The sequence below is a fragment of the Vitis vinifera genome, chromosome 12, assembly GCF_030704535.1.
Source record: "Vitis vinifera cultivar Pinot Noir 40024 chromosome 12, ASM3070453v1".
NCBI lineage: Eukaryota > Viridiplantae > Streptophyta > Magnoliopsida > Vitales > Vitaceae > Vitis > Vitis vinifera.
In genome coordinates this window covers 19,013,508-19,085,596 of record NC_081816.1, presented here as the reverse complement: position 1 = coordinate 19,085,596, position 72,089 = coordinate 19,013,508, and the positions used below count along the sequence as shown (strand labels likewise).

The following is a 72,089-nucleotide window of genomic DNA, read 5'->3' as shown; positions in this document are numbered from 1 at the left end:
ATGTGGTCACAATGATCTAAATCAATAGAAAAACTACAGAGATAAATAAACGACATGAGACAAAGACCAAGGACATAGTCACTATGATCTTCTAAATTAATGGGGAAACTAAAAAGATAAAGTATCAACATGGTCACAATGATTGAAATCAATGAGAAAACTAAAGAGACAAATCAAGTATGTTAGCACATTAGGCTGTGTAATTTAAGTTGACAATTTTGTTCCATTAAATTTGACATAGGATTCTTGTAGATTGTGTATCTTACTTTGAAGATTTGAAGTTGCTACATAACCAATCAAAATAACACAGGTAAGTATAGAAAGGTTTGGGAAAGCCTAATAAGATTTATATAAGGTTAAGTTTTTTATTTTTTTATTTTTAAATTGAGAAAAAATGTTTTAAAAACAAAAATTGTCAAGTATAAATACCTTGGATTAATTTACATAATTGGATTAACTTTACAATTTACAATTGTAATTAAATTAATTTTATAATTTAATTTGATTTATTTATAATTGTAAATGAATTTATTTTGAAAATTCTAATTTTAGTTTATTAGGTATTTGTATCCTATAAATACTTTGCCTAAAAAAGTTTTTGGTTTCATGCAAATATTGGACAAAACCTTATTTGCCTTCTTTTCTCAAAACTCTTAGAGAAGTGTGATTTACTTTTACTAGGTTATGAAGGAGATCTGCATCCCCTTAGGCTTTGAGGTAAGATCCACTAGGAGCATATGAGGTGTTGCATTATGGACGTGGAATGCAATGTAGGTACTAGAGAGTAACTCTTAGGGTAACGGTTACCAGGTAAATATGTGTTTTGCATTCTCATATAGTGGATTGTAGTTTTGAGGTCTCTAACCTTGTGGTTTTTTATGTCTACACATTGTATCCAGGTTTTTCAACTAAAAAAAATAGTCTCTTTTGTGCTGAATGTGTTAATGCTTTCATAACTTACAAGGAATAATTTAAAATATATAATTTTTAGGCTTAAAAGGTTTAAACACCTATTCACCCTCCTTTAGGTGCTCTCATATCAGATTAAATTTCTTTCAAAGTACATGACCACAATGATCAAAATTGATGGGGAAACTAAAGAGATAAATCAAGAATGTGGTTGCAATGATCTAAATCACTAGGAAACCTAAACATAGAAGACCAAGGATGAGGTTACGATGAATCAAATCAATGACAAATTAAAAAGATAAAGACTAAGGATGTAAGGTGACGATCAAAATCAATAGGGAAACTAAAAAGATACTAACATTGATAGAAACAAATAATTTCATGTGCCTCAATCACAATCGAGTTGATTATAACAAATTTGTAATTCAACATTTTGACTCTTTAATTTATAAATTTTGAGTTCAATAAATGATGGAGTCTTATACATTGTAGATGTTAGCTCATTAAAATCTTCTAAGTTGTACAATAGCCACATAGTGAAATTTTTGTAAGACTACAAAATTAAGTTTTACAAAATCAAATCAAAGTAAAAAAGAATTTAGAAAAATTTTACAAAGGTAACAGGTTTATGAAATAATGGACACAATTTCATGGACAAGAAAGATAAGATTTGGGAATAACAAATCAAATGCTCCAACCGACCTATAAATATAGGCGTGCTCCTTTGTTAGAGAGGCTCTAGAAAAAAAAAAGAAGAGAACCAAAACCTAATCCATAAAATAAGCTTCATTTGCTTAAGCTGGACTTCAGAGCATTTTTCAAAATCCCGTAAAAGATATATATCAAGAATAATACAAATACAATTTCTCAACTTTTAAGGTCAAAGATCAAGATAACTCAAAGATTTTTTTTTCTCTTTTGTTCCTTTATACAATTAAAAAAGAAAATACTTTACAAGTTTATTCAAGAACAATTCCTTTGAGTGACCTTGTTTAACCGGCAACTAGACACAAAAGCAAATAAAGCCTTCATAAAGTTGTAGAAGGAGCCAAGCAAATAAAGCCCTTGACAAAGTCTTTTGGGGAACAAGTTGCCTTTAGCTTTTGACCAAACTTTTGATTTAAGACCACACTTCATTTACTTCTTGGATTAAAATCAAGGTGATTGAATGAGGACATTTTTTTCTATAAAAAAGAAAGGAAAAAAAACTGCAAAAGATTATATTTATATTTATTATTTCATAAAATTAATATATTTGATTTTATTCTCTATTATTTCTAGGGTTATTTGGACAGGTGGGTTTAAATACTCACCAAATTGCAAAAATTACTCTCTCATTGATTTTGTTAAAATTTGATCACATTTGCACAAGTTTGCCCCTTTATTTTATTCCCTTGAGAAACATTTTTTTCCTTTTCATTTCCCTTTATCCACTTTGATCTCTCTACCCATTTGTATCTCTAGCTCTCCAAAAACCCAACATAACTTCATCTTTAACTTAGTCCATCGACACCAATTATTTTTATTTATTATTTATTTATATTTTTATAGTTGCTTTTTAATTCATTTTCATTCCTTCTTAGATTATGTTTAATTTCTCTCACAAATCATATTCTCACCATTATTGCAACTGTAAAAAAACCTAAATAAATAATTAAAAAAATAAAAAAGTTGAGAGAAACAAATAACGAATCACTCTTCTTTTTGTTTATTCAAAATATTGTTGATTCATAAACTTAAAGTATATTAAAGAAAAAGTTTTCATGATATATAATGGTTAAGCTCATTTATAAAGAATTGAACTAGAGTCAAGTTTTTAATCATAATGATCACTTGAATTGTACCATAGTTAAGTTTCCTTTGAAAAGAACTTAATTAACTGAGGTTAAATTTTGTTTCATTTACAAAGAGCTTAATAAAGGTTATGTTTTTAGTTGAAATATTTATATGAAGTAAATATACTTAAGTTTTATGTTTAAAATCATGAGGTATTAAAGTTGAAGTCTTGATTCTTTAATTAGTTGAGTTGATTTAAGGTTTTTGTTCAATAACCTTTTAAAAACCAACAAGTTTCAGAAAAATACCAATAACACCAACTAAAATCTAGAGATTTAATTAGTGACAACTTTTTATTCAACCTCATCTTCAACATTATCAAAGTTCATATGAAACCACAACAAACCCTAACCATGAACAAAGAGAAAAATAAAGGATGAGAAGAATCTTAAAGAAGAAAGAAATATGAAAGAACTTTACTAGTTGATTTTTGATGTAGGTAAGAATTTAATCTTCAATCTGTTGATCTTTGCTCTAGGGTTCGAATTTCATTGAAAAAGGAGGCAGGAGTATGAGAGGAAAATGGGCAAGAAAAAAGAGAAATGGCATTTATGGGTAGTTTCCTAAAGAATGAAAAAGGAGATCATTTTTCTTATTTTAAACTTATTTTAACCCTTTTATCCAAATATCCCTTCTTTCTATTGGTTTTTTTTTGAGGACTCAAACTTTGTGCATACAATCTCGTAGGTGTGTACTCTATTTTTATCTTGGAACAAAAATATGCTTGAAGGCAATTTGGGAAAGATCAATATATGGATTCAAGAAGACCAAAGCCGAAACCTAGATCGAATATGAGAGATTTATGATATGGGTACTAAAGCCATCAAAGAGAAAGTTTGGCCATTCATTAGCTAGATTTAAATTTACATTGAAATTAACTTTTAAAATAATTTGGAAAATGTGTTTTTGAAATTTCGACCCTTCTTTTGCAAAGATAAACTGAAAATTTTATATGCAAATAATTTCTTTACAGGGAAAAACCATTGAAATACCAGAATTGGAAATTGAAAATTCCTATTGGAGAAATATCATCTCAGCTACATTCTTGCCTAGAGTTTTCATGATCTCTTCATGCCTTTTTTCTCTCCCACCTTCCATTTTATTCATTCAGATTTTGTGTGGAGCTCACAACAAATGCAACGAGTAAAAAGTGACATGCAACTGCAAGAAAATAAACAAAGAAATACAGTTTGATCAGGAAACTGATGTAGGAAGAAAAAAAAAGAAAACCGTTATTCCACCATTGGTCTGGACACTGATATATAAGCTTTTTGCCAAGGAAAGTAAGTCCCCATTACAACAAGTTAACCCTAATGTCATTCACCAAGTTCTATTTATTTATCACAGGAGTGTAATTAGATATAGGTAGAACTAGAGATGACAGGCCGGAAGTCTTTAAAGTTTGATATTACATAGCAGTGATGGCTATCTTCATTCCAGACTGACAATGTCCAGGAAAACTGCAGATGAAGAAGTTCTGGCCCTTCACCAGCTTGATCTGATCTTTTCCTGTGTGATAAACTTTGGAAGCTCCTCGAGGCATGGTACATGTGTTGTAACCAACTTTGTTCACAGAAACTACGTCGTGGGCGGCTGCGTTGTAGTTGAACACTGCACAACATCAGCATGAATATCACTTACAACACCAAAATGCCATTAATTTATGAACATTTCTTAACATATTATTTTGTCCAGAAAAGTATTATTTGTAGAAAAACTTGAAGTTTGACATGATTCATTTTAAGAACATTACAATAACATTATCAAGTCATGATCATTCCATAAACAAAATGTTCTATCTAATCGAAGAAATCGAAATCTGCCTCTCTCGACAGCTTTTCAAGTCTTTGATCATTCTGCATATAAAAGAATGGAAATGCATCCCATGACCACCTGCAATATTTTAGAGAAATTGGTTACATCTTGTTCTTCCAAACATGACATTTTGGGATGAAGCTTTTACCTTACCGCATGTGTGTATCAAAGTCTATATATATAAGAAGAAGCTTATCAAGAGAGCAATAGACATGAATTAATGTCAAACAAATATAATGACTTGTCAACAGTTAGACCCATCTATAGAAACTCAAAGGCATATACATGTATAATGGTGAATTAATGCATGGATCCATCTTCATGAGTTACCAAGGATATCACCGGCCATGAAGCGCTTTCCATAAGGCCAGCCTACGACATCGAGGGTCCAACCTTTGGCACCTCCAACAGCGTAGGTGGTGGCATGAGCAGTGTCACAATGAAGCAGCAGGCAGAACAGCAGAACTGTGGCCACAATTGCGCTGCCTCTTCCCTCACCCATCTTCTGTCAAACAAAGAAAAAGTAATGGGAAAGACTCAAATGAACTTAATCTCTGAGAGAGAGAAAGCTGAGAAGAAGTGTGAAAAATTGAAAATTTAACGGGCCAAGTTGGGTCTTTATGGGGGGGTTGGAGGGTATGGACTTTTACATGATGTACATAATTTTTTTGTTTAATTTATTTTTATGAATTGCTAATTATCAATTTGCATAATCTACATAAATTCAAAGAAAATGCTTCATTTGTATCATGAAAAGCACAAGCCAAAGGGAAAGAAATGGTTTGCCCTAAAAAAATGTGAAGAAAAATAAAATTAATGAGGATCATTTAAAAAATTTATATATATATTCTTAAATTTTTTAATTCTTTTTATGTACAAAGGAAGATATCATGGAAGAAGCATGGCTTTAAAGTAACAGTCCTCCAATAATCAACCTTCTCTTATGACTCGTTTGGTTTACACTTCTAATTCCTAAAAAGTAGAAAAATTAGGAATTAACTACTCTCAAACTTTAGACTTCAAAATAGTAAGAGATACCAACTTCTACACTAGCCAAAAAAGATTTACCTATAATTTTTTTTTCTAGTGCCACTGCCTCTAATTACTTTATGTGAAATCCTATTATTCATACTAAAATTATTTGTAATTAAATATATTTATTTATCAATTTTGTTTTTTAATAGAGTTTGTTTTAATTCTGAAGGGACTAAATCTAAAGTTACAATGTTTCCTGCAGAACTAAAGCATATTGTTCTAAAAACCTCACTATTTTCTTATTTATAAGTGTTATATCTTTAATCGTTTTTCTATAGGCTCTTTAACATATATTTTAGATTAAGAATCTCTATTATTTCCATGGTTTTATTGTTAATTAAGTTCTTGGTTTGAAAGGATTTATTTTATGCTTTGGATTAAGTACTGGTTTTTCTCCTAAGTATATATATATTTTAAATTAAACTATTAGTGCTTGTTTCTTGCAAAGCACATGGTTGTATTAACTTTCTTTGTTAGTTTTAAATTTCTTGTTTTACTTTACACTTTTAGGGGACAAGGGCAAGAGATAAAACAATGAAATGAGGTTTGTTAAAGTAAAAAATATATTAAAATTTTTATTTTATTCAAACCATGTAAGAGTATAAAAAGTACTCTTTTGGCTACTTGACCATGTTTTAATTATATTTTATAATGTATTAGTCTCGTTTTAAAATTAGAATCTTTACTCTTAATCCTTGACTTTAACCTTGCTTGTTCATTTTAGCCATGAAGTGTTCATGAGGACAAGTTGGCAGGCAGGACTTTTAGTTTGGTCTTGAGGGAGGCTTATGCATTTGACATGAAGTAGTATTTTGAAAAGAGACTTTGAAAGTACAAATTCTGTCATTAAAACTTGGTCTTTAGTCTCAAAAGGACATCATTTATTTATATGCTAGCTAGTTTGTGCAAAATCTTTGTTTTGCAATACCTATCAGCAAAAGTTGGTATAAGAGCAAAACAAAGATTTTGCACAAACTAACAGATAAATAAAAGATGCCCTTTTAAGACCAAGACTAAGACCAAGTTTTAATGATTGAATTTATAATAAAGTACTTACAAACCAATTAATTTTGTATAAACAATTTTCTCAAAACAAATTTTTTTCCTTACCATGACCTTGAATATTTCTCCGTCATTTATTTAGCATGTATATATGTGGATGTTTCTCTTGTAAATAAACAAATTTGTAATCTTATACCTCAATTTATGGATTAGGGAATTTTGAAACATCTTTTCCTACACCATGTAACACAAATCCTTGATAATTTTTCAGAAAAATTAAAAACCAAATTAAATTATGTTTTTAAAATCGCAAAAAATGAATTAATTATCATTTGAAACCACTCCTTTATTCTATACTAATGGATCAATAGTACCAATGCACCATCACGTACAATTGCATACCATGATCCTTTGAAACCTTAACAAACACTAGAATGGGAGATGAGAAGGCCAAAAGAATTCCCCACTTATTATAATCCTTGCTGTATTTGAAAAGAATAAATCCTTAACCTTGGAGTTGGATGAGAGGAAAAAGAACTTACGTAGTTAAAATGAGATTTTCTGCCATAACTTCAAAATTTTAATTGAAATGACTTAGAAATAAAAAGTCATTAGAGATAAAAAGAGGTTTAAGCTACATACGTAAGTTGGAAATTCCCTTAAGTGGAAAGATACTTTTATTATATCTAAGAAAATTTTCTCTTCTGGGAATGATCCTCAAAACAAGTACCTAAGTACACTTTTTGCATAGAATAAGACATGACACCAGTAAGGGCTATAGTAGGCTCTTTGATAAGTTTCAAACTCATGTTAATAGACTAGTAAGTAAGCTTAATCACCTAAAAAAAATCAGATATTGAAGTCCTATAAGCACACCTCCACAAGTTAAGCAAGTTTGGTTTAAGCATAGTGACTTTAGGTGTAATGTATGCAACTTTTGTTACTATTAGGGCTAGAACATCAAGTGATTGGTATTTTGATAACAGGTACTCTAGGCATTTGACAAAAGATAGGTCATTTTTCACCGCCTTCAAAGATTTCAATGGTGTAGTGAATTTTCGAGATGGTAACACTAATCATGTTAGGGGTAAAGGTTCCGTTATTTTAGTTGAATGTCCTAGGCTTAATGAAGATCTTTATGTTGAAGGACTGAAAAAAAAACTTGGTAAGTATAAGCTAGATTTGTGACAACAAGCTTGGTATTAAGTTTTCCTTGGAAAAGTGTGAAGTAGTGTCATATGAGAAGTATGTTTTTACAAGGTATAGAACTTCATATAATTGTTATGTAATCAATCCAACTTTTAGTCCAGTGTTTATGTGTACTCGTACTAAGTTTCACTCTATTAAGCTATGACATAGGAGGTTACGATGCATGAATTATAGGGGATTTGGTCCTGGTAACCAATGTTAACCTAGTTAGAGGAGTTCTTGAACTAAGTGAGATTGAAAATCTAACTTATAGGGATTGTCAAAAATAGAAACTAGTGAAAGGTCCCTTAAGAAATTAGACAAAATTCAAACCACTAGGCCACTAGAGTTATAGTGCATGGATCTCACGGGTCCTATGAAGATAGAAAGTATTGGTGGGAAGAGATAAGTGCTAGTCATAGTTGATGACTTCCCTAGGTTTGCATTTATTGCATTTCAAGGCCATTGGTTCTAGGATTCAAAATAAGAAGACGACCATTGTAAAAAAAAAAATAGAAGTGATATAGGAAGGGTATTTGATAACATAGATATTGATTCTTTCTGTGAAAGAGTACCTGGATAAAGCACAAGTTCTCTACATTTAGAACTCCTCAACAAAATGGAGTGGTAGAAAGGATGAATAGAGTACCCTAAGAGATAACTCACGTCATGCTTCATGCAAATGAGGTGCCTCTTCAGTTTTTAGTAAAAATTCTTAGCATTGCTTGCTATACTTTTAATGAGGTTTTTATTAGGCTTAAGACACAAAAAACACATCTATCTATCTATATGTATTTCCCTTTTTATCATCACTATTTTATCTTTTTGTTGTTAGTTTTGTGACAAGAAGGGGCAAACTATATTTATGTTTCAATTCAAGATCTTGAGACCATTAAATTAGTTTATTATACAGGCTTGGATTATGATTTCATTACGTTATTGGTTATTTTTGTTTCCATACTTTTCATGGTATTATTGTTTTAGTATATTAAGATATAAGTGGCATTGAGTGATTTGTGAATTTTGTTCCAGAGTATTAGGGGTTTTATGTAATCAATATTTTATCACAAAATTGTCGAAGGAGGAGGTTGTTAGTGTATTAGTCTATTTAGATTTAGTTTACAACTTGATCTATTTATGTTGATTCCATATACTTTCCTTTAACTTAGACTACTTGTGAAGGTTCAAGATTTTTGCAAAATCAACCCATAAAATATAAGTATTGGGGGTTATGAAAGGGTAATGTTGGGAAAATGAGACATTATGAAATTTAAAAGCAGGCATTTAATTTATTTGAAAATAAAATTTTGAATTAAGCACTTAAACGCCCTAAACAATAGCTCAAGCGCTCAAAAGGATGCTCAAGCATTGTCGAGGATTGCTCAAGCGCTTAGAGTGCTCAAGCACACTTGAGACATGCTTGAGCATTTGAGTCAAGATATGCCAAGTTTGACAATTCGCAAAGTTTCTAGTTTTTATTATTTGAATATTTTTTTTTTTGAAAAATTAAGGCCTTATTTGATAGTTGTTTTTTAGAATAGTTTTATGTTCTCTAGAACAAAAAAGAAAAAAAAACATATTTAACAATTAGAAAATAGTTTTTTATTCTTAAAAATAGAAACTTATTACTAATCAAATATCACTATATTGAATATATCTTATTCACTCTAAACACATGATTGATAATAACTGAGAAAACTAAAAAAAAATTATAAATATGCAATTCGTTATTTTCAACACACTTCAATAGTTCTCAAAAATTTAAAAACATCAAACAACAAATCTAACCATACTCAAATACCATTGCATAACATCTCTAAAAATTCAAAGAACCCATAAAATTTCTTAAATTCTCTAGAAATTTATCCTTAACCATATACCACTACATAAAATTGTAATATATTTGATTCACTCCAAATACAAGGCAATAGAGAACTTAAAGAAAAAAAAAATTATAAATGCATAATTTATTATTTTGAACACACTTTAATGGTTCCCAAATTGCATTAAGTAAAAAACCTAATCCTACTCAAACACTATTATGTAACATCCTTAAAAATTCAAAAAAAATTATAAAACATGAAGACTATTATACTCATTGGCTTAGTAGATTCACTTTTCTCTTCTATTGGTTCACTTTTCTATTTTGTTGGAAATTGGGATTTTTGCTTTTTGACCACCATTTTAAACCTCTTCAACTTATCACTCTTCAATGCACTCATTTTTTGCTTCCTACTTAGAGATAAAATATAAGAAGTGGACAATTTCCTAATAAGAGAGAGGATGAGAAGTGAGAAGTTTGCTAAGGTTTGGGAAAGAAAGAAAGGATGAGAGGAAAGACATTTACTAGGGTTTGGGAATGAAATCGGAGAAGTATATTTTTTGCATTGAGAGAATGAAGTAGAAGAAGAAAAGTTATGTTGGAGAGACAAAAGAAAAGGGCCTTGTCTTATGTGGGTCATTTTTTATGTTTTTTGAGGTGGTGGGTTACTTTTGTGAATAAGGGGGTTATTTTAGCCTTTTTAACCAAATAACCCTTTCCTATAACCGCCTTCTTTGTATTTCACAGTGTAAATCCATCGACACTAACTGGCTTCTTTCCTAGTGGACAATCCATAAGTTCCAAAGTTTCATTTTTTTTGTAATGATTTCATCTCCTTGTTTATATCAGCATCAACTATGGCTTCCTACATATTGCTAGGAATAACTACAATAGATAATTCATTTATAAATGATTGATTTGACTTTGACAAACAATGATTAGGCACATAATTATTCATGGAATATTTTATTTTACTAGAAAGTTCAAGTTCATATGGGGGTTTAGGAATACCTTTAGTGTGATGTTGTGGTAACTGTTTTCTAGGTGGCTTAGATACTAAATTAAGAAAATCCTCAATAGACAATTGGTTTGGTATAATATTAGTGAGGGCCTCCAACCCAAATGGTTCAGATGATGGAGGAAGTAGAATCAAGCTTTCTATTTCACTACTTTGCTTAAAAGTTATACCATCCAAGTCACCCACTTCTTGATTGACTAGTCCACATTGTGAGTCTTCACTACTAAAATCCAAGTTACTAGATTTAGAAGATTCACCTTCCTCTGAGATGTGATAAGCATACTCTGAAACATCATAATCTAAAGTCTAAATTTCCTAATAGTACTCCCCTTAAAGTTTATGCTTGAAAGAAAAATACATTGAGTCTTCATGAAAAACCACATCCATTGTAATAAACATTCATTGAGCTAGAGGATGAAAACATCGATATCCCTTTTTATGCACAACTTATCTGAGAAATGCTCATCGCAATGCTTGAGGAGTAATTTGTTGCATTGATGCTTATGGACGTGTACAAATGCTACACAACAAAAACATGAGGAGGTAAATTTGGAATGATTAGGACAACATTTGCATTGGTGAGAGCCTAAAGAGGTGTTTGGAAGTCAATAGAGCTGGAAGGTACCCAATTGATTACATATGCAGCAGAGGTAAGTGCTTCTTCCTAATAAGATATTGATTCGTTCCTAATTGGTGTCTCAGCTGATTCATGTCCAGTTGGTGCTCCTTGACTGAGGAAGTGATCAACAAAATTTATAACCTATATCACCATGCATTAGGATAGCTTTAGCTAATATAGCATAGTAGCTCTAGGATCGTTCACTGGGAAGGGTTTTGAACTCACAACTGATACCAATTCAAAGCTGAGTTGGTGCTTTTTCATTTCAAGGTTAGCTTTAAAAGAAAACATAAAGATGTTTGAGTGAAAAGGGTTTGTTCTTAAACTAACCAAAAAGAAAGTAATAGAAATTACTTATGAAGAAAAACATTCCTTGGAGGTTTGGGTTCATAGGGGAGGTTCCTTATGCAAAAACAAAATTCCGGTCATTTGGTTCGTTTCCTCGCATTAGAGAATTAACATATAGTCAATTCTCTAACCGGTGTTGTACAAATATATCTTTTAAATGGATTCTAGCTCTAATTTCCTCTCACTGATGCAACTTGCAATGGCTCGTGCCTCTCACCTAGCATTTGACATTCAAGGTGATCTTTAACTTTGGACTTCCCTTCTCAAGCTCACAAGAGAAAACTAATGGATGTCTCCTTGGACTCCAAAAGCTTCCCAAGTGTTGGCAATTCTAGAAAATCCTACCTTCAAGTCACTTCCCAAAAGCTCGCAAGAGGTAAACTAGTGCATCTCCATGGACGGAGATCACTTGCTTTACCAAGTGTTGGCTCAAGTGAATTGAAAGTGTTTTAAGTTAACTAAAAACATAGAAATCATTAAAGGATCACACTTTCTTTTCATTAATGACTAAAACCACAAAGCTACTAATTCTTGCACTTGGAACCTTTCCCGGCAACCTTAACTCCAAGGAACTAAAAGTCTAGCCACTCATTCTCTAAGGAAACTTCCTCAGAGCTTGTTTGGCTAGTAAGAAAACTAACGAGAAAACAATTATATGAAGGAAAAACAGAGCAAGTGCTCTGTGAATTATATTTCTTCCTTCCGCTTATTACATAATAATCTTCGTAAAGAAAATTACAAACTATATATAAGAGGTTATTCACCCCTTTGTTCTTGCTTAAAGACTAAGGAATCCTATGATAGGTGGGTTACAAGGAGACTTTGAGGATTTAGACAACAAATATCTAAAGCAAAATATCCCAAGATGTCGGTCGGAAATATCAAGAAGCTTCAGGAGAACACCGCCGCACTGTATACTGAGAGAAAAACTCTCCTGGTAAGCACTATCAGAGGATCCGAATAAGTCTGACCGGAGAAGTTGAAATGTCCTCCTCTCCCATCCGGCTGTGAAATGTCGGCGGACGGAATTCCGGATGCGAAATGTCCCGCGCCGCCAGGCTATCCAAATCAACTCCATCCGGATTCCCCCAAGAGGACATGTGGCGCGCTTCCCTATCCGGACTCCATCAGGGAGAAGCACACGACACTCGTGAACATTACACCCGAACGATAGCATATCCTATCCAGATGTGTTGTCCGGATCATTGACTTCCGTTGCCATCCGATGGTGTGTTCGGACGCCCTGTCCGGACATCTTTTGCTCCTTGCATTCCGGATTTGCTTATGGCAAAAGACTTCAAAGCTTTGCTTCTTCATGTTTCTGAGCTTTCCATTGCTTTGCCATGGATTCCAAAGAACTTTCCTCAATCTTGGATTGCTTTGGTGATCAAAAAGCTATCAAAACACCAAAACTTAACACAATTTGATTAGAATTGATTGCAAGGGTCCTTAATATGTTAATTGGGTTAAAAGGTGATAACTACTACTCAAAAGTGTTTATAAGAGTTAATTACAAGCTATGAAATAGCACTTTTTGAGTAATAATCAGATATGTTGCTATCAATGAAGCTTGAACAACCTCCAACAAGTGTTAATATTTACACTCAACCACCCCTATTTTACTGGGGTATATTGGAATAAGTAGTTTGATGAATGGTTCTTTATGCTTCCAGATACCCTTGAAAGTCGAAACTTTAATATTCTCCACCATTGCCGCTGCAGAGAACTTGAATTTTTGCATTGTACTAAATTTCAATCAATTTTTTTTTGAAAATTTTGAAATATTAAGTTTATGTCACCTTTGGACTTCGTCAAGCATAACTGGGCCATTCAGGTATAGTACTCAATAAAAGTAACAAACCAACATGATCCACCTAAAGTTAGGACTTTAGATGTACCCCAAACGTCAAAATGTATAATCATAAAAGGGATTGGACTTTTATTCAAGGTTAACAAAAATGAAGCATGATGACTTTTTGCTAGTTCCGCAAACATCATAGCAGAAACTAGAAACATCACATTTTGCAAACAAACTAGAAAACTATTTTTTCAAACAACCGAAGGAAGCATGCCCTAGGTGTCAATGCATAACCAAAATTTAGATTTCTTCTCCATTCCCTTAAAACCATCCACTTTTAAGGCTTGTCATAGCTTGTTGTAATCTTTCGATAGCAAGTCCAAGTAATATAGTTTTCCTCGCCTAATAGCATAACCAATTGTCTATCTTGTTTTGATGTCCTTAAATACACAAAACTGAAGCCAAAAAAATCACAACACAAGATAAGGCTCTAGTGATTTGGAAAATTGACAAAAGGTTGTAATCTAAAGATGGAACAATTAAATCAAAATCTACATTTAAAGTATAGGCGATGGTTAAATATTCTTCCCCAATAACTAGGGTCATGTTGTCATTCTAGTGGAGAAATTTTTTTGTGAGGATGGTTTAAGAGGTTAGACCTGTCTAGAATAAAAAGTTATATGATCTATAACACCAGAATCAATTATTCATGTACTATTAGAAATAGGTATAGAAATATTTAAAATCTTTCCACCATTATCTATAGCAATTATCAACGTTGAGGCCTTTTTAGCAACATCATCCTATGTCTTTGTTTTGATAACGACTGCAATTGAGGTCTTTTTGGAATTCGTCTTCTATAAATCACAATTATGATCCATCATGAGTGATATCCCATAAGTTTAAGGTAACGACTTTTGGTACAACTAGTCTGATTGCAATGGGTGAATTTATAAATAGGCTTATCAGCAATAGTGGTGGTCTTAAGATGGTTAGCGTTGGTTTGGTCCTGCTAGTTTTGAGTTGATCGGTGCCGAGCCACAATGGCTAAGGTGTTTGGATTTTTAAACTCCTCTTTTGCATGGCGTACCGCCTCTCATTGAATGAACATGTAGCATTCTTCCAAATCAGGATCTTTCATGACCACCTTGTCAGATGATCCAATTCGTGAAAAATCCCAATCAACTCTCCATATATTTGAAGAGAGACTTACCATTTTGTCCGACAGGGAAGGCCTTTTGATTTAGGGTGAAAACTTACAACTCATCACTTCCATCATGGAAGGCTTTTGACAAGCAGTCCATATTTATTGAGCAGTGGGTAAGCGTAACTAATCCTTCATATTTCTAGACTCATGGCCATTAATAGTCATCTATTCACTTTCGAGTTTTCCATATACCATTTTTCTTATCCATGTTCAGACTCTACAAGTGGCTTTGTCTTGCCCCGAATATAGGAGAGTTTCTCCCATTCAACAATATGCATCTCCATTAGTTGTGACCAAATATCATAATTTGATTCTGTGAAGATGATCTCTGCATTAATAAAAATACTTTCTGATTGGGCAATAACAGGAATTGATTTTGTCCCAAAAGATTTAATATTTTTTTATTCATCATTTTTTTCTTTCTAACACACGTGTTGTTCCAATTAAGGTTTCAATATACTAAAACCAGAGGGACTCATGAAACGTGGTGGTTCGGCTCCGACGGTGACAAGGGTCGAGTATTAAGCAACGCTGGAGGTGTGTGTTTTTAACTGTAGAAACGAAGTTCTTCAACGATCGGGCTCTAACATGGGTTTGCTGCAGAACTTTGAATGGATTCAGATTCGGTGCAGCTTTGACGGATTTGGCGATGGTTTGGGACTCTGGTATCAATGACGCTTTTCGGTGCCACACTTCATAGTGGTAGGGATCTAGGCATAGCTAGATCAGACAAAAAAAAAATCCAGTGGGTATACATCAGGAAACTAGTTGCCTAGAAATTAGTGCTAAATCCGGTAACTAAATAAGGAATTTCTCATAGTTATACAATCCATAAAATCCCCTAATTACAGGAAAGAAAATCTCAACAGTTCTATCTAAATCATTGTCCTAAAAATATTGGACAGATATCAATATGCTTTCATTAATGGAGATCATTAAATTTCCATCCAACAAATAGTACCGAAGGTCATGGCATGATTCAAATTAAGAGACATTTTAACAATTTATTTATGACTATGAAGACTCCATACGATTCGGATTGAGTGACAAGGAGGATGTAAATACCAGTTTAAAGATTAAAATATTTTAACAACCAATAATCATCGATGAAAATTATTATTGATGACTATAATTAATGGTCACCAATTTAATCAATAATGGTACTTCTATTATAATATTTGTGACAAAATATATTTTTTGTTGTAATATTCATTTAGTGACCAAATGCTTATTTTAAATAATGATTTTTTTTTTTTAAGTGATTGCAAAGATAGAAGTTCTCCTCTTACCACTAGATACTTCTTAACTCAAAGATGAAAAACTATTTAAGATTATACTGTCAAAGGATAAAGAGATCGATCAAGTAGTACCATTGATCAACATAGATTCTCTGCGTTCCCAAAAAAAATGATAATAAGTTTGCAAGTACAATAAGATTGAAGTTATTAACTAAATTAAACCTAATCACTAATATAATTTGTACCTAATTTATTATTTATGTTAGATAAAAATGTTAGATGAGACAATGAGGTCAACTTGATACCAATTAAATAAGATGAAAAAAAAAAATTGAAGGTATAATTTTTTTTTTACTAAGGGTGCATTAGATAAGAAAGATAATAACATGGACAAGGAGAACTTAAGTTAATATATTTTTTATTATACTTATGAGTTTTTAAGAATTAAGTAAAAGTATGGAACTATTAATATGATTTTTCATAACTAAATTGATTTATTATAAAGTTTATCATTCATGCTATTTTATTTATTTGTATATATTTTAAATATTTATTAATTAGGAAACTAGTCTTGAAAGGGTTATCATCTTCCATTTTCACCTTCACAACTTTAATTGATAAATTATCATCTATTATTGTTCATTTCTCATTCTTAGCTATGTTTGATGGAAGAATTCTAGAGGATAAGCAAATAAATTGCCCACAAATTGAGGTCCCCAAATAAAAATCCTCATTTATTTTAGCATGGAAAAAATGTGAAAACCTAATTATTATATATATATATATATAAAATAATAATAATAATTTAAAAAAATACAACAATTCGGTGAATATGTTTAAATGAAGACTCTAGATGATTCAAATTAAGTGATAAGTAGGGTGTAAATACTAGTTTAAAGATATATATATATATATATATTTCAACAACTAAAAATCATTGATAAAAATTATTATTGATGAATATAATTAATGGTCACCGATTTAATTAGTAATGGTACTTCATTATCAAACTTGTGATGAAAAATATTTGTTGTCGTAATATGTGTTTACTAACCAAATGCTTCTTTTAAACAATAACCTTTTTATTTTTTATTTTTTTATGGTGATTGCAGAAAAAGAAGCTCGTCTCTTGCATTTGATGCTTCTTACCTCAAAGATGGAAAACTATTTAAGATTATGCCATCAAAGTGTTGATCAAGTTAAATACCTATGGACCCACATTTTTTACATGCTTCCCTACTCAACGGGTAGACTCACTTTTTATTATGAAATTTTGATTTTTGAAAAAGTTTGAATTATCACTTATTTTTGTTTATTTTTTTAAAAAAGAAACAAAATAAAAAATAAAATCCTAAGAGTGATTCCTTATAAAAGGAAAAATATGTCTACAAAAAAATCAAGTCCAAGTCTAAGGGTCAGGTTACTTATTGGGAAGGTACCATAGGATAACACCCCTCTAAGCCCTAAAGAGGTTTTTACTAAACAAGCAGAGAGATGCAAGACAATTGACTAATAAACTAATGGATACTAAGGGACAACAAGAATATGCAACAAAGTAATGGTGATGAAGAGTTATAAACAAAGAACACTCAAAGCATGACATGTATATAAAAGGAACAAATCAAGAAACGAAAAAAGTGTACCTCAATAATGCCCCAAAACGAGTAGCACGATTTTATGGAAAACAAAGTTATGTCACAAGTAAGATAAGAGATAAAAAATCATAACAAGGGCTACTGCATATATACAACTCAAATCAAGAAACAAAAGATGACAAAGCTAACACTAAAATGGACTAAACCAAACTAAACATGAACAAATTTCAAAACTAGCAACAAGTATGCAATCTCAAAATAAAGCCAAATAAAATAGATAAAAGAGAGATGTGATATAAAGGAAGGCTTGGTTAACATGTATAAGACGTCAATAGTACAAATCAAGGATCAAATAAGATTAAAAGCATGCAAAAGAATTGCATACAAAATTGCCTAAATCATTATATAAGAATTCTATAATACAAGAAAAATATTAAAAATAATTAAAAGCCCATGGGCTAATACAGAATTACAAAAACATTTTGAGTTTAAAAAACAAGGCAAAATCTAGACATCTTAAAAAACCAATTTAATTTACAAGGTTAGAGAAGCCTATTTAATCAAAACAAAAATTCTTTCATACATTTAAGAAGTCCAAAGCATCATAAACATAAAAAATATTTAGGACATGCCAAAAAGTAAAGATTTAATAAAACATTTTAAGGGTAAAAAATAAGGCAACAAGTGGGTGATTTCAAAAATCCAAGAATGTGGGTCTTACCAATATCCAAGTTGATTTTCATGTATTAATCCACATCCCCTGCCCTCTAATGATCATGGAGAAAAGCTCATGAGCGTTGGAGGTTATCCCATTTAATTAAGACTTGTGAGATTTATTCATGCTTTAAAAATCAATAAAATATGAAAATTAAGAGTTTGAAAAATGAGTGATGTAGGCCAAAAGAATGAGTCATAGACCAATTCATGAGGTTAACATTCCTTCCTAACCCTCAAATGATTATGAAATTAAACTCATATAGGCATGGAGAACCAAATTAAAACTCACAAATGAAAAGAGTGTTAAATTCACAAAGAAATACCCATAAAATATGAAATCATGCATTATGTACCAACAATCATGGTAGCCATTATTGATCGAAAAAAAAAAAAAATAGCCATAATCTCATGTCCTAAATGATCATAGAAAAATATCAAAAGAACTAAAATTGGTTTACAAAAAAATCAATTTAAAAAACCTTTTCAAGAACACATAAAAACATGTGAGTAACTATTGATTTTGTCAAGCATAAAAATGAGACCAAAGCCTATGATGAGAGGCTTGATCCTTGGCCACAAAAAAGATCATTAGAGATACTTAAAATATCCAACCAAAAGGATTTGAAAATCCATTTTTACAATTACATTTGGAAGAAAAAATCAAAAAGGGCCAAAAAGATCTAAAAGGGTATTTTCCATAGAAAATTAATTTGGCAAATAACTAAATATTTTTGTAGCTCTCAATTTTATTTTTAATCTAACAAAAAGACTTTAAAAAAATCAACATAAAGTGGAAAAAACCAATATCCCTATAGACAAAACCAAAAGAAAAACAAAAATTTAAAATCTAGCAAAGCCTCATTTCAAGAATCATCAATAGACTTAAAAATTTGTAAAACGGCCCAAAAGAACCAAAATCAATTCAAATAAACTCTCAAAATATACTGTTCAATAACATGAATCTAAGATTAAATCAATTCTCAAGCAATCATGGTGAATCAAGAGAAGAAGAGAAGTTAAACAATCATAGATGGCAAATAAAATAAACAAAAAACCAATATGTGACCTCCAAAATCCACACCCAACAAGAAAACAATCTTAGGGATCAATAGGAAGTGAAGAAGAATAGTGAATGAAAAGGAAAACACAAAATCTAAGCGATCTTCCCAAGAATTCTCCACTTAAGCAAGATTTTCTTAGCTTCAAGCAAGCATTTCTTCTCCTCCAAGAAAAAAGATCTTCAAAATTTCCAAAGTCTTCCTCCACTGAAAATTTCAGTAGTCCCTCCTCCAAAAACCCCCAAAAAGTCCTTACAAACAACCTACCAAACCCCCTTTTATAAGGCAAAGGAAGGCTAAGATTTGGACTATTGTCATCATCTCACCCTATACTCAAATCAACCAAAAACCCACTTAAACAAAAATTAAAACCAAAAAACACTTGGGAATGAAAGGAAACCAACAAAAAAAAAAAAAAAAAAGGTGCTCAAATCTGAGTTGAAATGGGCTTAAAACAACAAAAACACAATGAACCGGTCAATGGGAACTAGTTGGACCCTAAAAGGTTCTTAGGTCATCGAAAAGAGTCCAATTGAGCTCTAAAAATGGCTGAAATTTTAGGAGAATCTAGAGGACAACTAAAATCATGCTAGGGATCAAAAAGTCTTTAAAAATGGCCCAAGAGTTAATGACAAACTAACCTGTGGACCACTACGGAGTGCAATAAACAACTAAGCAAACGAGGATCCTACGTGTGTACTACAAGAAAGTACAAGGTGAGGGAAACAAGTATGCAATAATATGTGCTACGAGGAAAAAGAGGGTCTACAATACCATTGATCAATATAGGTTTTCTCCATTCTAAAAAACTGCATAATAAGTTTGCAAGTATAATAAAATTAAAGTTATAAAAAAAATACTTAAACTTAATCACTAATGATAGTTTACACCCAAATTTTAATATATGTTAGATAAAAGTGTGAGTAAAGACAAAGACAATAAGGTAACTTGATACTAATTAAATAAGAGGAATTAATTGATGGTATAAATTTTTTTTACTAAGGATGCATTAGATAATAAAGATAATAAAGGGGTGAGAACTTAATATATTTTTTAATCATACTTACGAGTTTTTAAGAATTAAGTGAAAGTGTGAAACTATCAGTATTATTTTTCGTAATTAATTGATCTATTATAAAGTTTGTCATTTATGTTATTCTATTCAATTTTTATATATTTTAAATTATTTTAACCATTTATTAGTTATGAAACTAGAGTCTTAAAAGGCTTATGTGAAACTTATAGTTCATCATCTTCCACTTTCACCTTTAGACCTTTGATTTAATTGATAAATTATTTCATTTCTCAATCTTAGCTATGCTAGATGCAAAAATTCCCATAGATAAGCAAATAAACTACACACAAATTAAGGTACCCAAATAACCAAATAATTTGTGTAAAAAATCCTCATTTGTTTTAATATAGAAAAAATATATCAACCTTCTCTCTCTCTCTCTCTCTCTCTCTCTCTCTCTCTCTCTCTCTCTCTCTCTCTCTATATATATATATATATATATATATATATATATAAATTAATTGATAAATTATCATTGTTCATTTCTCAATCTTAGCTATGCTAGATGCAAGAATTCTAGTAGATAAGCAAATAAACTACATAAATTAAGATATCCAAATAACTAAATAATTTGTGTAAAAAATCCTCATTTGTTTTAATATAGAAAAAATATATCAACCTTCTCTCTCTCTCTCTCTCTCTCTCTCTCTCTCTCTCTCTATATATATATATATATATATATATATATATATATATATATATATATTAATTGATAAATTATCATTGTTCATTTCTCAATCTTAGCTGTGCTAGATGCAAGAATTCTAGTAGATAAGCAAATAAACTACATAAATTAAGATATCCAAATAACTAAATAATTTGTGTAAAAAATCCTCATTTGTTTTAATATAGAAAAAATATATCAACCTTCTCTCTCTCTCTCTCTCTATATATATATATATATATATATATATATATATATTAATTGATAAATTATCATTGTTCATTTCTCAATCTTAGCTATGCTAGATGCAAGAATTCTAGTAGATAAGCAAATAAACTACATAAATTAAGATATCCAAATAACTAAATAATTTGTGTAAAAAATCCTCATTTGTTTTAATATAGAAAAAAAATATAAATAAACTACACACAAATTAAGGTACCCAAATAACCAAATAATTTGTGTAAAAAATCCTCATTTGTTTATATATATCGGAATTATATAAAAATGAAAATAAAAACAGTAATAATAATTTTAAAAACTAATGTGATGATTGTGTAAAAGGAAAGAAGGAATTTAAGGGGAAAGTGGCATGTGTTTGAGTAATGATTTGAATGAATAATAGCATTATAGGCTTACATCAATGTGGGATATGGGATACATTCAAAAACGGAAACTATAGATGCATCCACCAAAACTCTCTTTGTATCCATATTATTTACATATCTACCTAAAAACTAAAAACTTATTAATGCATCCACCTTGCAAAATACCTAAAACGGCCTTCTCGTTAATCTCTCCATAAACTCATCTTCTTCTTTCTTTTTCTTCCAACATATTTGTTCCCAACCACAAACCCTAACTACAAATCATCTTGTTTGAAGCTTATTGAATACCAGAAAACTACTATAGGCAAATTCATAGCTAATTTGAATTTTTTTTATACATTTTGTTTGAATCCATATAACATACAACATGAATATCTTTTAGGGCTTATTCATATATTATTTTAAAAAAATAAACTTGTAAAAATGGTTGAAAAACAATTAAGAAGAATATAAAAGTGATCTAGAAGAGAAAAATCATGAAAAACTTCAATATAAATGAAGAAAAAAAAAAGTAGCCCATGGTGTATGGACTTAGAAGACTTAATACAGTGTTAGACATCCTAGGAATGTCTAGTTGTACAATATCATATACCTGTAAGTGTGTTTAGATGTACATTTCCAAACATTATTGAAATGTCAAGAAGCACATTGATGAAAAACTAAAAAAAGTTCGACCTTGGTGTAGACCCTCCATTTTGTCCTCATAAAGCATGCTTTTGATTATACTCGACACCCCTCACTTCACTTCTTCGCATAGTACATGCATAGGATTCCCCTTGTGTTTTTTTTTTTTTTGTACTCCTTGGTGGTCCATCTATTAGTTGGCTTTATCACTGAATCTTGGGTCACTTTTGGAGATCTTTTGAAAGGGAATTTTTGGATTTATGGCATCACTTTAGAGACAACCTAGGTTTTTCAAAGTTTTAGAGTGATCAGAGCTCATTCAAGTTTTTTTTTTATGACCTAAAACTTGTTTTTGGCTTGTTCTAGGTTGTCCTAATGGTTCAACCAGTCCTTAATTAGACAAGGCAACTGGTTCAACCAATTGGTAACCAATTCAACTAGTTCCTCGATTGATTGATCAAGCTTTGCCTATTTTAGCCCCATTTGAGCTCCTTTTTAGGCCTTATTTTTTTTCCCTTCTTTGGAGGTTCTTAGCATTTTTTTAGCATTTTTTTAGAGATTTAACTCTAGGTTATTGTCTCTTTGGGTTTGGATTTCATTTAAGAGAGTTTTAAGTGAATTTAGGACTTAGTGGAGATGGTGACAAGTGTCAAGATCTCTGCCATTCCTTGTCCTATAAAAATGGGTCTTGGGGCTCATTTTTAGGGTGATTCTCTCTTGCATTGTGAAAGGAAAACTTTGTTAAATTACAAAGACCAATAGAAAAAAAGGGATAGCTTGGAAGAATACTTGGCTTGTAAGAGGATCGTAAGCTTGCTAAAAGATAAGTGTTTTCACTTGTGAGGAGTTATCTTGGTAAGCTCATTTTAATTTCAATTTTTCCTTGTTTTTTCAATTTATTTTCATTTTCTTTTGATTTTTTAGATGATATGTGTATTGGGTGTGGATATTGAAAAGCCACACACTTACTTGTTAGGTATTTGTTCTTTATCTATAGATTTTCTTTTTCTTTTCTTCGCTTTGTTCATCTTGATTGCTTGATGAAATGTTTGATCTCTTGATTTCATTGTTGCTTAGTAGTTTTTGAAGTCTTGCTTGTTGGATATTTGTTCTTCATCTATAGATTTTATTCTTATTTTCTTATTTTTGTCCATCATGATTGCTTGATGAAATGTTTGATCTCTTAATTTCATTGTTGCTTAGTAGTTTTTGAAGCCTTACTTAATTTGGTTTTGTTCTTTTTGAAGCTCATTGGTTAAAACATGATACGAGACTTATTTGGATTTGAAATCCTTGATTTTCTTTAGATTCATATTTTGGGGGATTTTGTTTTTCTCCTTTATTTTAATGATTTTTGAACGTTTTGTTACTGATTTTAAAATAAAATTTGAGATCCACGAAGTGTTTGATTCTTTGTCAAAGAGATTTTATGTGGAAAAAGGCTTTAAAAAGCCTTTTTTTTTTTTGGTTTTCTTTGCAAATATGGTTATAAAACCCTCTTTCAAACCCTTTTTGGTTGATTTTCAAGCATATTTCAATAGTTAATTTCTTGGCCAAAGGTCAATCCTTTTACCCTAGGCTTTGGTCTTGTCATTGTGCTTGAGAAAGTTGATAGTTGCCTGCATTATTTTCATCATTTTTGAAAGGTTTTCTAAACTGAGTTTTAAAGGACCATTTTTGGCCCTTTTGAATCCCTTCTCATAGTTATTTAAGGCTTAATATTATAGACATTTTAAGGCCAATAATGGTTGCCACTAGTTTTTGGCATACATGACTTGATTTCACATGGGAACATACCTCTCCATGGATATTTTCATGTTCATTTAGCACTTTTCTCCAAACTTGAGAGTTAATTTAGCCTTCCATGTCTTTTGTGAGTTTAAATTCTACTCATTTTGAGGCTTAAAACCCTAAAGAGGAACTAAACTCACTTCCTTAGCCTATATCACTCATTTTCTTTTTAACTTTTAATTTTCGGATTTTCTTGATTTTGAAAATATGGATTAATCTTGCAAATCGTAAGTTAATGAGATCATCTTTAGCCCCTATGAACCCTTTTCTCATGTTCATTAGAGGGTTGAGATGTAGATTAGTCCATGAAAAACAATTTGAGCTTATAGCCCACATTCTTTGATTTATGAAATTTGCTTGTTTGTTATATTGTTTTTTACCTTCAAAATGTTTTTATAAATATGGACCTTTTGATCTATTCTAAAATATTTTTAAGGCTTGTAATGTGTTTTAGATTTCTTGAATGTATCAAATAATTTTTGTTTTGTAAAAAACTCTTTCTCCAAGCTTATTGAATAAATCAGTCTTTCCAAATGTCTAGCTTTTACCTTATTTCTAGCCTTTGAAATATTTTTTATAAATCAATCCTAGTTCTTAGGTTTTTAATTAATTTTGATATTTTTTCTATATTCCATACTTCTTTAATAAGCTTAGAGGCTTTGGTCTCACTAAAAAATAACTTATTATCCTTGTGAATTAATTCAATCTTTGTATGCTTGTTGTGCTAACCTAATTTCGAGTTAGGAGATATTCTTTGAAATTTAGACTATTTGGTGCATGCTTGAGCCCCTTAAGCTTTTGGGTAGGGTTATGTTCTAGACACTTCAAATATTATATGGAATTTTTTTTTATCTCATCTCTAATCATTTTATTTAAATTTATTTTGTAAATGCTTATTTTATATCATGTTTCTATATTATTTGAATAACTTATTCAATTAGTCCATTTCGGCATGGTTTTAACCTTTTATGACTCTTAATTTGTAATTTATACATCTTATACATGTTAAACAAGCTTCCCCTATAGTATGATCATCCTTTTTAAGTTTTTTTATTCAGATTTATTTTATGACTACCTTTTTATTGTACTATTCTAGCCTCTTTGTATGTTTAGTGTATGTTAGTCCACTTTGATACTATTTTAACCATCTTTGAGTCTTAATTTTGATTGTGTAAATCTTGTACATTTTGGGTGGCTCTTGTTTTGATATTATATCCCTTATTTTGCTTGCAAACTAACTTTTTCTTTCCTATGTAAGAGCCTTGCCCTGTTTTAGGCATTATTGAGGTACATTCTCTTCCTTCCTTCCTTGTTTGATTCCTTTGATATGCATGCTCTACTATGAATGTTCTTTTATTTTTTGCTCCTCATTACCATTGTTTTGTTGTATATTTAAAAATCAATTTTTTATAAATAAAAAACAAGTTTTGTCATCGAGTGAGGACATACATGAAAAATGATAACAATAAAGACCTTTTCCTCCAACCCCAAAAATGTGAGAAGAAATGAAAAAAATAAATGTATAAAAACCATATATTTTCACTTGTAACATTATTGTATATAATTATTTGTTTTTCTATTTGTGAGAAACACAACTTTTTTCACTAAATTTTATTAGGGTTAAAGAAATTACCGACCAAAGAAGAATGAAGGAAGAAGAGGAAAAATATCTGTATTTTTGTGTTGAACAGTACTTTGGGGATTTCAGTAAAAGATATTTGTATCTTAAAATTTTCACTAAAAGAGTGAATACAAAAAAAGAGTTTTGGCAGATGCATTTATACTTTCTCAAGTCATGATTATAATCATGGGTTGTTGAAATAAAATTTGGACCACAAAATGAATATTGTTATATAAATTCACCAATTCTTTTGATTCTTTTTAACTTGTATAAAAGCCATAATGGTAGTCAATAACAACACATAATCCAAAAATTAAAAGAATTTTTATTACTATATCATAAATAAATATTTCAAAATGGATTGTTTTGGCCTATTTTAATATATTCTTTTTTAAATTGTTGATTTAATACCAAAACAATTTTTAAAATATATTATAAATTTCATGTTTTTTGTTTGACAGATTGAGAAGTTTACATGCAGAGATTTACCATAGGAAAAACTACTTTCCCTATGGAATCATTTCTCTTTGATTTGATGTATTACCTACCCACTTATAAGGTCACACAATTCACAATTACACTTAATTTTCTTTTGTCCCTATGACTGAGTCAACTAAGGCCCAGGAGCAGCTACCCCTAAAAGGTGGGGAAAGAAAATCATCTTTATTTGAAACATGGGATCAACTAAGCACCCCTTCAACCATGTGAAAGTCTGATCATTGAGTTAACTACTTAATTTTTTTCCTTTTTGGTAATCTTTCAAGCCCATTTTATATCTCAAGAATATAACTTCACTCTCAATGATTTTTTATTTTTTATTTTTCATTTTCTCTCTTTCAAAATTTTTGACATTAAAAAGGAAAAAGGGAAAAAGCAAAAGAAAAAGAGAGGGCATCCTCAAAACAAAAAGTTAATGCAACAACCCATATATTGTCAACCAACTGCAACTTTATTTATGATATTAAAGATACTGAAAAGTCACTTCTCACTTGAGCTAGCTAGCTAAGGTTGAACCGCACGTACAAATATTAAAAACTAGCACAAGGCCTCTTGTATTATGATGATAGAATCAATATATATGTAGAAGGAGATGCAACTCCATATTATTTGCTTCATATATATGTATATATTAAGTAGATGTAGAAGGAGATGCAACTCCATATTATTTGCTTCATATATATGTATATATTAAGTAGCAGTTACTGCTATCTTCATTCCAGATTGGCAATGCCCAGGAAAATTGCAGAGGAAATAGTTGGCCCCCTTCACCAGCTTGATCTGATCTTTCCCTGTCTGATACACCTTGGAACCTCGAGGGGTGGTGCACCCATTGTACCCGGCCTTGTTCACCGCCACCACATTGTGAGCCGAAGGGCTATAGTTGAACACTGCATAATAAACACATAGGTATAATTTCCTATCCTGTAATTTTTCGTAAATTATTAAAATTTCACCTAAAAAGATTAGGTTTAAGAGTAAAAGACTTACCAAGCACATCACCAGCCTTGAAACGCTTTCCCTTAGGCCAGCCAACAGCATTGAAGGCCCAGCCGCTGGCACCACCAACAGTGAAGGTGGCTGCATCAACCATGTCACATGGAAGCACAAGGCACAGCACCAGAACTATGGCCACAACTGCACTGCCTCTTCCCACAGCCATTTTCTAGGGAAACAAACAAACAAACAAACAAACAAGAAAGGATGATGACACAGAGAGAAAGCAGTGAAATGGGAAGTTGTAATGTGGAACCTTACAGACCAAAGTGGCCTTTTTATAAGGGTTGGTGGGAGGGTGTGGACACTAAATAATGTGGACCCATATGTTTCAAGATAATATATGATAGCCAAGGATCTTGGCATGCTTGTGATTATTGCAGGAAGACTTTTGGGGGATTTCCTATTTAATATTTTCCCACACAAGGAAATATATAATGCACATCAAAAAATTATGAAAAGAGTCTTTGTAATTTACATCTGAAGAGATTCTTGGTAAAAATATTTCTAATAAAAATATTAAAGCAAACATTTTTGTAAAATTTATTTTCCATAAAGATTTAAGAGTGACACAAAGTCATCCTTCCTAATGCATTTTGAGGTAAGAAAATTGAGAAAATTCAATTATGGATTTTTGCATGGTAATGGTCAAATCTAGGATTACTAACTAGATTATAAAATCCATATTTAAAATTAATAATTTTTTATTTATTTTTATTATTTCATAAAGACAAAAAGAAGGAGACCCATATAAGTTTTTACATCATTTTCATTACATTTTATTTTACTTTTTTTTTCTATTATTAATTGAATCATTTTATTTCTCTGGTGCTTTTTATATTCTTTTCTTCATGGTATTTCAGAGGCTAAAAAAACTCAAATATTTTTTTAAACAATAATATTAAAAAAAAAATTATTGAAGTAGAGGACCTCAATTAGTAAACTCTTCTTCAAAATATATTTATATTTAAATTTACTAAAAATATTTTGTACTATGAGCATAAAACAAGTCTTGATATAATAAAATTATTACAAATTACAAAGTTGACTACAAATGTCATGAAAATTGAACAACTTAAGAGTCTATTTTATAGTGATTTTAGAAAATGTTTTTTATCTGAAAGTATTTTAAAAATAAATAAATATTTAACCAAATTTAGGAAATATTTTAAAAATCTGAAAAATCATTTATAATGTAAGAAAATTACTTATTATATTTTTGGAAGAAATACTTTATAAATGATTATCTTAAAAACACTTTTATAAAAAGCACTTTCATTATAAATATTTTCAATAGAAATATTGATAAAAGCACTATAAATGTGAAAAAAAAAAAAGAAAAAAAAAAAAGAAGAGGATAGCAAGTAAAGAATCAAAAGAGAATAAACCTACTTGTAAATGTGACCATTATAGATTGAAATGAAATCACCAAGAATTTTTTATTTATTATTTATTTATTATTATTATTATTATTTTTACCTGGGGTTGTGTGTTTGTAGCTAACATGGGGGTGAAACCTAACAAATTAATGGAAGGTGGAATAGTAAGAAAGTGAAGGCCAAAAAAATTAAAGTAGACCAACAACCCCCACCACACCCAATTCATTATGAAGTTGGACTACTTAGAGTCAATGGGTCTGGTAGGTTTGTAAGCAATGCCAAAGACTGAATGCTCAGTCTGTCTTGCTTTTTGATTAAATATGACATTATGAAATGCCTCCACTACCAGAAAATATTCAAATTCAATCGCTTTTGAATTATTACCATACCACATCTCCTGTGTCCTGACTCACCAAATGGATCCATCTTCACCTACCAACCTCATCAACACCTACGGTTCATCTGGGCCAATTTTTCCCCTGTTTGTCAGGATAAGAATCACTACTTTTGAGGTTTTCATTTGCATATTATAAAGGCAGGGAGAAATGAATTACATAGACCAAGTATGAACACATGAGATCTATATACGAAAAGATGAGATCATTGTCAAAGACTAAGGATAGTCATGTGAATACTTTTAGTCCATTATCATCTATCATCATATGATTCTAGAAAGTAATCTTTCGATATCACAGAAAATACCCTTTTACATTAGATTTTTTACTCTAAATTAACTTAGATATGTATTATATATTGAATTATTACCTAATAATTAGTTTTAAAATTAATTGACAATTTAATGTGGTATCAGAGTCTTGATTCAAGAAAAGTTTAAATCCGATATGGTATCAAAGTTTAGTTTTGCTTTACGATATGTTTATTTTCTTAGTTTGTCAAATCTATATGTAAGGTCAAAAAGGGATACTTATAAAGTAGAATTTTAGTGTCATATGTAAGATCGGCTTGATATACGTTGTAGGGTTAAGGTTACAATCTAAATTAATTACACTTGCCTAACATCTTGCATCACCATGATTACTTAATATGTTTTATAAATTTTGCAAAAAAAATCATTCAAACGTCGTAGTACTATTAAAAATTTATCGTGAAATCATGTTTTGTTACTTGGCATAACTTGTTTTTAAGATTTTTTTTTTTTTTTTTGATATAGTTTATAGTATTTTTGGTAATAGGTGAATATGTCATTTGGTTGAGTACTAATTTTTTGGTAACACTTTTTCTTTCAAAAAAAAAATTCTATTCAAAGCATCACATGGCTAGAAGCTCTTCTATTATATTTATGAATTAATTTCTAAAATCTCCTTCATAAAATCTATTACTCTTAATATTTATTAAAAATAAAAACCCCGAACTTAAATTAAGGGTCCCATTAAAATACTAAAATCATACCTACCAAAATGTATGATCAATCAAATCACGTCGTGTGTGCATTTAGGTTTTATTACTTTGTGTTCATTGTTTATGCTTATTGCTTAGTATATTGATCTCATTTACTCGTATCTTAATTTCACTTCTTATATCTACTCTTATTCTTTATACATTCACCCAACAATCTACATTTTTCACACACTTTCAATGATGAAGATCGAGAGTTCTACTCTTTACGTTAGTTTAAGAATCATAACTTGGTCTTTCTATTATTAAAAAAAATACAAAAATAAAATAAAAATAGAACCCTTTTAGGATTTGAATCAAAAGAAGAAACCAACATAATATTTTTCAAAACAAGCACATTAATGTTAATATTATTATTAAAGTATCAATCTAAACCCAAGGATGCTTTTGGGTTGCAAAGATTGACCCTAAAAGGTTTGAGATAAGTTGGGCTTAGGTAGGGTTCCATTAATGTTACCATTATAGTAAATAATCAGATTCATGCATTGGTCTTAAATTGACCCAGACAAATGGGTCAGGCTCGGACCCAATTCAAATGTAGGCAGGCTTATTATGGGCCCACCAGAACATTGCTAGGTCAAATGAAATTTAATGATGATGACAACCATTATGGGCTAGGTCCACTTCCACTACACTTCTACTGGTAGCTTCAATCTGCACCATCAACCATGTGAACCATGTGAATACTGTCTTATGGGTGGGCCTATTTCCACTAAATCCTTAGGTTTTGACTCAAAATACATCTTATACAACCAATTCATTTAACCTATACAAATTTATTAATTTTATATATTTAAAAATTATAAAAATTTAAAAATATTTTTAATTAAATAACTAAATATCACTAAGAATTTTTTTTAATACTTTAATTTTTTAAATAGTTTTTAAAATTCATTAATCTTTTTAAGATAAGTTTTGAAGAGTTATTGTATTTTATACAGAAGTTATTACCATTTTTTATTTTTAAAAATAGAAAACAAAAAGTATATCCAGAAAGTTAAATTTTATATATTTCATTATCAAAATTAAAAATGTTTTATAATTAAAACATCAAATAAAATAATGAATAAGTGTAGAATTATAATTTTAATTTACTTCCTATATTATAATTAAAATTAAATAATTAAATTAATTATGATTTTTAAAAAATTAAGACTTAAAAGTTAAAAAAAATTAAAAAATTATACATTTTAAATTGAATTAATCAAATTATAATTGTGTTAATGGGTTATAATCATATTAATAAGTTTAACAGATTAAAATCATATCAACATAAATCAATGTCAATTCATTTTTTTTTATAGGCATAAATCAATGTCAATTCATACACAATTTAACTTAAATTATTTATTAAAAAGGTGTTTATACATAACCTTTTTCTACAAAGCTTTCTCAAAAAGGTGTTTCACTCTTAATTTTTTTTTCTTTAAAAGAGGAAAAAAGAAAAAGAAAAAGAAAGTATTGCAAACCTTTAACCTTTTCTTTTCAAAGGAACATGTAAATTTTCCAGTTTTCTTTTCCTTGCTTCCTTTGTTTGCTTCTCACCTTTCTTACCTAAAAAATAAACTTTTCAAGGCTCCAAATCTTTACTAACAAAAATATAGGATTTTCAAATTTCTTTTCTCCTTCAGAGGTAAATGTTTTCATTTTTCACTTCAATGTTTCTAGGAATGTGAATCCTCCTTTACTATTCAAGCCAAATCTCAAGAGCAACAATCAACAGAGCATTGTAAAATCTTAGAACATCATCTTATTTATACCATCCACAAACACATAAGCTCTCATAGCTGATAAAGTAAAGCATCAACTGAACTTCCAATTTTTTCTTTTTCCATTTTGGAAAGTTATAGTAAGTGTTTACAATAAGAATTTACAGGTTGAAGATTAATATTGAATTAGTAAAGTTAGTTTGAAAGCAAACTATCATTTCCAGACTTCAATCCAGTTCATAACAGTTCCACCTTCCACCAAATTCTGTAATTTGTCTTCCTGCCCTCTAATTTATCCTTATTTTTGGAGTATAATATTATCTGAATTTTAGTTGACTAGACATAAGACAAGCTATTTTCTCTGAAGTTACATCAATTTCTTACTGGTTTTTCTTTCACCTAAGTTTTATATGATTTCATACAATTCCTAGTTATAATTTATAACAGAAAGTTTTATGTATATTCATGGGGTTCACAACTAGTCAATGGCTTAATATGAAATGAAGATCAAAAGGCCAAAAGTGCTAGGAGTTTGTAGAATTTTTACAAGTAATCTCTTCCTTCAGGATCTTCACTGCTTCTGATACTCCATCCTGAAAATTAAAGCATAAACAGTCAGCACTAGAATGTAATTTTAGCAGTATCATCCAGCAAATCAGTTTATTAACCATCTACACCAACACACTCACAATTCAACAGCCAAATAAAATTTGATTGTTAATTATTTGGCCCAGAATTTCATCAGAAGGGTTGAAAAGAAATTAATTGAAGATGGGGTTTGATCTTACAGCAGCATAGGCAAGGTAGAAGATACAGTACAATATTTGACCATCAACTTTGGGTTAAACTTGCTGTACTCAAAATTTCAAACAATGAAAACTACAAGTACATATTATGAAACATAAGTTCCTATCACGTCTGCTAAGCCAAAGCACACTGCCTACTGGACTGGTTCAAAGCTGGACTGGCACCATACCTAATGCAGATTGCTGAGTTCCACCGATGAACATTTTAAACTGAAGACAAAAATCTCTTCCTAGAGCAGATTCCAGAAAAGTTACCAATTCCACAAAAATGTAACAAAAGATAAGTGCTGGCAATGCTTTTAAAAGACACAGAGACTAACGTTATCCAGAGACAAAAAAACCTACTAAGAAATCATATGAGAGAAACATCAAGGGAAAAGATGAGGAACTTCCAGGCAAATAAAAGTGTTCAGACTTCCCATATTAGCAATTATTTGAAAATACAGAGGACAAGTAAAAAAGGAAAAAGAAAAATATGTAGTATGAAAATCTACACCAATTAAAACATGCTCTTATACAGCATAAAAGGCAAAAAAAATTCTGCTTCTAAACAAGTGTTACAACAATAAATGCACCAGATTCTCCAAGAATATCAAGTACCTCAAGAGAAATTCTCTCAGCTATTTCTGATGCACGTGCTTTCACTTTAGGAGATAATGCATAATCTATGGCTCTTGATAACACAACAGCAGCTTCCCTGATGCTTGTGCCATCATTTTTGTCTGGAAACAAGTGGTTTCTTTTCAGTGGTTCTGGGGCAACTCCAAGCCAGAACATCCTCTCAGCCCAATAGAACTGATCCAGCATAAATGGACATAATACCTGACATCCAAAATTAATCAAGAGAGACACAAACAAACAGAGACAAGGAAAGACCAGAAGCAATTTGTCCAACCCGGTTAAAGCTTAATAGATGACAGAGCAGTGCATACCTTTCTTAGCCTTGTAGTTAATAAGATCAAGTGGTATATCTTTTCTTGTAAGTTTTAAACCAGATCATGCAAAGGGAGGTAAATTTTGCACCCCTTTTACAAGACCATATCAATGCTTCACAGATAATTTACAATGGGAGAATTATGTTGGGTCTTTAAATCATTAAAATTAAGGAGAAGGATACAAAATTTTAAAATGGTAGGAAGTCCATGACAAATGAGACAAAAATACACTTCTTTTTGTCTCTTTCCTTATCTTGTCTCTTTCCTTTATTCAACTTGCTCATTTCATTCTTTTCTACTATAATTATTTATGAATGTTATAATATTAATACTACTATTTTTCATAACAATAATAGAATTATTATTTTATAATTATTACCATTACTTTTATTGCTTAATATGTTCTTATTATTATTATTATTATTATTATTATTATTATTATTATTATTATTATTATTATTATCTTTATTTGAAAATAATTATTTATTATTAAAAATAATATAAACAGTAATGCATTTAGGGCCATTAATATATATATATATATATATATATATATATCCTAAATGTCTAGTTCATCTTTTACAAGGATACAACATACTCATTAACTACAACAACGATAATAATGAAAATAATTATAATAATACTATAGGATATTGTTGCAAATAATCCATAGAGCATGAGATACGCATCCATGAAACTACATATGTAATGCACTCTAATATATCTTATTTATACCTTTGTTGCATGCCAAAGCATATTTTATGAAATTACAAGTCATGCACAAGACAATTGTTTTATATGTACAAGGCAAGTAAACTAGACGTACAAGATAGATACAAGATATTATTTTTTTGGTACACTAGTCATACCTGTCCACAAGACATGTATAATAGACCCTTAATTCATCTCATTTGCACTTCATTACACATCAAAGATAACTTTTAAGCAAGTACAATATGTACTAGACAATTGAACTATATGCACAAGGCAATTGCAATAAATTTGAAAGGCATATACAAAACAATGCTCTTTTTTATGTAGGTTTATGGAACTCTATGACATGTACGCCATGGGTAGGTCCCACCTTTATCCTTCTAACATCTACTAATCTATTTTCTTTCCCTTTTTCATTTGTACAAATTTTTTATTAAAACATTTTATAAATTCGTAAAATTATAATCTAAAATAATATTATATTTATTTAATACTTCTTTTTATAAAGAAGGCACTTAATATTAAATTTTCAAAGTCTTTATTCATTTCATATCCTTTTGTAGTAATACATATTTTAATAGCTTAATAAACCATTCACTTTTAATAGTAAAATTTGGGATATAGCTTAATATTGTGGCATTTGATTCTGGATTACTTTTGGTCAATGCTATTTATGCTTGTTCATGGTTAGTCTATCTGTCGTCGTATATGTACACTAAAAATCTTTCTCCTACTTCTGCTCTAGTTAGTCCTAAAATTCTTATCAAAATTGCTCCCAAATAAATTAATGGAAGATCTTGGTTTCTAATTTCTCTAATTGCATCTATAATGATTAAGTCTAATATTTCAGTCTTATTTATGCAATTAATTGTTCTTTGACTAAAATGTGTATATGCTTTCTGATTTTACCCTAAAATCCCTTTCTGTAGATATTTACATTTTTAAGTTTAGTATTGCCTTGCTCTCTATAGGCATGAGCATCATCTTCATTGTTTAGCAAATCTTCAGTGCTCTCTGTTTTTTGAAAATAAATTTTTTCTAAGACTGTGCTTTGATTGATTGTGAACTTTATCAATGGATTTTGATGAGGAAGCAGTCATTTTTTTATATTCAATGAAATCTGCTCTTCTTTTTCCTTTCAAGTTTTTTTCAAGAAGTAATTTTCCAAGTGGTAGGTTAGCTTTGCAATTTCTTTGTTAAGAATTTTTATTTTGTATTACTTCAAGTTTTCTTCTAATTTTGAAAGTTTTTCAGATCTTTGGATTAAAAGTCAGATTATCATATTATTCTGTTTAATAGGTTCTATTGTACTGAGTTAAGGTGTATAAGTGGATTGAGTGTGTTAATTTTGATAGTTTCAAACCTCTTTTTCTTGTAAGCATTCTTACGGTTTTCTATATATCCTATGGATCTATTACTCATACCAAAAATTTTCCTAACTTTTTGTGCACTTCTGCTCTTTCTCTTTTTAAACCATCTACTTCCATTTTTAGCTTTTCCGTTAGACTTTTTTGTAAGTATCACACTTTCTCGTCTTCTCAATAATTCACATAACTCTTTCTTTTTAGAGAAGTTCACTAAATACATATCTACTCTTACTACTTCTCAATAATTCACTTAACTCTTTTCTATGAGAAAAGTACACTAAATACATACCTATTTGGTTTCTTAGATAATCTAGGTTCCTAACTCTATTTTTTTAATCTACTATAAAGGTACAATTACTTGTTTAATATCCACTTCTAAATTATTACCTAATTTATTATAAGATCTACTATAATACTTTCTATGGACTCTTTGGGAGTATGTAAAATATGCTTTCCTTTATTATTACACTATATTTATTTATTTTTTTGATAAGTTCCTTTATGATTACACTTTATCTTATTTTCTTCTTTAGATAATTCTATTATACTTTTATCTGTCATATCTAAATTCAGCTAATATAATTTTCTTAACTTTTGGAGCTTTCAGCGTATAAATCTGTTACATGATCTTCTACAATTTTCTTTATAAGGTAGTTTCCTTTCTTTTTTTTTTAATCAGAAACTCAAAAGATCTTTTCAATTAATTATAAACATATTTTATAAGGTAGTGTCCATTTGGATACACTTTCTGTTTTCTAGTTTTAAAATCAGAAAATATTACTAAATTTTATACAAGATACACAAACTCTTAGAGGGTTATATTGAAAAAGTAATGGTTTTAAAAACTGTTCAAAAAATTACGGTATTTACTACCTCAAATTTTAAAATTTTTTAAAGTGATTTTTAAAGACATAAGCTAAATCCATATTTTTGTGTACAAGAGGTTCTACTTTAATAGAAGTTTCTTATTTTAAAAACAAAAAACAAGAAGTGTATCCAAACGCGATTTTCTACTTTCATTAATTCTATATATTTTCTGTCAAAGCTTCTTCATAACTATCCAGGTGTTTTATGGGATCCAATTCTTCAATTGCAAGAGTTTTTACTGCTAGGTGTAATTCATAAAATCTATTTGGGCATTTCTTATATTCTTACATTCTTTGTTAATCGAATATGGTTTTATGTTTATCTTTTCACTGTTTTGTAATTTATTCTGTACAAACTAGGTGGATATAGAATAAATTGGCACATGAACTTTCTGATTTTTAAATTTCATCCGCTAGTGCTTCATTTTCTTCTCATTTAGGCCTAATAATAATAATAATAATAATTAATATTAATATTAATAATAGCAACATAGAGCAGGAAAAAAGAAATAGAAGAAAATACAAATAGTAAAAATGAAATGATATAAAAAGGTAAAAAGAAAGAAAGAAAAAGGTAATTTAGCCATTTTTACATGGTTAATGCGTCAAATATCCTTCAGTACAACATATTAAAAGGCATGGGTTACAGTATAAAGTATGCAACATAAAAGGTCTATGACCCAATTATATAGAGTTCAAAGCCCTAGACCATAATTCTCCCTTTACAATAGGGCAGTTATTGAAGCTTATTTCAGTGCTATCCTAGGCAAGAAAGAAACTATAAGATCTTTGCACCAACTTGGTAGTGTTATTAGAGTCTAACCTCTACTTATTTATAGATTATAGTGGCATGTCAAATTTTAATTTAAATCTTTATATTATTCTATTTATCAACCTATTGTCAAATGTTTATTTGTTAAATCAATAAAAATAAAATGTCTCAGGCATATATACGACTCTAACCTCTTCTATATTCTTCTTATTTCATTTATTTACGCACCTCATAAGCCTATAAAGTCAACCTTCCATTCCCAACTCATACACATGGTCTTGAACTTTTCATGTCCATGTCAAAAGCAACATGACAATAGAATTGAGAGTTTCTTAATAAATGACATGGACATAAAAGAAAGATAAAGCAACAAATTCAGCTAATGCCAAACCTGTGGGATTCCCGCTTTTAGTGCTGCAGCTGTAGATCCACTAAGATTAACAAGGCATATGTTAGTACTTGGACGCATTGCACAATTTTTCAGTAGAATAACTAATACATAGAGTAAATCAAGGGTAAAATTCCAACCTGCCACCATGATGAATTGCAGCACTGCATCTTGGGAACAACCAGTTGTATGATATGGTACTAATTGACAAGAAAAGAAAATATTTCAATCTCCACAAAGTGCAGGGGAAAAACAGAGAGAAACTATCTACTTAATAGTAAAAAAATCTAAAAATCTCTCCATATTGTAAGATGATGATTACACTATGGCTAGACATTGGAAATATCAAACAAATGATTTTTACCACCCTTCAATTGGAATAAACAAAAACAATGCCTCTTTGTCAATATCCCTCAGTTTCTTAGCAGATCAATGCTCAAGCATCAGAAATCTTCTTCACTAAAGATCAAAATAGCAGGGGTGAAACAAATATCTGACTTCCTTCTTTTCCTGTTCTTTTTTCCTTGTCTTTCCTTCTTACCCTTGGCTAAAGGAGTGCATACATGCTTGTGTTTATATGGTGTATAATGTGAGTTGGTAGCTAGGTCCCAAGCGTTCAGGTGTTTATAGGTGTCTGATGTGGATAATCAGCCACCAAAACTTATGGCATACAATGACAGCAAATATTGATACCTAAATGTTTTTTTTTTGATAGGTAATATTGATACCTAAATTATTAACTATAGAAATGTATTTAATAAAAAAATAAGTGCCACATGCCTCCAGAAGAAACAAATATTGAACTGTTGGCCATATTTATACAAGTCCATCATAACATCTTGTCTAGATATACCAAATGATATACATACTTTTCTGACATTAGCTCACACTGACATAACATCATTAGCATAATGTAAGGAGCATATGCAAAGTGATTGCACGAGCCAATGGATTGACACAGCTACAATTGAAGTGTCCTCATAAGAATCTTATGATGTAACTGCTTGCAAGTGCATCTAAAATCTTAATTTGCACAGAATTTATTAAATGGTATTCTTATCTTTTAACTCCTTTGAAATTAGTAAATTTTTTATTATATTTGTTCAAATTTCCTGCCCAAGTACCTAATCCAACCAAGTGAATTAAGAAGGGCTCACCCAGAAAAGCAAAAAAGTCTGCCACCAAAGAGAAAGATCCCATCTTCACTGGACTGTCTCCTTTCCAAACTTGATGATGCTTCAGCAGCAATTACTTTAACTGCTGCATCCAATGGTTCATAGCCAGCCGAGAAAAGGATAAATCTATAATTTGTGATATCCAAAACAGTAAGGATAACCTGAAGAAATTCTCGAGGGTTCCTCAAAAAACCCATGCTGCACATGATAAAGGAAAACTCAGCTCAAGAAAGTAGAACAAGGCAGAGAGAAAAAGGAGGGAAGAACAAATGAGTGAGTTGGCACTGAAGAATAACAGCAATAGTAACTTGCAAAAGTACAAATTCATCACAAATAAAAGCAAAATCAAGGAACAACCTGTGGGCCCATTTACATGATTGCAGAAGCAAACAAAGATCTCATACACACAAACATACAGCTCATGCTGTGAATGACAAAGGACAAATCAGCATAAGAAAGTGGAACAAAGAAGAGATAAAAAGGAGGGAAGCAAAAAGGAGTATGGCAGAACTGATATTATGATTGCAAGAGCCTAAAGAAACATATAGGTACATTCGTTAGGAATAAAAGCAAGACCAAGAAAAGGCCACCTAACCCATTTATATGATTGCAAGCATTCGTAAATGCTTCCGCAATGAAGAAAACTGATGAATTCACAAAGCCTAGTTTTAAAGAGATTGACTAACTATAAATAAAACCAGGATAAACGGTTATTTTGGATTCGACTAATTTGATAATTTTTAAATGCTTCGGCAATGAAGAAAACTGATGCATGCATGCAAACAAGTTTTTAGAGCTTGACTAAGTACAAATAAAAACCTGGTTAAATGGCAGTTTTGAACTCAACTAATCTACAGAGACATTCAGATCCTTCATCAGTCAAAGGACATTTTCTAAGAACTTCAAGGAAAATAAATCATTTTAGGTAGCACCACCAAGTCAGGGTGTCAGGGACCCTGCGCTGATGGCTATGGTAGAAATCTTATGGGTTATCTGGTGAGAGAGAAATGTTAGAAACATTGGGGACAGAAAGAGATTGGTATCAGAAATTCAGAAGAATATTTGCTTTCAGACTTCCCTCTGGATGTGAGCTAGCAAAGAACTTTTGGTACTTCCCTTGAGCGCCAGTTTGCAGGACTGGAGTTCAGCCTACCTCCCAGTTAGAAGAGTGGTGAATATATGGGCAAATTGGATTCCTACTTCAAGTGGTGTTTCAAAGCTTAATCTTCATGGATCTTCATCAGGAAATCCAGGGAAGATGGGCATTGGAGGACTCTTTCAGGATCATAGGAGTGAGATTATTCAAGTTCCTTTTTTTGAAGAGAGTCAAGTCTGGGCTAGCTATGGGAGTGGAAATACTTGTTTTACTTCAGGATCTCAAAGTTGAGAGTCAGATTTAGGCTAGCAAGTGGAAGTACCTTTTCTTACTCAAGTGCCTCCAAGTCATAACAGAGTTGGGTGTCACCAATCAACTAGTAAGGTTGACCAGCAACAATCTTTTCATGCTAACAAGTAGCCATAGACGGTCATGGAGATACAACCACTGGATTTGGAGGACTTTGGCCTTGGGTAGGAGACTGGTAGCTCCTTGTGGAAGCCTCAATCCACTAATCAAGAAGTCAATAGGCCGGCTAAGGGAAGAGTCTCTCCTCTTCTTGATTTTGTTGGGGGCCTCATGCACATGAGCGTTTTTCATGTTTTCACCCTCTTAGGTGTGTGAAGCAAATGGCTCTGTTGCAGTGTCTTCTTTTGCTTATTCTCTCATACATACAAGCAGAATTCCCTTCATTTTTTTATTTTTTTATTGAAGGATTTCTTATCCTTCTTTCTTTTGTACAGGCTCTTATTTTTCAATACAACATGAGAATATTTCCTTGACTTAAAACAAATAAAAAAAATAAAAAATAAAAAAAGAGGAGGAAGAAGAAGAAGTTGTTCAGGGTCCTTTCCTAATAAAAGGGATGCTAATTGGGATTTTGAGTCAGTAGAAATGGCTCAGTTCTAGTCAGATACCTAAACCAAGTTATATTGATAGTGGCTTTTGTCATGAACAATGAATGGACAAAGAAAAGTTGTGTAGTTTAGTTCCCAGTATCATGTTTAATTTGTTGTCAAGTGAGAACTAACATGAAACTCCTTCCCAAGCACTCAAGGCTCCAAAATGTTACTTTTCTAACACAAACATGCCTAATCCATGAAGGCACAAGCTAGTAATCATATCAATGCAAAGTACCCTTGCCTAATATATAGGTGCTCAAGTGACATTAACCGTCAAACAGACTTCCCATGGAAGTTGCTACAACAAACTCAACATAGTACAAACTTGCCTTCCAACAGAACTCAGACCTATGAACACAGGTGGCATTGGTGCAGGGGTCTTCAGAAAAGATTGCAACATGGTATGTGCAGGGCACATTTCAACTTCCGCATTTACTCGCCTTAAGGAAATTGAAGCTGAAATTTCTCCACACTTGTTACATGAAAACTCCCATTCCATAGGCAGAAACCAAAAGCCACAAACCCGAACATTTGAAGGCCAATAACCTATTATTTTATGAATGTTAATGGGTTAACAGAATTGGAAAAGCAAACTTGACTAGAATGCAGATTGCAACATCATGAAAAAGAATATAGGGTGTTGGACCAAACTGAAGATTAAGCATTGAAAAGTATAGGACCAAATTAGAAAGTGCTAAAGGTGCTAAATACAAAATTTTGTAGAATTGAAGAGCCCATTGGCATAATTTGAATTGAAGTATTGAATTCAATTAAACTGTTTTTAATAGGGTAGTAAACTTGAAGTTTGAAAGCAGTTTGTTTTACAAATTTGCCCTTACACCCCTATTACAATATTCTTTAAGCATTCTTTCAAAAATACTATATTCATAAAAATCAATTGACACAAAATGTCATCTAGACACAGCCTTTAAAACACTTGTTACATGACTAGGTAAGAGTAAAAAAAAACATTATAAATAATTGGACTAGCTAAAAATTCAAACTCAATCAATAAATAATTCATCTACAATTTGCTCATGTAAGTCAAACATGTAAATTGTGATATGATCGTGCCCCTCTATGGATGCCAAATTCTCACCATTTTTGTGGGGAAATTCAAGTACAACATCCTCATCACCAAATTGCTCAAGAAACCCGTTTAAACCATATGATTCCTTAAAGATTACTTAAGGTCATAAGGTGGGAGGATGAATCATTCTTCAAACTTATTACCAGCCTCTGCTATATTGAAAAATACTTTATACTTGTGTTCATAAGAGTGCACAAAGTCAAATAAAATAATTGAACAAGCCACAAAGTTGATTGAAATATTAGACTATTAAAGATAGAAACAAAATTCACATACCAGGGCATTCAACAACTTCTTTGCTGAATCCATATCTGTTAGAACAAAATTAGTGAGAAATCAGAAAAACATATTACTTTTAAAATATCAATTTGCATCTAAAATTTATCATTATTAAAGATAAAGCCTGTCATTCTCAACTGACTACCTGTTCTAATCTAAGTTTTATTTCCTTTTCCAGAGGCCAGATATAGAAAACAAGGCTGTTAATCCAGTAGGTTCACAGGTCATTAAAAACCCAGTTTCAAACTTCCAAATGGAGTCATTAATAATGAGGCTACACCAGAAAGTGAACAATCATTGAATGTTTGAGCAGCAGAGCTTGAGAAGATCAACAAAATTGAGAGATGCACAAATAGAATTACCCTATCCTTTTCCCTTTTAACCTTGGAAGCAATTCTTAATGGTATAGCCTTTAAGAATCCATATCTTACAATAGCACAGGAGACGGATACCTATCATGCCACATTGGAAGACCTGTTACTGGATCCTGCAATCAACAAGAAGCAATTTGACAAGTTTAAGAAAAAAAGTCTAAATCACTACATGTAATCTTTACTTTATTAGTGACTGAACCAGACATCATTTGTTAAATACAATAGGAGATTTTTCAAAGGTTCTAAGAACTAACTGTGAAAGGCCAGGGGCTTAGATTCAAGTCATCACTTCTCCATGATCCCCAATCTTCAGTGAAAAGCGGCCACATCCAGTGGGTTACATCTTTCCAACAAACCTATTTGGATAAAAAGGTGAAAATTATTTTGAAGTACATTAGTTGAGAACTTCCACATTAAAATATGCTGAAGGCATAAGGTATGGGGGAAAATACAAAATCAGACTACAAAGATTCAAATCATTTCCACCAAATACTATAAAATTTTTAAAATAATGAAAAAAAAAAAAAAAAAAGTTTATGATGTTTTCTGCTGTATGAACATATAAAGATGCACCATGTAAGAGGGAACCATTCGCAGTAGCAGTTTTTGTGAATTTTTTGCTCAAAAAATCATACCTTATCAGTGGGAGCTTCTTGAAGATATTCATACAAAAGGGGAAGCTCTTTTCTGAAATGATGCTCAAATGATGAAGGAGCACTGCACAATAAAGCACCGAAAGAAAAAAAACCAAAATAAATGCTAACAGTGATAGTGATCCAATGCCCCTAAGGCCTGGCTCAATGGCAAAGGGTTGAAGTGAGGATGTAGGAGATTTCATGTTCAATTTCCAGGGGAAAAAATTGTTACCTATCAAATATATATATGTAGAAAATGAAAAAAATAAAAAAATAAAAAAAGGCGAAAATAATCAAACTGTAAACATATCACTTTTTACAAGAAGAGTTTGGTTCCAAGCGGGAATCTATTTCCTACAGAGGAAATATTTTACTAGAGATATTAATAATTCAATGAATATGTTGAGATATGATCAACATGTATAGTAGTAGCCATGTTCATATCAAAATATGTATGATTTTTGGGAATTCATGAAATTTTTGAAAAAGGGAACAAGGAGTGGGGGTTGGGGGGTTGGGAGTGTCCAGGGGATTGGAAAATGTCTAGAGCTACATGGATTAGCACTTCATACATAACAGGTCTGTTGTGTACAGGAGGCAAAAGAGCTCACTTGCAAGCACTCACTATATTTTCAGAGGTACAACCCAATCTGTTTGGTAATTCTGACACACAAATACAATAGAAAATAAAAAAACATAGAGCAATAATTTCATGGAGAAGTTAATTGGTCAGACCAGCACCTTAAAACTCATTTTTGACAAAGATAAAAGATGTCAATTGGACCCCACCAGTGTACCAATGGGTCTCACCTTCAGTGCTGACTGCTAAGTGATAGAGGAATATTTTTTACAGGGTGAGAAAATAAAGGCTAATCTTAATTAGGAAAACACCCAAGAGAGGGGTGCATTGGGTTTTAAAAATTCTTTTTCAAACACAACAAATTCAAGCAAAGAAAGCACAAATATAAAGAGATAAGATTAGAGGAAGCAAACTCAGATTTTATAATGGTTTGACACCCCTTGCCTACGTCCACCCTTCTCAAGCTCCTAACCGAGTGAGGGTTCCACTATACTTGAAGCTTCAACCAAGCTTCTAACACCTTTACACTTGAATTCCGACTCCCATGGGCTCTTACACAATCTCTTCAAGTCTCTACTCACTTGAAGCTTCTAACACTCAAATAACAATTTTAAATCTCTCAAACTAGCTCACAACAAAGGCTCAAATACAACTCAAATGCTAGGATGAATTACAATGATGCACTAAGGAATATGCAAGTGGAGGTTTAATGCACCAAAGAAAGAATGAGAGCTTTGCAGGCAAGAACAAGTAGGTAAACAAATAAATACAGGTGTTCTCTTACTCATAAATGAGGTGGAGCTCACAATTTATAGGTTTCTAGCCTCAGGAGCCAAAAAGCCAAAAAGCGGCCTCGACCAATTGACTAGCCATTGGGCAATAAATGTATGGCAGATGACCGTTAGACCTTGACTGAACCTCAACCAAACATCAACCGAACCTTGACCAAAAAGGCATATATCTCGATCGAGAATGCAAGGCTACTGGAAGAGAGAGGGGATTTTTTGCATCTCTCAACCGGACCTCAACCAAGAAGGTGTAACCGGTCGACCGATACCCTACTTGGTTGAGCCGATTGGCTAGTGCCTCAACCAGTTCACCATTTTTTGCCCAAAAAATTATCTTTTTCTATTCTTTTCTCTTCTAACACTTAGGCAAGGTCTTTAGGTAAATTAATATGCCAATTTTGAAATGACTTGCCTAAGGTTCATTTGATAAAACTCGGGTTTAGATGGAAATGTAACTTTAATGCATAAACCGAGTTTTTAAAGATACATGAAAAGATGTGAAAATCCTAAGTGCACCCATGCTTTCATCTTACATATGTTTCCTATGATTGAAGGGTCTTCCAATTTTCTTGATCTTGCATCCATTGGGTCTTTTGATGAATTTCCAAACTAACACATGAAATTCTTTATAATTCAAACTGATTAGCAACTTAACCCTAATTTGTTATTATCAAAACTCGATTAGGAGAACCCTTGGACTAACACAAGGTATCACTTATTCACATGATTCTACTCTATTTAGATTTGGAGAAATCTAAACTTTTCCAAATTTTAAGTATTTTTTATGTTTTTACAAAATTCTGGGTGTGGATTCCAAATTAGTAGTCATTTGGCTTAGTTCTCTCCATTCTTATTCTTGGGTGAGCATAGATTGGTCTTATTCATTCATTCATTCATTCATTCATTAGTCTTTTTTTGGTTCTAGTACATGTTTTTTGTTAATAGGATGTGCGGCAGGTCTTTATTATCTTTATTTTGTACGGTTGGGTTTTCCATATAGGAGTAGCGTGTACAACTAGGGGATTGGGAGAAAATCTCTATTGTAATTAGTGGAAATTCAGCAAAATCTTGTTGCATAGTTCTTATATATACAAAAGGTCTAAAGAGGTGAAGGCCATTCAGACAAATTGACATGGTATCAGAGCTACTTTCTGAACCAGAACTCTTTGCTGTCTCAATCTCTCATAATCTCTTGGTTTAGCCATTCGGGCTCTTTTTTTTTTTAAGTCAATTTTGTGGGTCTCGATGGTGTGTTCTCTTGGAGGATTTCTGGAGGTTCTTGGGAGTTTTCGGTATGAAAGTTGAAGGTATTAGCTGCGGGTTTTATCAAGACCTCTTGATATCTGGTGAGTTCAGCACTTTCTGGTTATTATGGTGCAAGTTTTATGGGTTTCCTTTTGATCTGTAGAGGGTAATTTAGTGTGTTGCGGGTTGCCTGAATTCATTTCTGGAGTTTTTGTCCATTAGAAGTCAATACTTTTGCATGATGTCAGGAGAAAACACTATTGTGCATTTTAATGGAAAAAATTACTTGGCATGGGAGTTCCAATTTAGGATGTTTGTGAAAGGGAAAAAGTTGTGGAGCCATATAGATGGCAAGAGTGAAGCTCCTGCAAGCGGAACAGATCTTGCTCAATGGGACAGCAAGGACGCAAGAATTGTTTCTTGGCTGTTAGGATCTATTGAGCCTCACATGGTGAATAATCTTCGTTGCTTCACCACTACTAAAGAGATGTGGGAGTATCTGAGGTGTATCTACAATCAAGGCAACAATGCTCGAAAGTTCTAGTTGGAATTAGATATCGCTAACTACAGCCAAGGAAATCTGTCCATTGAACAATTTTATGGTGGATTTTTTAACTTCCGGAGCAAGTATTCGAGCATTGTTCATGCCAAGGTTCCTCAAGCAGCACTAAGTGCACTTCAGGATGTTCATGCCGAGAGTCAGAGAGATCAAGTTCTGGTGAAGATCAGAATTTGAGACTACACGGGCAGGTTTGCTAAACCATGATCCTGTTCCCTCATTGGATGTCTGTCTTGGTGAATTGTTAAGAGAGGAGCAGCAGCTGTCCACTCAACTTGGAATGACTCAAGCTAGGATTCATTCCAAGGTGGTTAACGTGGCCTATGCCGCTCAGGGAAGAGGAAGAAACCAGACAAAAATTCAATGTTACAGCTGCAAGGAATATGGGCATATTGCACGGAATTGCAGCAAGAAATTCTGCAACTATTGCAAGAAAGATGGCCACATCATTAAGGAATGCCCAATACAACCCGAAAACAAACAGGCACAGGCATTTCATGCGGATGTTCAGATCCCACCAATGGCTTCAGATCTTTCACAGAATGTTGCATCTACTTCAACTGGACCAGCTGGCATTAATCAGCCTGGACTCACACTCAAGATGGTGCAACAAATGATTATGTCAGCTTTCTCTACTTTCGGACTTCAAGGTAAGAGTTTCCAAATCACACCTTCTTGGTTTGTGGATTCAGGACCCTCAAATCATATGACTGGCAGCACGGATATGTTACATGGTATTCGCAAGTATGAAAGTGCCCAACACATTCAGATTGCCAATGTCAGTATGCTTCCTATTACTGTTGTTGGCACTCTTGGCCATGGTTTCAACGATGTTTTTGTGTCACCGGAGTTGTCTACAAACTTGATTTCTATCGGCCAATAGGTGGATACTAACTGTGATGTTCATTTTTCTCGTGGTGGTTGTATTGTGCAGGATCGGGTGTCCGGGACAGTGATCGCAAAGGGGCCTAAAGTGGGACATTTATTTCCTCTACATTTTTCTATTCCTAGTTTAATGTCTTTGGCTTGTACTACAATAGCAAATAAAAGTGAGGTATTGCATAAAAGATTGGGCCATCCAAATTCTATAGTATTAACACATCTAATGAAACATGGTTATTTGGGGAATAAATTTTCATCTCTTAGTTTTTGTCTCAATTGTGCTACCTGTAAACTTGGCAAAAGCAAGACCTTACCTTTTCCTATGCATGCCAGTCGTGCTACAAAATGCTTTGAGATCATTCATTTTGATGTTTAGGGTGTTAGTCCGATTATTTCACATGCTCAGTACAAGTATTTTGTAACTTTCATTGATGATTATAATCGTTTCACCTGGGTCTACTTTCTTCGATCCAAGGCAGATGTGTTCTCTGTGTTTCAAACCTTTGTTGCTCTAATGGAAACACAATTTTCAGCTTGTATTAAGGTCTTGCGTTCTGATTCAGGGGGAGAGTATATGTCTCACAATTTTCAGAACTACTTCCAGCAAAAGGGGATCCTTTCTCAACGCTTTTGCCCCTACACCCCACAGCAAAATGGGGTGGTTGAGTGCAAGAATCAGCATCTCTTGGATGTTGTTCGTATTTTGTTAATTGAATCCTCTGTTCCATCTAAATTTTGGGTTGAAACCTTGTCTACTGTTGTCCACTTGATTAATCGTTTGCCTATGCAAACCTGGCAGTATGACTCTCCTTATCTCCACTCGTTTGGTAATCATCCTAAGTATTAGTCCCTTCATACTTTTGGGTGTGTTTGTTTTGTCCATCTTCCACCCACTAAACGTCACAAACTTATTACTCAGTCTACATGATGTGCTTTTATGGGGTATAGAAATGCTCATAAAGGTTTTGTTTGTTATGATGCTACTTCTAACAAGCCTCGTGCATCCCGAAATGTGATTTTCTTTGAGAATCAATATTTCTTTCAGTCTCACCTTTTTTTGCAATCTGATATGTCCCATGTTGTTGAACGCTTTAAGCCAGGGTTTGTGTACCAACGGCATCGTCCACGCCCAGCAACACCTTTTCCCGCCACCGATTCCCCACCTGATCTAGTGGACATTGAACCTCGACAGTCTAGTAGAGTCACTTGACCTCCGAATAGGTATGGTTTTCCTTATACATCACTCACTACGACGTTGGATACAATTGTCGTGCCTCGTTCTTGTTCTCAAGCATCTCTACAAGCTTGTTGGCAACTAGCTATGCAAGAAGAGCTTCAGGCACTACAAGACAATCACACTTGGGATATTGTGTCTTGTCCTCCTGGTGTGAAACCTATTGGGTGTAAATGGGTCTATTCGGTTAAGTTCTAATCTGATGGCTCCTTAGAGAGGTATAAGGCTCGCCTAGTGGCCCTTGGAAATCAACAGGAGTATGGTGTTGATTATGAGGAAACTTTTGCGCCTATTGCTAAGATGACTACGATGCGGACCGTCCTAGCCATTGCTGCCTCTGAAAGCTGGGCTCTCTTGTAGATGGATGTCAAGAATGCTTTTCAACATGGGGATCTCAAGGAGGACATCTATATGACTCCTCCCCAAGGTCTATTTTTACACCATCTTTAGATGTTTGTCACTTGAAACGGTCTCTGTATGGCTTAAAGCAAGCACCGCGTGCTTGGTTTGATAAGTTTCTTTCCACTCTTCTTGATTTCCACTTTGTTCAAAGCAATTTTGATTCATCTCTCTTTTTTCGCAAGACTGCTACCGAGATTGTTGTGTTTCTGATCTATGTGGATGATATCGTGATTACAAGAACGGACTCCCAGTTGATTGAGCAATAACAACAGCACCTCAAGGCATCTTTTCATATGAAACATCTTGGCCATCTACAGTATTTCCTCGGCCTTGAGGTTCAAACCACACTAGAAGGTACATATCTGCATCAGCACAAGTATACACAAGAGGTGATTACTTTGGCTGGTCTTCAGGACAGAAATTCGGTTCTTACACCTTTGGAGGTGAATTTGATATTGCAAAGAGAGAAAGGGGAACTCCTTTCTAATCCCTCATTCTACAAGCAATTGGTTGGGTGCTTAAACTATTTAGCGATTACAAGACTCAATATTTCCTTTGTTGTCCAGCAGGTTAGTCAATTTATGCAGGCACCTCACCACATTCATCTTGCTATTGTTCGACTTATCATTTGCTATCTCAAGGGGACTTCTCAACGTGGATTGTTCTTTCCGGTTGGTTCTTCTCTTCTATTGGCCAGTTATAGTGATGTTGATTGGGCAGGTTGTGTAGACACTCGTCGTTCTGACACAGGGTGGTGCACGTTTCTTGAAAATGCTCTTTATCTCTTGGAATTGTAGGAAGCAGGCTCGCATTTCAAAATCCTCTATGGAGTCCAAGTATTGTGCTATGTCCTCTGCTTGCTCTGAGATTGTATGGCTTTGTGGGTTGTTAGCCGAACTTGGTTTTCCTTGGTTCCAACCTACTCCGCTTCATGCCGACAACACGACTGCTATTCAGATTGCTGCTAACCCCATCTTTCATGAGCAGACCAAGCACATTGAGGTGGATTGTCATTCCATACGTGAAGCTTTTGATGGGGGTGTGATTAATCTTCCTCATATTTCCACCGTTCTTCAGACCGCTGATGCGTTCACGAAGGCTCTTACCCAGCACCGTCATCAGTTCATGATTGACAAATTGATGCTTCTTGATCGGCCCGCATCAATTTGAGAAGGTATGTTAATAGGATGTGCAGCAAGGCTTGAGGCAAGTCTTGATTATCTCTATTTTGTACAGCTGGGTTTTCCATATAGGAGTAGTGTGTACAGCTAGGGGATTGGGAGAAAATCTCTATTATCTTTATTTTGTACAGTTGGGTTTTCCATATAAGAGTAGTGTGTACAGCTAGGGGAATGGGAGAAAATCTCTATTATCTTTATTTTGTACAGTTGGGTTTTCCATATAAGAGTAGTGTGTACAGCTAGGGGATTGGGAGAAAATCTCTACTGTAATTAGCAGAAATTCAGTGAAATCTTGTTGTATAGTTCCTATATATACAAAAGATTTAAAGATGTGAAGGCCATTCAGACAAATTGACACTTTTAAGATTGAGCAGTAAGATTTGGCAACTAGGCCTTATGGAAACATTTTGTTTCTGTACAAGGCTCCTGGCCCATTTTCTCTTGTTATGTCTAAATTTCAATTTTTATGGAGTTATGAAGTTTTTGCTTGGTAGAAGATTCTTATTTTAAAAGTTCCTGTTTTGAAGTTGGAGTCTGGTAATTCTGCTCCTATATAAGTCACAGAGACAGTTCAATGGAGCAAACAAAAACAGGGAAACAAAAAAGATCCTCTGCAAATTTTGCTCTTGGAATGATAAGATTCCATTGTCTATGAATAAGACTTTTCAACAGTTTTTGTACTCTTTTAATGGTGACCCTCCATTAATTTATCTTCTAAACAAACCTTCTAGAATGTCTTATTATGCTGTAAGGTACTTCTTTATTTTATTTTTAGCAATATCAAGATTTTACACACCCCTTCCTTAGCTCAAATTTTATCCCTAAACCCTTCTCTTTGACCATAGCAATAATTCAGCACTTACATATTACACTAGCATTGCAAAAAAATTAATTTTCCACGTGATCCCAAAGTTTAAGCAAGTTTTTCCCCTAAATTCCAGTCCACAAGCCTCTTAAAACCACAGCCTATCTGAACCTTATTAAATCAATAAAACCTAATTCCACCTTTCTCTTCTCAAACCCTAATCTCTAAAGCCCTAGCCACCATTATTCATCTGTAAGCAGCCTTATCCAATTATTTATGGCCATTTGTTTCATAAAAAAACTACTAGGAATTGTATTTAAGTAACAGAAATGTTTATAAGAAGGACAAAAGGTCCTTCAGAAAAATAAAAAATAAATAATAAATAATAAAAAACAATTGAAGACTAAAAAACTAGAAAGAAAAAAGAACTTTCAAAAAAATAAAAACCATCAAAGGACATAAAACACCAATAGAATCAAACAGAGAGATGGCTTCTTTTTTGGTGAATGTATAGGCTTTGTAATTTTTTGATCTAAACTTACAAGAGAATGAAAAACCCACAACTATAACAAGACCCAAAATCCTCTGCACCCAATGTTTGTACATCCATGACCCTCTTTGCCCAATCACCACTCAAGAGAGAACTGCCACTAAATTTCTCTCCACCATAAGGTTGGAGGTGCCAAATGAATTAGACAGAGTCAAAGAAACAATTTTTGTAATAAAGAATAAAAAAATAAAAAATAAAGAAAAAAAAATTCATATTCCAAGTTTTTAGTACATTGTCATGCTTACACTTCAAAACTTTCAAAACCAGAGAAACAAATAAGAAATAACATTTTGATGAGCAACTTAAATTATTTCATCATAAACATCCAAATGTTTATCAATATTTAAGCCATAAACCTGTAATCCAACAAAATAAATATAACCATAATTGTCCCAACCATTAAGATAGGTCACAGATCATCATGGAAGCAAACTGCTTACTCTTTTTTAACATAAAATAAAATAATTAAGTCTTCATATACCTATAAGGAACAACATAAGGAGCAGCAACAATACATCGCACATGAAAAAGTTCTGCAAGGCTCCACCCTTCCTGGACCACCATAATAATGGATTTATTAGGTATATCATCATCACACCACTCACAACCATGGCTTGAAATTTCTACTGCTTATCCAATTTCAAAAAATAGGAAATACATATTTTTAAATAATTGGATGAATTACAAAGCACCCATAAAAGTAAAATATCCCTCAATATTTTTGAAAACCCTCTAAAATAGGTTTTAAATTTATTTTCACAAAGCTTCCTTTCTTCCTTTGGTAATGGAATATGATGATTTACAAGGTCTCTTCATCCTAACCTCCCCCCAATGATTGTATGTTTTCATAGAAAAGAACCACAGCTTTGTTTTCTTGTGCTAGAGAACTAGTTTTAATTCTTGTTACATTTCAAATTACAAATGGGTACTATCAACTTGTCAAAACATCCCCTGGAATTTCATTTAGAAGTCGTCTTCCCTCTTCATACAAAGCTTTCTTTGAAATAAAATTGCCTTTGGTAATTGGCAGGTTAATAACTCCATCAGAACCAATATATAAACCCAACACAACTAAAGGATTAATATACATATTTTATAGTTCAGTATCCGAATTTTATTAAATTCCTCGGATTTTCATTATATAGATGATTTGAACGTGCACTAAAAGCTGCCTTCAACTTTAGAATTAAAAATAAATAAATAAACCTACCAATGCAAAGAAATTTATCACAATAAAATCACCCTCCATGCTTGGTTCTTCCCCAAAGATCGTTTCAACCACTGAAAAGCATTCTTGTCTATGTTCTCTTGTAATTATTCTTTTCTGCAGAGAAAAAGACTCCAGGGAACCTGATAAAGTAAAAAGATCACTTACGACATTGGAAAAGCATTCATCAGTTTACTTGTGTTATGCTGTGAACAGAGCTAACTTTTTCCATGTAAATAGAACATTGTAATTGTAAAATCACAAGCTCGAGAATAGAACCAACTTTTGCCATGCAAATAGAACATTATAATTATAGAATGAAGTGACAAGCTGAAGAACAAAGTTAGCAATCAAAACCTTCAGTGTCATGATTTTCATGGATAGAAAGAACTGGTGGAGATGAAATTGGAAAATAAGCAACATTTTTTCCTGCCAAATGAGCAGTTAGGTTCTGCAAGATTATCAACAAATCAATCTCATCAGCAATAGACCCTAAAAGAAAAGACAAAATAATAATAAGAAGAAGAAGAAATAAAAAAAATAAAAATAAAAACGATTCCTTTGGAGTTTTACATAAAACTATGAGGGAAAAGAATTTGGATTGCTCTCCTTAGTGTCCCATATCCTTTCTCACACATGCAGCGACACAAAGAACCTCATCTTATTGTTAGAAGAAGAAATAAAAATAATAAAATAGCGCAACTACATAATCATCAATCCACAGATAACTTCCCACAACATTTTCAACTCCTTTCATAAATTATCTTACTTTTCTGTGTCTTTTTTCTCTGACAATTTTACATATTATGCTCAAACATGTCACAGCTTTCATCCTGAAAATATATGTTCCCTGTAAGCTTAGCCATCCAAGTTATTGAGCTATTGACCACTTAAATGGATATCCACTATGTACACTTACCAAATACTTATAACAACATATATTTAAATGACAGTAATATTATTAAAATGGGTTCTCATAGCTAATCAGTACATTCCAAATGCAGTAACATGCCAATTTGAACTCTTCACTTCAATGACCAAGAGAAGTGACTTTATCACATAGAAATTGGTGACTTACATTCCAGATAAAACATCAATGTTATCACCAAGTGTTAACAGTATTTACAATTTATAGGGCACTTATGGTTTTGGTCTTCTATTTATGATTACACTCCATACATCTAAATCATATACAAAATAACTAAGGACCTTAATTCCATCCGTGAATTAATAATAATGAATGCATGGTCAAATGATTCTCAAAACAAATAATAACATTTATTGTTTACATAAATGTTGAATACAGTTTGCTTTTGGGGCACAAACCCTAAAACTACACTCCTGTGGCAGAAACCCTATCACCAGGACTTGCATTTTGAAGTTTGAATTCAATTTTAGCCAAGAACCTGAGTAAGAATGACATGGTGGCTTCCAAGATAAATTTCTCATCTCCTATGCAGGTATCTTTTCTAATGAAAAAAAAAACAATTCATGGTTACAAATTTTAAAGTGCAAGCGAAGGATGAGGCATCCTTCCAAAAAAACAAAGGACAAAAAATGAAAGGAGAATTACCTAACAAGATAGCTATGCAGATCAAGGATAAACAAAATTTAGACACAATGTACAAAAGGGGATAAAAACAATCCCTACAAAAGAAGCCCTTCACTTAGCTCCATATTTTACTAGTCAATTTGGAAGATCATTCACTGCAAATGGAGAATAAGAAAAGGAACAGCCCAAGGTATCTCTCACACTTCAATATAATTTTCCTTTTTGACATTTAACCCCAATCTTAGGTCAATAGGGTATACAATGGTCTGATTCACTGTTTGATTGATACATGGACAATATGCGTTTGCACCACTAAAGAAAATCCATAGAGGAACCCCAAATTTGGAAAAGGTTATCATGCAAACCTTGTGTGCTGAATGAGTTATTAGAACCACATGGTACTGTTTTTGGTCACTAGCAAAAGCTGAAGCAATGGCCTGCAAGGATCATCACAGTTAGAAATCTCATAGCAATGCCTTTGTAGGAGTGGAAGAAGGAAAAAGGTTCTATAAAAAAGAAGCACTGTTAATGTTAAGCACGAAAAGCAATCATCCAACAGACAAACAAAAGCCATGTAGTGGCAGTCAATAGAGACTGAATCCTGCACTAGCCAAAGTTTACCAAGAAAATTGAGGTGACCATTTGTAAGCAATTTCTTCCCCAAAGCATGGATCAAATAAAATACAGTAGATTTTAGATCATGGAGCCTGATGGAAACAAAATGCACATATGAATTCAACAGATCACGATAGTAGAAATTTTTCTCATCCAATAACTCTACTTCATTTGATAATAGAATTTTTATAGCTTTATGAAACTTCAGTCCAAATTTTTTTTTACTTAAATGGAATCAAATAAAATATAAAGGGAGATTACATTTTTCAGAACCTAGAATTATTCCATTGCTTTGTTAAGGCGTGAGGTGTATTTTCCATAGTTTACCCAACATCAATATATGAAACCACTTATTGGTCCAAGACAATCAATGTGGCTATATACATGAATCAGATTGTTGTGACATAACAACCAAATCAGGAATCTTGTATCAAATGGAAGCTGAAATTAAACATAAATAAATAAATAAATCTATAACGGGTAGTACAAAAGCCCTTCTTTTTATGTACAAAACCTATTTTAGTCATCTGTGGTCTGTGGACATTTTGATAGCTTGATCTGCTGCATGGACCAGGTTAATATGTTTTTGCATGATAGGTATCTGCACTCATTCTTGCTTACTTTTACACTTTTTCAGGAAGTAACTGCAGCCATCAAGGTTCCCCGAGAATGAATTAACCCCATAGCAGGAGACAACAGAATTTAGTTTATTTCTAGTTGTTTATTTAATTCAAAATTAAATGGCTTGCTTTTTAACTTTTTCTTTTCTTCTTTTTTTTTTTTTTTTTTTTTCTTTATGGGATATCTTTGCATTCCCCTCGTGCGTTACGAACTTGGGATGTTTTCTCCAACCTTAGCAACAATCAGAATACAAGATGAAATTGTTCAGATATTACAGAGCATGAGAGCTAGTTGTCTCCTCTGGATATTTTAGACCACTCAACCACAGGATCTTGGTTTGAACCTTTCCCACAAAGGAGGACTCGAACAAGAGTCTATTTGGCAGTGATTCTTCAAGGGTTAGAAGCACTTCCTAATGCTTGAATGTGTTTTTTATACAAAAAGTAGAAGATTGACAAAGTTGTAAAAAAGCCTTTTAAAAATATAGAGAATCACTTGACTTGATTTTTGAACTAGCATTTACTGGGTACTTTTAAAAATCACTTTTTTGTTATGTAATCCATTACCAAAAACACTTTCGAAACACATTTTTGATCTATATCCAAATACTAACTTATTCCCAATAAAACTATTTCTAATGGAAGTATCACCAACAAAAGCATTACAAGCTAAAAGCACATTTACAAAAACCACTCCCAAACAGGCCCTAAGTTAGTGGGAGCTTACCAGCTTTGCAGAGTCATGAGTCAACCATGGAGTTTAAGTTCCCGATCTATGTATATCCTTGACCACAGTATCCCTCCATGTAATTTAGTTTTTCATACAAAAATAAAATATTCCTTGGATGTTTAATGTTTGATTCATCAATGCCAATACTAGATCAAGACTAAATTCTACCTCAGCGTTTGCTTCAATTTTTTGAACTCTGTTAGGCTTCTTTTCCATTGAATTTAGAACTAGTGCCATCAATGAAAAAACACTCCACTAACTCAGTTGTCCAACTCTAATAATACCTCTCTTTTCAATATGTACTCTGCAAGCAGCCAAATGAGAATGAACCATTTTTTTTCTCATTGATTGCAACTTCTTTCACTATACTTCTGGTTCTTTCCTTTTTTTCTCCATTGTGATAATGTCTTTCACTTTGATAAAACCCAAGACTAAAGGGAAAAGGTTAAATGACATTCTGAATATGTTCTACAGGCCAGCCACCAAACACTTTCATCACATAAACATGACAGCTCCTTCCACACATCTGTAGTTTAGAATCTTGATATATCAGTTCATATTGGCTTTTAAAACCTTGTAACAAGTGGATTGCAACTTTACTTTCCAGCACTCAAATTTATTGTCAAAGCTGTTGAAAGAAAGAAACATTAATTATTTCTTCTATAGATTTTTTTTATAGGTAAATGAAGATTGTATTAATTTTTTTTTAAAAAAAAAAAAAAAAAGTATACACGATGTACACAAAACAACCAAAGAACAAGAGGGCACGAAAAGACAAAAACCAACAATGGCACCCTAAGGAGAGCTTAATCAATCCACAAAATCTAATAGTGACATAGAACCATACCCAATGTATAATCTAACACAATCCCAAAAAAGATACAAAAAAAAACTTTTAATTGTTTGGCTCTCCTATTTCTCTCTCTCCAGATGGATCAAAAAAGGCAAAAAGGAGCAACCTTCCCCAACCTTTTTCTTTTTTCTACCAACAAAGGAGCCGCCCCAACACAAGAGCATCCCTCTCACTGAAGAGTGCATAACCCATTGTATATCAAAAAGAGCAAAAATCAACTACCACAAAATGCGAGTCTTCAAACAATGTAGGAAAATATGATCACCCGTCTCTTCTTCTGTTTTGCATATATAGCATTTGTTATGCATCTTTCAAACCCCTCTTTTTGAGTTGATCCTGAGTCTTGGCCTAAGTTGCTTCCCAGGCAAAAAAACTAGCTCTTACAAGAGCCCAAGAATTCCAAACTACACCATGAGGAAAGCTCCGCTCTCCTACTTGCCAAGGAGGAATAAAAAGACTTAACTAAAAAGTCACCATTCTTCGTCTCCAACCATGCCATAATATCATCAGTACCCAAAGAGATGGAATAATCATGCAACCTCCCAAAAAAGACATATGCTCCCTCCAACTCTCAATCATTCAACTATCTAATAAACCTAGGGCCTCAACTACCACCATCCCAAACATCAACCACCCAAACATCTTTTAAGAAGGTTATAGAAAAAAACAAATCCGGAAAAGAATCCCTCAAAGGCATATCCCCGCACCACTTATCCTTCCAAAATTTAACCCGATTCCCAAAACCAACCTTAAAGCTTGTTTTATCCTTGAAAGCGTCCTAACCATTTCTGATTGCTTTTCATACCCCCACTCCATACCTCTCTCTCACCTCTTTTGTATACCAACCCCCATCATCTAGCCCACACTTACCAACAATTACTCACTTCCAAAGAGGATTCTTTTAACTCACAAATCTCCAAAACCATTTTCCCATAAGAGCCTGGTCAAAGATCGAAAGGTTTCTAAATCCCAAACCCCCTTTCTATTTTTCTAAGCAAACAATAGACCAATTCACCAAATGGGGCTTGTTAACCAAAGTCCCCTCTCCCCAAAGAAAGTCTCTTTGAATCTTTTTTTAGTCTTGCCCTTACCATCTTTGGGATGACAAAAAGGGACATGGTGTAAATCAATAAGCTGGATAGGGTGCTCTTAATCAGAAACTATCTTCCACCTTTTGAGAGATACTGTCTCTTCCAAAAAGCAAGCCTTTTTTGGAAATGCTCTTCCACCCCTTCCCAAACCCTAGAAGACTTGTAAGGAGCTCCCAAAGGAAACCCTAAATATGTGGTTGGGAGAGAACTCACCTTGTAGCTTAAAACCTCAGCAAGCTCCTCCATATCTGGGACATCTCCTACTAGAATCAACTTACTTTTCTCCAATTTAATCTTCAGCCCCGAATACACCTCAAACCACATGAAGATCCAATTTAGGTACTCTAGATTTTCCTTACTAGCATCACAAAGGATTAGGGTATTATCTACAAATAACAAATGAGAAATCTCCACTCCCACAACATTTTTTCCTCTAACTAGGAATCCATTAATAAAATCACCTTCCTTTGCCCTAGAGAGCAAGCGGGAGAGGGTCTCCAGTGCTAAGATGAACAAATAAGGAGACAAAGGGTCTCCTTGTCTCAAACCCGTAAAGCTTTGAAAAAAACCTAAAAGGGAACCATTAACCAAGACAGAAAAGAGATACACCATTTGATTCATCCTAACCATTTCTTTTATGGATAATAGTTTTCATACAACAATAAAAACCTTTTCCTCTTAACCACATGGCTGCTTGAAGAGTTAAGTTATTCTTCTCCTTTACATTTAATCTCTAACAGCACTTGAATCAACAAATTCCACATTTTCAATTGTCCTAAATTCCTTGGAACCCTTAAATATCATGAATACTTAAATTTTCAGGTAAACTAGAAAGATTCATCTAAACTAAGACTTACACTAAGAATACACAACAACTCACTTGCATCACCAATGAGGCTCCCTTTTCAAAAATTTCAACAGTTGAAAATAAGACTCTTCATAAATATTGGGATCTCAGCTGACAATGCAGCCCAATGGAGTATTTTGATCGCCAATGCTATGGAGTTCTTCTCCATAGATTCCACATCCCTTACTTTTGTAATCTCCATTTAAAGGATTGTTCCCTCTTCTTTTGTCCTAGTCCCATCGCTTTGACACTTGCCTTCCTTTCATTGAAGGAACATTTTTATCGGGCTGTATTTCCTCTCCTTCTCAACAACTGTGCTTCAATGATAGTAATTCATCTACCCTGATAAGAAACCGTTTTAAAACAACTCCAAGTACAAAAAGATGTGAACCCATTCACAATCAAATGGAACTCAAAAATAGTACCCTATTGCAGCACCCAAAGGGGGAAAAAAGATCACTTTACTGTCACTAGAATTTCTATTTTCTAGCTAGGAGAGTAAGAAACTCTAACCACATGCCAAAACACATGAAAACATGCAACTAATCAGTGACTCGTGTCCTATGGACGTTCAAAACAAGGAAAATAAAGTAAAACAGCTAAAAATTAATTTAAAGTTGATTCAAATCCACTTTTAGCATATTCTTTTCCTTCATTTTCTATCTCAAACCCAAACAAGCCCTGAGGGTTCTTCTCATTGATTACAGATTATAGGCAGGATTCTGTTTATCATGTGTCCAAAACCTTTGTTCTGCAGCTACGGAGTCAATAAACCTCGGTTCTGAATTCTCTGCGTTTAAGCCAAAATTTTCTAGAGTTTCTTCAGCTGTTATGCTAAACTATTTGCAACACAAACCTCTGTTTGGTTGCCTAGAAAATGGGGAAATTTTTTATATTTGGAACCATATGCCTTTACACACAGTTTAGTGGAGGCTCTAATCTTCTCTAGTCCCAAACAATCAAAAAAATTCAAAACTCAAATAGCTAATTTCTTTTACTTTCCTGCATTTTCCCAGCAACCAATCAGGAAAACAAATAAAAATAAAAATAAAAATAAAAAATAGAAAGGAGAGTGAAATACAGCAATAGGGTGAACGTCGCCTTTGGTGCCGAAGGCCATGAACACAGCCTTTGGTTTCCTCCCCTCCCCCTCCATGCCTTCTTCCCATTTCCTCTCTACACTGTCGAGTATGAATGATAAATATGGAAAAATAAACTATGCTTCAATATTTTTAAGGAGATTTTGGGGGCAAAAAATATACCTAAAATTATGTTAAATAGCTTTTATCAAAATAATGTTGTGTTTAAACCTTCTTTTGAATCAATTAAATTAGTCTTATGTATGATTGCAATTTGGGTGTCCTCATGATGAATGATGGATTGTGTGGTCTTCGCCTCATGCTATAGTCCTGCATAAACAAGTAATCAAAGCTAGCTTCAACCACAACTCTTTATAAAGTTTGGAATTAACAAAGAGAGATTGGTACAAGCTTTAACTTTTCAGGTACAAAAGAAAGACGGTATAAGGACAAGTATTTAGGAAGGATAGAGCCCGGTGGAGTTCTATGCACAAGAGGAAAAATTTTGCGAGGAGTTTTGGGTTAAAATGGCCCATTTATTAAAATAAATATAGGATCTAACCACTTTATGAAACTTATGTTCAAATTAAGTCATGTCATAAATAAATAAAAAATCCTCATTTTAATTAAAGCTTGAAACTTTATTTTTGAACTAAAGTCATAGTTGCAATTTTTTAACTAAAACCGCTCAATTAAGGCTTCATTTTTTAATCGAAACCGCAGTTACCAACTAAGTCTTTAATTTTTGAACTAAAGTCAATTAAGATTTCATTTTTAAACTAAAGTCTCAATTAACAATTAAGGTTTCATTTTTTAACTAAAGTCGCAGTTGTCAATTGAGGCTTCATTTTTAAACTGAACCCTCAATTGACAACTGAGGTTTCATTTTTTAACTAAAGTTGCAGAGGCTTTAGTTAATTTTTTTTAAAATTTAAAATTTAATTAAAAATGATTAAATTACAATTTATTATTGAAATTAAAAAATATACTTAAATAATAAATTATTTATATTTAAACTTAAGAATCTAGTATTACTTCAACAAACATAAATTGATAAATAAAAGATATTATAAATGAATATTTTATTTATTAATAAATTAATAACCTTAAAATAATAAATTTATATAACATATAAATAATATATATAATTGTATAATTTATTAATTTAAGATATTTAATTTGTTGTTTTTTAAGATGTTAATTTATTTGTATTATGATAAATTTATCTTTGTCGAAATAATAGTATACTTTTAAGCCGTAGTTGTCAATTGAGATTTCAATTATTTTTTTTTTTTCAAATTTAATTAAAAACTATTAAATTACAATTTATTATTGAAATTAAAAATATATACTTTAATAATAAATTATTCATATTTAAACTTAAGCAACAAACATAAATTGATAAATAGAAGATATTATAAATGAATTTTTTGTTTATTAATAAATTAATAATCTTAAAATAATTAACTTATATAACATATAAATTATATATAAAATTGTATAATTTATTAATTTAAGATATTTAATTTGTTGTTTTTTAAGATATTAAATTATTTGTATTATGACAAATTTATCTTTATCGAAATAATAGTATACTCTTAAGTCGTAGTTGACAATTGAGATTTCAATTTTTTTTTTTTTTTTACTTTCAAATTTAATTAAAAACTATTAAATTACAATTTATTATTAAAATTAAAAATATATACTTTAATAATAAATTATCTATATTAAAACTTAAGAATCTAGTATTACTTCAACTAACATAAATTGATAAATAGAAGATATTATAAATGAATATTTTATTTATTAATAAATTAATAATCTTAAAACAATAAACTTATATAACATATAAATAATATATAAAATTGTATAATTTATTAATTTAAGATATTTAACTTGTTTTTTTAAGATATTAAATTATTTGTATTATGACAAATTTATCTTTATCGAAATAATAGTATACTTTTAAGCCGCAGTTGCCATATATAGATTTTTTGACAAAATTAGTTAATGAAATTAATTAGAAAAAGTTTACTGCAAAATGTAATTTTTAGTAGTTTAATCAAAGTCACAAAAAATACTTAGTAAACATTAATATAGTGGAAAAAAAACATATATAATCTCACATACTTCCACAAGGAGAGAACCTATGTGTAACTAGTACTCTCTTCCTTTTTGGTCGTTCATCTCTAAGACTCTAACTATAGCAAGCATTACATGTGACACATGAAGAACATCTATCTGTAATGGAACTGGAGTTGAAAATAGAGGTGGTGGGGGGTAGCAATCTAAGTCAACGTAGGCCCCGTTTACCCCTCGGAATGGCTGGCAGTAAATCTAGTTGAGTAGATATATCAATCTGCACTGATGGTGGGCCTGAAGAGGTAGGATGTTGTAATGGAGGGAGGTCTAAAGAAGTAGGGGGTTGTATTGATGGTGGGTTTGAAGAGGTAAGGGGTTGTGCTGATGGTGGGTCTAAAGAAGTAGTGGCCTCAATTGAAGGTATGTCTAAAGAAATAGGGGGTTGTACTGGTGGTGGGTCTAAAGAGCTTCGGGGTTGCATTGATGGTAGATCTAAAGAGATAGGAAGCTACACTGATGGTAGGTTTGAAGAGATGGGTGACTGTATTAATCGTGAGGATAAAAACAGTGTTTTAAAAACTTGACTGGTCTAACCGTCAACCTATGACCTTTCCGATCGGGTTCCCCAATTTGGATCGAATATCAATTGGACTGGTTCTAAACCGCTTGGGGTAATGGTTGAACCATTGAACCACTTGGGCCGGATGGTTTAGGGATAATCGAACTATTCAACACCCCCAGTTTTTTTTTACTAAACGGTCCACTCCCTCACAGCCCAACAGTAATTGTCCATACCTTTTTTTTTTTTTTTTTACAAAACGGGCTTCTCTCCATGGCCCAACATTAAATACTCCCCATATTGCAAAATGGGCCCCCTTACTCAACATAAGGCACAACAACCACTAGGCCCAACAACCTAGCTTCAGTAAGATGTGAAGAGGTTTATCAAGCAATTTATTTTTCCTCTTACTTCCAATGTGGGATAAGGTAAAGGGATTTAAAAGCAAAAATCTACTTTGCTCCAAGCTGCAACAAGAGGGTTTGAACCATGGACCGCAAGCTCATCAGGAGCATAACTCCTCCACTGTGCTACATATTTTTTTGTTTTCATATTTAAATAAATTTTTTTTTTACCATTTTGAATATATTTTCATATTTAAATATTGTATATATTTTGTTTAATAAATTTAAACCATTAATACATTTATATAAAAATGAATAAATAATATTATAAATATTATTTAAATTTTAATTATATATTTTAAATATTTTATAATTTTTTTTAATTTTAATAAAAATAGAAAATGTATATTTATGATGTCACCGGTTTGACCGTGGTTCGACCACCAATCCGACCAGTAAACCGTGAATTGGTAACTTTTTCGGTTCAATATTCAATCTAGTTCTAAAAACATTAGATAAAAATGTAGGAAGTTGTAATGATGTTGATACTGACGAGATGATAAGCTGACAACTAATATATTTACCTCTCCCTCGAGATGTTGATCGACCTCAAACAAGTGGCAGTTGAGCAACTATCGACTAAGTCGGTGACCTACCTCCTCCATGCTCTACATATGGGATACGATAATCCTCCCGAATAATGCACATAACATCAATGACCATACAAATAATATCAACAATACCAGTACGGCAAGCATCACTATCAGAGTCCTCCAATGCATGACCTCATTGAGATATGATCGATGTCATAGTCTTAATCTGTCACATAAAATGATATATAATTATTTATTGGAATAAATATTATACACAATATGTACATAATATTGAAGTGATACAAACCAATAAGTGGGCAGATAAGGCAGTAGCCTGGTACCGCATAGGTCCAAAATCATCCATAGGTGTAATGAAACGACATGTAATACGATGATACCATGTCATGTATGGATCATGGTAGTCCATATGAGGCTCTATAGGCTCCGCAATGACAATGTGGTCCCCCTTAGCCTCCCATAATGCCACGTAGCACTCATGATACAACCTTCAATCAAACTGAGGTCGACCATGTCGATCTATGGAGTGAATGTCAGAATTTATATGGTATGCCGAAGGAATACCCTATATGAGTCCAAAATGACACAACACACACTTAAGACAATGCCACTCAACAATATTTAAAAAAAAAAAAGTTGTGACATTATCCGCCAAATATCCTGATCAGCTAAACAAATGTCTAGAAGCAATGCTAGTATATCATGTGTAAAACTACCATAATACCTGATATATTCAAATCTTAGTGTGTATTCAATAAAGTTTAAATTATAATATTAATATTAATAATCTTGTTAAAGAATACTAATATTTAGCCCAAACCTGATTAGATCGTCTATCAAACTCATCTCTGTATATAACCAACACATGATGAGGAGTATCTGTATGAGATAAGGGAACTTTCCACCTACTCCCTAGTGCATCTGGCGGGAATCTCTCATCTATAGGCACTGGTGCATGGGGAAGTGATCTACAAGGACGACCCACATGTAATTGTTCCCACGACCATAACTAAAAATGAAACAAAATTATGTTTAAATGTACATAATTAATAAGACTTGTAGTTGTACCTGTAACAACTGTAATGGTCCTGCAATAGTTTCTACAATATCTAAACTAGCTCGACATAACTCTCGATAAAGATGTGCTAGTGTTGCACTCCCCCAACTATATTGTGTAATCTCACTAAAATCTCTTAACATGGGTATAATTGCTAATTGGAGGTAGGTTCCCTCCTTATCTAGAAATAATGAACCACCAACTAACAATAAAAGATATGCTCTAGCATGGCACTGTAGGGTGACCTCATCTAAAACCCCTGGTGGTAAGTGGGATAAATGGGTACTAATAAAATGAACTCTAAGGGATGCTCCACGAATATTAGTCTCTATCAGTCGAACACCCAATAACTCCTCACAAAGTGCATGCCAATCAATATCTATAGAACCAGTGACAGGATGACCATATACACGTAATCCAAATAAGATGGTTACGTCCTGCAATGTGATGGTCATCTCACCAACTAGCATGTGGAATGTGTGCGTCTTTGGGTGCCATCTCTTTATTAGTGCAGTAATCAAAGGCCAATCAACCTTGACATGCCCTACTCAATGAAATACATAAAATCCTAACTATATAATGTATGGCCGAACACGATCATCCAAAACCCACTCTCGACAAAACTTGTGTCGACAAGTCAAAACATGACCCATATTTGGATCAACACGAATGGTGGATGATCGATATCAATGTTGAAAAGTAAGCACAGATGTATTATCAGGGTCAGGACGAGCAGGAAACAACCGAGTATCCATGTTTGCATATACATCAATACATGATATAAGCAAAATATGAATGATTGACAAGAAGCAACAATATCTAACAATACGCCACAAATCAAGAGCCTAGGAAAAAAAAAGTTTGAGTAACCAACTAGTAACCGATCAACATAGGGAGGAAGCTCATGTATTCATCACATTCAGCAGCATTGATGCCCCAAAATTAAAATAATGTAACCAAAAGCAGGAAAAAATGAAAAAAAAAAAAAAAAGACATTAAAACCCATGACGGTATTTTGATGATACCTTGATCACCCTTAAAACATTAATAGTGTCTAGAAAAAGGGTGTATTGATGTACTCAAGACATATAAAAGGGTGCCAAAATACAAAGAACAAGAAAAGAGAAACAAAAAACATAACAACTCCTTCCCTTTACTTAGAGCTTACCCAATCAAAAAGGTTTTCCATAGACATTAACACCTCATATTAAACAACGATAACCCACTCCAAAATTAAATATAAAAGACATTTGGAATAGTTGATCTGACAATTTCATATTGTCAAGCAACTTATCAGCATTTTCATAAGCAACCAAGGTATTAAATTCAAATGATCTCTGAAATCCTATACATTATTAAATGTCCCCGCTAATTGAAACACAAGTGGCCATTATGTTTGCAGAAAGTAATTAGGATTTGCAGTGTAGAATGGTCACCCTTCTCCTAAAGACCAGCCAACCGTCATGGAGAAACAAAATGAAAAAAACCTATTTTCTTATTCTTTATTATTTTAATTTTCCCGAGAAAATTTCATTTATTCTTAAAAAATTTCATTTTCCCCAAAAATTTTCATTTTCCCCAAAAACTTCAACAAACGTCTGCATCTTAAGGGCTTGAATATTTGGATGATAACAAACCATTTTTGATAAAATAGCAGTGAAAGATGTAAACAAAAGAGAAAAGCAAAAACAATGGGTAAAAAATATTTCTGAAAACCAAGATTAGGAGATGAGGAAAAAAATGGGAAAGTGCCAAAAACTTTACATAAAACAAACCAAAAAGAAAATTGGGAGCAATCTCAACCTTGATGCTTTGTAGCTCCAACAATGTCTCTCTCACAGTGGCCCATTGGCGGGGTTAGGGTTTGAAGAGAAAAATTGAACAGAGAACGGGATGGGAACTAGGAAAGTAAACAAAAATAGCATAAAAAATGGTTTTTATGCTTATGTGGACAGATGGGGGCTACTTTGAACAATATTTTTGGAAGAAGCACAGTTTTAATATTAAGTTTGGGAAGAAGCCCATTTTGTGCCAAAACTCCTCCTTGAGGCTATGCCCAGTTTATATAGCTTTTAGCTACTATGTTGTTGTTGGTTAGGTGACAAAGTTAAGGTCAACTGATTCCTTGCAAATAAAGCCTAATTGTTATTGGGTGATCACTTCCATTTTCAAAGGTGAGATCTAGGACATTTTGCCTAGCTCATTCCTTGTTTCTCAAGTTTGTATAGGCAACGAAAAATTAGAAATGTCCTCTTGATGGAACAAACACTGACCTAGTATCATCTTATCATATCAAACTAAAAAGGTATTATAGTCAATGAAAGTGAAGGGCTTTCTAATGTGTAATGCATGGACGAGGGTCGTACTTGCTCGATTCTTCATTAGACAAGAGTGCTTGAAACTTGTGTATTATCTGTTGCAACCCACACAATTAGGTATAAGTAATATTTTTGCTAAAATAATATTTTATTGCATTCTACCTTTCGACATAATAACAAATCTATTTATAATAAACCAATCATACTTATACTAGGACTCCAATTCCTATTAGACTAAAATTCCTAATTAACATAGGAAACCAAAATAAATAACAATTCCTAAAATTATTCTAATTTGACTTTAAGTCAGATTATAGTTTCAACAACCTCCCTTAATTCGAATTGTAAAGTCAATCACACAGGCATCATCTTCAACTTCTTGAACACATCCGTCTTTAGTGGCTTGGTAAAAATATCTGCAACTTGATCTTCTCATCTACAAAACTCAAGTTCGATCTCTTGATTTTTCACAAGTTCCTTGATATAATGAAATTCGATGCTTATGTGTTTGCTTCTACTATGAAACATCGGATTCTTTGTTAATGCAATAGCAGACTTATTATCACAAAAGATCTTTGTAGGACCCTTTTGTTCATACTTCAATTCACTAAGCATCTTGCGAAGCCAAATTGCTTGACATGTTGCAGAAATAATTGTAATGTATTCAGCTTCTATAGTTGATAATGCTACAACTTGTTGCTTCTTTAATGACCATGAGAATGTTCCTATTCCAAGATATAAAAAAAACATACTTAGCAGTACTCTTTCTTGTCTCTACATCATATCCCTAATCACCATTTTTGTAGCCCACTAAAGTGAAGTTGTTTGAGTAGGAGCAGAAGATTCCATGGTCACAAGTACCACTTACATACCTCAAAATTCATTTTGCAACTTGCAAGTGTGACTGATATGATTTTTTCATAAATCGACTGATAATTTTCACTCCATAAACAATATTTGGTCTAGTAGAAGTTAAATAACGAAGACTTCCTACTATGCCCTTGAAATATGTGGGATTTACTAATTCTCCAATGTCTTCGTTTTTCATCTCTAATTGCTCTGCAATAGGAGTACGAATTGTTGATGATGATTCCATCTTGAATCACTTTAAAATGTCTAAAGCATACATTTTTTGTGAGATAAAGATGCCATCATCCATTTGTTGGACTTCAATTCCAAGAAAATAGGACATTAATCCCAAATCTATCATTTCAAATTGTTGTTTCATTGTCTCCCTGAAATTTTCAAACATTTGTTGGTAGTTTCCTATAAAAATTAAATCATCCACATAGAGACATACAACAGTTATATCACCATAATAATTTGATTTGATATAAAGTGTATGCTCAAAATGACTCTTTTGAAATCCATGTTGTAATAATAGGTATCAATTTGTGTGTACCAAGCACATGGTGCCTGTTTTAACCCATATAATGTCTTATTGAGTTTGTAAACCTGTTTCTCTTGCCATTTCTTAATATATTCTAGTGGTTGTTCAACAAAAACCTCTTCTTCAATTACACCATTAAGAAAAATTGGTTTCACATCTATTTGGTGAATTTTCCACATTTTCTAAGTTGTAAGTGCAATTATCATATGAATAGTATCTAATCTAGCAATTGGTGCAAAAACTTCAAAATAATCAATACTCGACTTCTATTTGTAGCCTTTTGCAACCAATCTTGCCTTAAATCAATCAATATTACCATTGGGTTTATATTTTATGTTATAAACCCATTTAACACCTATAGGTTTCTTTCCAATTGGAAAGGAAGTTAGTTCCCATGTATTGTTCTTCTCTATGGATTGAATTTCTTCATTCATTGCTTGAATCCATTTCTCATCACTTGTTGTTTCTTCATATGAAATAGGATCGCAATCTGCAAATAGACAAAAGTTAACTAAACCTTCATTAGTAATTTTAGTATCTTTCATGACTTCATAATCCTTTAGATGTGTAGGCATAATATGAGATCATTTTGGGCAACCTTGTGATTGAGACTTCTGCCCTGTTACTGTTTGCATTAGAGCACTTCTAATAGGATAAGAGTATGAAGTAGAAATATTTGTTGTAGAATCCTTTTAATTCTTAAAGTCTTCTTCAAGGACAACTCATTTTTCCTCACTTTGTGTTTGAGTCCATGTTCAACTCTCATCCTCCAATAATTGAACATCTCTACTCACAATCAACTTCTCTATTTCTAGATTATATAGTTTGTAGCTTTTAGTTACATCACTATAACAAATGAAAATATACTTCCCACTTTCATCATCAAACTTTTTTTTTGTACTCTTTTACTTCTACCTTATGACCACTCCAAGCTTCCTGGAGTATTCTTCCAAAGACTGCTTTAATATGACTCCTATTCAATAAGAACACTGCACATATAACATTTTTTGCCCAAAAAGTTTTTACAAGAGACCTGGCTTTCAACATCCTCTTGTCGTTTCAACAATGGTTTTGTTCTTCCTTTCACCTATGTCATTTTGCTAAGGTGTATAACTAGCTATCAATTATCGTCGAATACCCTGACTTTTGCAATAGTTATAAAATTCATTGGAAGTGAACTCTTTTTTTTCTATCAGATCTCAATATCTTAATATTGCAACCGCTTTGTCTTTCAATAAGAACTTTAAATTCTTTAAACTTGTTAAAAGCCTTAAAATTTTCTTTTAACAAATAAATCCAAGTCTTTCTTGTAAAATCATCTATAAATGTCAAAATATATTTGTTATGACCAAGAGATCTTACCTCATCAGGATTACATATATCTGTATGCACCAACTCCAAAGGTTGCTTAGCTCTTTGGGATCTTCCAACTGGAAAAAAAATTCCTATGTTGTTTCCCAAGGAGACATCCTTCACATGCATGATATGGAATATCAATCATAGGTAATCATGTTACCATATTCTTCTGCACTAACAACTTCAACCCACAAAAATTGAGATGACTAAACCGAAAATCTCAAAGCCAATTGCTATCTTCTACTATTGTCTTCAAACTAAATAAAGTTTCTACTTGAAGAAGCATAGAAAACATCATATTCTTAGTCATCTGCACTTTTACAATCATCTTCTTATTTTTATCACTAAGGGTGCAAACTCCATTAAAGATATTAATGATATGTCATGTTTCTGTTAATTGTCCCATACTCAACAAATTCCCAAAAAGATTAGGAACAAAAAATACATTTACTATAGTAACATCAATACCAACTTTAGAACATATTTTAACATTACCTTTGCCCTGATCAAAACTTTGGATTTGTTTCCAAAATTAACTTTACCTCAAACTGATTCATCTAAATGTGAAAACAATTCTTTCTTACCGCTCATGTGATTATTGCATCCTGCATCAAGATACCAAACATCTTGGTGGACTACATTTGATGTTGCTACATTGCGGGGCAAACCAAATTCTACTCTACCTCGACAATGTTTGCCTGCTCAACTTGTTCATTCTGCAATTTTGTTCGACATTCTGACTTATAATGTCCATTCTTTTTGTACCTAAAACATTGTATGTGTGACTTATCTTTAGGCTTAGAAGTGTTGCCCCTTCCTTTAGAAGAATTTGTGTCACCATCTCCATCTTTGTTATTGAAGTTGTTGTGTCCTCCTCTACCTGTGCTAGGACCACGACCTCTAATAGATGTTCTACTCTACGAGGCTTGCTCCAAATTAGTAGAGTTGATTATCTTATTCATTCATTGTTCATGCGAACACAATGAACTCATCAACCCTTCAACCATGAGAGTGAAAATATCATTTCCTTCTTCAATTGCCGCAACAACATAGTCGAATCTTGCACTTAAAGAGCGTATAATTTTCTCTACTATTTGTTGATCATTAAGCTTCTCATCATTAACCCATATCTGATTAACAATAGTTTGTACTCAATCAAAATAATTTAAGATAGATTCGAAGTCATTCATGCGAAAAGACTCAAATTCACTTCTTAATGTTTGCAACTTCATTCACTTGACATGTTCATCACCTTTGTATAATTTTTGTAAAGTAACATGCCTTTTTTTCTATTTCTGTCTACAATATTTTCTTAAATATGGATTCATCCACTGCTTGGAATATTACATAGAGTGTTTTTTGATCTTTTTTTTTTTAAATCTTTCAATGAATTTTTCTACTCCTTTAATTAATAGTGCCTCAAATTCTTTTGAATCAATAACTTCATTGTAACCAATATTCACTAGATCCCATAAATCTTGAGATATAAACAAGACACGCATTTGAATATACTAATTATCAAAAAATTTACTTATGAATTTTGGGAGTTGAGGATGAAGTGAGTTAATTTGAAGCAATAATTTCATCAACAAGATTGCAACTTTCTTATGATTCTGCACATTCCCTAGTATTCTAACTTTGATCTAACATTTCACCTTTTCTGATCTTCTAGCTCTAATACCAATTGTTGGAACCCACACAATTTGGTATTGATAAAATTTTTGCTAAAATAATATTTTATTGCATTTTACTTTTCAACATAATAACAAACCAATTTATAATAAACCAATCATACTTGTACTAGGACTCCAATTCCTATTAGACTAAGATTCCTAATTAACATAGGAAACTAAAATAAATAAAAATTCCTAATATTTATCCAATTCCTAAAATTATTCTAATTTGACTTTAAATCGGATTATAGTTTCAACATTATCCTAGTCCTATCTACCAATCTAACTCATGTGGCACGAACAAAAGAGTATGGGGCTAAATCAACTCATATACTTCTACTTAGCTCAAAAGCATCCATTTGCTAGGTCGAATCTTAGTGTTTGGTGGATCGGGTCACTCAAACACAACAGACCTACCATTTAGAGAGGTTAATTGGGTGAAAAGTCTACTTAATCCAACCTCACTTTAATTTGGAGATTTTCAACTTAATTTTAAATTTTTCGTATATAAGCTACTTGAGTTATTAAAATTAAATAAATAAATATTTAATTATATATATATATATATGCTTGCATTAATTATAAATTACATAATTAATCAATTATAAAATAAATATATTGGTAAATGAAAGGGAAAATTATACAAACAATATAGATCTTACAATAAGTATGACACTAAAATAACATAATTATATAGGATAAATGGTGGTAATTTTTTATATAAATTAGGTCAATATTAAAAATTTATTTTATTGTGTATTTTTCTTACCCTTAGGGGTAAAAAGGTAAATTAGGGAAATAAAAATTATTTGAATTATTTTTCAGTTTTCTTTACTAGTTAATATCCGTAATATACATGGATCCTTTTTATATAATGTTCTCATCAACATAAAA

General features: G+C 32.2%; 3 protein-coding genes across 9 annotated transcripts; all 3 read right to left on the bottom strand.

Moving 5' to 3' along the window:
* Positions 1–3,953: 3,953 nt before the first annotated feature.
* LOC100253145 (basic blue protein) lies at positions 3,954–5,162 on the bottom strand. Its single transcript, XM_002275927.4, has 2 exons — positions 4,891–5,162; positions 3,954–4,356 (listed from the first exon to the last, which is right to left on the bottom strand). The coding sequence occupies exons 1-2, from the start codon at positions 5,060–5,062 to the stop codon at positions 4,154–4,156; spliced, it is 375 nt and encodes a 124-aa protein (XP_002275963.1). The 5' UTR covers positions 5,063–5,162; the 3' UTR covers positions 3,954–4,153.
* Positions 5,163–26,516: 21,354 nt separating this feature from the next.
* On the bottom strand, positions 26,517–27,343 carry LOC100248011 (basic blue protein). Of its 2 annotated transcripts, XR_009467156.1 has the most exons (3): positions 27,077–27,343; positions 26,726–26,976; positions 26,517–26,668 (listed from the first exon to the last, which is right to left on the bottom strand). XR_009467156.1 is itself a non-coding variant. In XM_002275951.5 (2 exons), the coding sequence occupies exons 1-2, from the start codon at positions 27,246–27,248 to the stop codon at positions 26,777–26,779; spliced, it is 372 nt and encodes a 123-aa protein (XP_002275987.1). In that variant the 5' UTR covers positions 27,249–27,343; the 3' UTR covers positions 26,517–26,776. The 2 variants fall into 2 exon arrangements, 1 of the variants encoding a protein (XP_002275987.1); XM_002275951.5 differs by having other exon boundaries at positions 26,517–26,976.
* A 4,547-nt stretch (positions 27,344–31,890) lies between these two features.
* Positions 31,891–60,292, bottom strand: LOC100266971 (sterol 3-beta-glucosyltransferase UGT80B1). 6 transcript variants are annotated; one of them, XM_010659495.3, is made up of 16 exons: positions 59,989–60,292; positions 59,808–59,907; positions 54,336–54,407; positions 52,776–52,869; positions 52,422–52,561; positions 51,693–51,763; positions 42,986–43,067; positions 42,605–42,706; positions 42,408–42,463; positions 41,974–42,008; positions 40,937–41,153; positions 38,592–38,807; positions 37,575–37,634; positions 37,438–37,477; positions 32,993–33,214; positions 31,891–32,179 (listed from the first exon to the last, which is right to left on the bottom strand). In XM_010659495.3, exons 2-16 carry the CDS (start codon positions 59,880–59,882, stop codon positions 32,111–32,113), a joined length of 1,551 nt encoding a protein of 516 aa, XP_010657797.1. In that variant the 5' UTR covers positions 59,883–59,907; positions 59,989–60,292; the 3' UTR covers positions 31,891–32,110. The 6 variants fall into 6 exon arrangements, with proteins under 6 accessions (XP_010657797.1, XP_010657798.1, XP_059597212.1 ...); XM_010659496.3 differs by having other exon boundaries at positions 42,429–42,463; XM_059741229.1 differs by having other exon boundaries at positions 42,429–42,463; positions 59,808–59,902; positions 59,989–60,248.
* Positions 60,293–72,089: the final 11,797 nt, after the last annotated feature.

Coding starts and splice junctions, on each gene's coding strand:
- LOC100253145 (XM_002275927.4), bottom strand. CDS start 5,062: ATGGGTGAGGGAAGAGGCAGCGCAATTGTGGCCACAGTTCTGCTGTTC. Junction 4,357..4,890: donor CATGGCCGGTGATATCCTTG/GTAACTCATGAA, acceptor GATGTTGTGCAG/TGTTCAACTACAACGCAGCC.
- LOC100266971 (XM_010659495.3), bottom strand. CDS start 59,882: ATGGAGGGGGAGGGGAGGAAACCAAAGGCTGTGTTCATGGCCTTCGGC. Junction 41,154..41,973: donor AGAAGTTGTTGAATGCCCTG/GTATGTGAATTT, acceptor ATAAAATAATAG/GTTATTGGCCTTCAAATGTT. Junction 37,478..37,574: donor GCAATTCATCATGGTGGCAG/GTTGGAATTTTA, acceptor TGTTAATCTTAG/TGGATCTACAGCTGCAGCAC.
- LOC100248011 (XM_002275951.5), bottom strand. CDS start 27,248: ATGGCTGTGGGAAGAGGCAGTGCAGTTGTGGCCATAGTTCTGGTGCTG. Junction 26,977..27,076: donor CAAGGCTGGTGATGTGCTTG/GTAAGTCTTTTA, acceptor TTTATTATGCAG/TGTTCAACTATAGCCCTTCG.